This window comes from Quercus suber, unplaced genomic scaffold (assembly GCF_002906115.3).
Source record: "Quercus suber isolate HL8 unplaced genomic scaffold, Cork oak 2.0 scaffold_173, whole genome shotgun sequence".
Classification (NCBI taxonomy): Eukaryota; Viridiplantae; Streptophyta; class Magnoliopsida; order Fagales; family Fagaceae; genus Quercus; species Quercus suber.
In genome coordinates, this window is record NW_027069633.1 from 1,030,349 (window position 1) to 1,101,738 (window position 71,390).

General features: G+C 32.9%; 8 protein-coding genes and 1 non-coding gene across 9 annotated transcripts; 6 read left to right on the top strand and 3 right to left on the bottom strand.

The window, feature by feature from the left end:
- The first annotated feature begins 5,263 nt into the window (after window positions 1-5,263).
- LOC112033795 (F-box protein SKIP22) lies at window positions 5,264-6,118 on the top strand. Its single transcript, XM_065778120.1, is given in 3 exon segments — window positions 5,264-5,522; window positions 5,769-5,857; window positions 5,860-6,118. Coding segments are annotated over 3 exon segments (498 nt in total). The 5' UTR covers window positions 5,264-5,271; the 3' UTR covers window positions 6,018-6,118.
- A 5,691-nt stretch (window positions 6,119-11,809) lies between these two features.
- Window positions 11,810-19,174, top strand: LOC112033739 (probable transcriptional regulator SLK2). Its single transcript, XM_065778110.1, has 7 exons — window positions 11,810-11,950; window positions 12,626-13,929; window positions 15,702-15,833; window positions 16,147-16,195; window positions 17,502-17,716; window positions 17,810-17,878; window positions 18,849-19,174. The coding sequence occupies exons 2-7, from the start codon at window positions 12,973-12,975 to the stop codon at window positions 18,951-18,953; spliced, it is 1,527 nt and encodes a 508-aa protein (XP_065634182.1). The 5' UTR covers window positions 11,810-11,950; window positions 12,626-12,972; the 3' UTR covers window positions 18,954-19,174.
- On the top strand, window positions 14,312-14,430 carry LOC112033973 (5S ribosomal RNA). The gene has a single exon (XR_002885315.1). It is a non-coding gene; the product is annotated as a 5S ribosomal RNA (ribosomal RNA).
- A 1,497-nt stretch (window positions 19,175-20,671) lies between the features above and the next one.
- LOC136061544 (probable transcriptional regulator SLK2) lies at window positions 20,672-22,607 on the bottom strand. Its single transcript, XM_065778111.1, has 3 exons — window positions 22,509-22,607; window positions 22,363-22,432; window positions 20,672-21,868 (listed from the first exon to the last, which is right to left on the bottom strand). Exons 2-3 carry the CDS (start codon window positions 22,409-22,411, stop codon window positions 20,952-20,954), a joined length of 966 nt encoding a protein of 321 aa, XP_065634183.1. The 5' UTR covers window positions 22,412-22,432; window positions 22,509-22,607; the 3' UTR covers window positions 20,672-20,951.
- Window positions 22,608-26,318: 3,711 nt separating this feature from the next.
- On the top strand, window positions 26,319-30,394 carry LOC112033964 (F-box protein At4g00755). The gene is given in 7 exon segments (XM_024066749.2): window positions 26,319-26,452; window positions 26,961-27,133; window positions 28,477-28,518; window positions 28,521-28,889; window positions 29,016-29,194; window positions 29,616-29,734; window positions 29,849-30,394. Coding segments are annotated over 6 exon segments (1,095 nt in total). The 5' UTR covers window positions 26,319-26,452; window positions 26,961-26,997; the 3' UTR covers window positions 30,099-30,394.
- Window positions 30,395-35,630: 5,236 nt separating this feature from the next.
- On the bottom strand, window positions 35,631-39,643 carry LOC112033932 (F-box protein PP2-A13). The gene is made up of 3 exons (XM_024066710.2): window positions 38,951-39,643; window positions 38,319-38,437; window positions 35,631-36,329 (listed from the first exon to the last, which is right to left on the bottom strand). The coding sequence occupies exons 1-3, from the start codon at window positions 39,269-39,271 to the stop codon at window positions 35,909-35,911; spliced, it is 861 nt and encodes a 286-aa protein (XP_023922478.1). The 5' UTR covers window positions 39,272-39,643; the 3' UTR covers window positions 35,631-35,908.
- An 11,209-nt stretch (window positions 39,644-50,852) lies between these two features.
- On the bottom strand, window positions 50,853-55,451 carry LOC112033914 (DNA-directed RNA polymerases II, IV and V subunit 6A). The gene is made up of 6 exons (XM_024066687.2): window positions 55,287-55,451; window positions 52,437-52,470; window positions 52,160-52,332; window positions 51,999-52,050; window positions 51,319-51,386; window positions 50,853-51,068 (listed from the first exon to the last, which is right to left on the bottom strand). Exons 1-6 carry the CDS (start codon window positions 55,319-55,321, stop codon window positions 50,999-51,001), a joined length of 432 nt encoding a protein of 143 aa, XP_023922455.1. The 5' UTR covers window positions 55,322-55,451; the 3' UTR covers window positions 50,853-50,998.
- A 3,115-nt stretch (window positions 55,452-58,566) lies between these two features.
- LOC112033921 (probable (S)-N-methylcoclaurine 3'-hydroxylase isozyme 2) lies at window positions 58,567-60,369 on the top strand. The gene is made up of 2 exons (XM_024066698.2): window positions 58,567-59,544; window positions 59,635-60,369. The coding sequence occupies exons 1-2, from the start codon at window positions 58,657-58,659 to the stop codon at window positions 60,238-60,240; spliced, it is 1,494 nt and encodes a 497-aa protein (XP_023922466.1). The 5' UTR covers window positions 58,567-58,656; the 3' UTR covers window positions 60,241-60,369.
- Window positions 60,370-62,117: 1,748 nt separating this feature from the next.
- On the top strand, window positions 62,118-65,615 carry LOC112033956 (probable (S)-N-methylcoclaurine 3'-hydroxylase isozyme 2). Its single transcript, XM_024066741.2, has 2 exons — window positions 62,118-63,107; window positions 64,833-65,615. The coding sequence occupies exons 1-2, from the start codon at window positions 62,211-62,213 to the stop codon at window positions 65,436-65,438; spliced, it is 1,503 nt and encodes a 500-aa protein (XP_023922509.1). The 5' UTR covers window positions 62,118-62,210; the 3' UTR covers window positions 65,439-65,615.
- Window positions 65,616-71,390: the final 5,775 nt, after the last annotated feature.

Genomic DNA, 71,390 nt, shown 5'->3' on the forward strand with positions numbered 1-71,390 from the left:
CGGTGATGGGCCCGGATATTCTGAGTAGGAGAGTTGAGACTGACCCAACTGCAACTCACTTTGGGTCAACTTGTGCATAAACTTGGCCTCGTCTGCCAGGAGAGTGCTTATAGCAAGCAGAGCTATTTTAAATAAGTTACGGCAGACAAATATAATAACAAAAGAAAACAGGATATAATGATCTTTCCTTGATGGGAAATAACCAAGTAATGTCTCTTTTTTATGACAATCACAGTAATGATAATGGTTTTACAAAAAGAAGTGAAAGATTAAATGACAATATGAATTAATCAAAGAAATAATATCAAGTTAACTTTGAGTCCATAGTGGCAAAGACCAAAGAGGAAGAACGCTTCCTCTCAATGAAACTAATCTCCCAGGAAAATATCCTGCCATGGAGATTAATGACTTTGAAGGAATCGAACCTAAATGATTAGTGCCCAAAGGAATCACTATTGTTCAATCGTCTTCAAGAGAGTGGGATTTTGAGGGGGAGAGAAAGGAACCGATCTACTGGTGCATGCCCATTACACTTTTTCTCTTTGTTTTCTGTTTTCTCTCTTATCTTTTCTTCTTTCTTTTCTTTTTCTTTTGTTTTCCTTTTACTTCGTGATATCTCTGTTTTTTGATCCATTTTACAGGGCACGACAAGGGTCCTTTTATAGGGCCTGCCGTGACCAGATTTTACCACTTTACCCCCTTAACTGCCTTTGTCTGGTCTGGGTGTACTTGCCGACCACCTAGAGGCTCGTCTGCATACCACTTACCCTCGCCAGACAAAGGCAGGTTTGTGTTGTTTGTTAGTCTGCCGTGGCATCCTCTCCTACCATGGCGTAAATGCTTTTTCTCTCTCTCCATGACATGCACCCAACGGTTCCCTCCTCAACGTTGTCTCTTTTAGGCGGTCTGTCATCCCAACAAGACGTACCTCCCAAAAGGGCTTGGGCAGGAACCGCAAAATAGATCTTTTCCCCTCTCCCCACCACCAAACCACACCCTCCTTACCTCTTATCTTTGACCCATGGTCCTACCACATTCCATATTGGCTGGGTACAGGCTGGTGGTGCCTGGGCCTTACGCGTGCCTTCCTGTTATGTATATTCAAAATCTGCCTACTGCTCATGCGTTTGCCGCAATCTGGAGCTTTGTTTGCACAGTCTATCGTGCTTCTTTGTTATTTTACGTGAGCCGTTTGCATAATTCACTGTTCCCCCTAGGGGCTGGGCTTTACTTGGTACTAGGCTTCTTATTTCTTTCAGCTCACGTCTTAATTATCCTGGCTTCCTACCACATTACTTGGCATTTCCTGCCGCAGTGATTTGCTCCTGCTAGACCTCTTTTTAGACCTGTCGTTCTATTCTTTCCCCCAGTGGCTTAATATGGCCACTAGTGTTCTTACTTATGGGCTCCAATGTCCCTTTCGTTTTCCGTTGGGCCTGCGGCCCATTTACTTCCTTTGGACTTCCTCGACTCACCCACTAACTCTACATTCCCATGGGTTTTACTAACTTGATTGGGCTTCCCCGGCCTAATTTTCTTATTCTCATCCTTGGGGTTCATGGGCTTGCCATCAACCCCTACTTTCTTTGTTTACATTGCCTTAGGCCTGTCGCAGCCCATTCTCACTTTTCCATACCATATACTGGCCACGGGTGCTATTTCTCTCTTTCTGGGCCCTTTGGGCCCATTTGCTTCCTCAAGACCCATTTGTTTATGTTATGGGCCTGTGATCCATTATTCCTGCCGCTTGCGCTTAATGGTTTTATTCTATACTTGCCACTTCTATTTGCTGCTTGCGTGGCTGAGTTGGGCCTATTTTACAAAAATGACCCTCAACAGTGGTCATGCATGGCAGCTTTGGAGGGTTGTTAGCTAGAGTATTGTAACTTAGGTACCGAGTTTAATTAATTCAAAATTTCAAAATCAAAATTAGGGTATAGCCTTTATTCCATGCAAACTAAAGACTGCATTGACCAATAAATATTATAATTTCTATTAATAATTAAGTTCAAAATAACGAAGTATTTAATAGTAAGTATAAAACATAACAAACAGAATAAATTATCATCAACAAGATTAAAGTAGTAAAGTTATGTATAGTTTCTTAGATGCATTATGTTAAATTCTTTAATTAAATTCAAAAAAATATTCAGGGTCAGAGCTAGGACTTGATGTTATGGGGAACGGCTTTGCTACTAGCTATGTATGGCGGCTCTGGCTTTTGGCTCTGCTACTACCTAATCGCTAAGTTTGTGTGTGTTTGTGCGTGTCTTTGATGTGTGCATTTGTTGCTGGGTAAGGAAAAATTGGTATATTGAGCTTAATTTGGGTAAAATTGGTTGATTGGGTTTCTTTTTTATTTTATTTTACTTTAATTTTGCTATTGGGCTAATTTTTTGGGGCTTGTGTATTTTGTTTTAAATTTTAGATCTATAGATTTTTTTTATGGTCTTCAAAATGAGAAAAATGCTATAATTAAAAACTTTTTTACAAATTGCTTATGTAGTGACTGGTTATTATTAAGTAAAAAACTAGTATAAGTGGTGGATCCAAATGCAAACTAATAAGAATTTGCTACTTTAATAGTTTGTAAAAATGTTGTAAAAAAATTTGTGACTATAGCATTACTCTTAAATAATCAATAATATTGTTAAGGGGAGTGGCGAAGTGTAATTTTATAGAGAAAAATTGTTAAAATTAGTACCTATGTATATAATAATTTAAAATAAAAATTAGGGGGGCATAGCCCCCCCCCCCCCAACTCAGGATTGGTTTTGTTCTTGCATATAGTTATATTGAATTTAATTGTTCTTAACAAAAATAATACTTTTGTGTTTTATTGGTCAATACAACCATTTGTTTGAATTTAAATAGAATGCACGTAAAAAATTGTATCTAAATCTTACCTTAAATTATACTAATTATTTGTGATAATCTCTCTCTCTCTCTCTCTCTCTCTCTCTCTCTCTCTCTCTCTCTCTATATATATATATATATATATTTAAAGGATTGGGGCGGGGGAAGGGGGTGGAGGAAGAAGTATGGACTGTAGTTTTTTCTCACCCCCGAGGGACATGTTTTACTTGTCTTATTCATGTCTCATCCCTTCCTGAGTGTGTGTTATATAAATTAAATTAATTATGTTATATAATTTAATTATTTATATTGATCTTCTTTATCATTTATTTTATACATATTTTATATATATTATAAACATAGTCTGTTTGAAATTTAATTACTTAAATCCTATCAATTAGCGTGTAATATTTGATACTCCTTAGACTTTGAACTTAAGGGGTCGTTTGGTAACATAGTTCTAATAACGTTGTTTGTATTTTTGGAAAATACATGTGGGCGAAAAAGTGTGGAGAAATACATGTGATATTGTTTAAAAACTGAAAAGTGTTGCTTAAAATCACATACCAAACAACCCCTAAAACACTAAAGTGGAAAAGGCAAGAGTTTTTAAATTATAATTTTTTGTGTTTGGTTACTTTAGCCCAATAAAATTCATCATGATATCTTTCTCAAAAAAAAAAAAAAAATCATCATGATATATGAATTCTAATTGACTTAAACCAACAAGTAATAATTTAGTACTCTTAGCATTTCTAAAATTTAAAGAGAGAAGGGAGGTAGATAAGTCAAATATTTCATTAACTATTGTAAGAAGGATAGACCCAGAAATGTATATTGGGTCTCAGGCCTTGTTCGAGAACATTTAATAGTCCGAGGACATGGGAACATTGATATAAAGGTACGGGCCAGTGAGTGGAGGAAAGTGGTAAGTCATAGGGGTTCAAGAAGGTGGTCTGAGGACAAATGCATCCACGACTTAACAGAGCAGAGATCAGAAAGGTTGACGTGCTGTCAACGACAACATTTGGGGTAGTCCAAATGGAAAGGACAAGCATCAAAAGAGAATAAGATGAAGGGGAAGGTAAGAAATATCTAAAGGAAAGTTGATACCACCGCATTAAATGCTTTGTAGATAACTTTCTAACTACATTAATGCAGAAGTGATACCTAAACAGTGATGTTCAACCTTATAGTTGCCACTAAAAGTTTCAGGAAGGTGCTGATGGGACAAGGATAAGAGCCGACCATTTGATCTACACATGGAGGGTTGAGATAAAGTAAAAGAAAGTAATATAAAGGAGAGAAATCCCATTATAAAGGGGATAGGAGAATATGTGGAAAAAAATTGTAGCATTGAGAACTATAATTGTAACCTAGTTTAAGAGAAATAGATTTGGAAGAACTTCTCTCCTCGGACATTGTCGAGGAAGAACTTCTTTGCCCAACACTTGTTTTTCCATTGTTTTTCTTTGCTTTCTTACTGTCTTTAGTCCAAAGTGAGCGCTGCTCACTTCATTAAAGCCTAGTTTCTAGCACACTCTTTACAAATTCATTATATTAGACTCTTTGGGCTTGAATCCAAAACCATTTGGGCTTGGGACTCAAATCCGCCCTTACAACTATCATGCTATTAGTTAATTATGATTTGAGGAACTAATATCGTATAATGTAGTCAATGACTCTGATCTCTAATATATCATAATTAATAGTTTTTTTTTTGTTTTTTTTTATATAAATATCTTTAAGACTATAAATTATACTTGTTTTTCAATGGAAAACTTGTTATACAAAAAGATTCATTTTTTTTTTTTAAAAGTCATTTTCTTGTTGCAATTCTCTGCCTCTGGTGATAGTTTTTTGTTATTTAACTCACATGGGAAATCAAATGATAATTTTTATAATTCTAAATACTATTATATAAAAAAGTTTAATTCATGAAATCATACTCAAATGGAAAATTATTTTATATTTTGAGTATTTGGGTCAAAGGAAAATAGGTCCTAAGTTCGGATGATGCATACAAATTGAGTAGGGGAATACAATATTACACATAACCCACCGTGGTTTGGGCGAAAATCACTTTGCTTACCCATAGTTTGAAAAGTATCACTTAACCCACCTATGGTATGTTTCGTTTGTTTTTCGTAACTCACCTCTATTAAAATCAGGGGTAAATATGTATTTTTGCTCAAATTTTATGTCTCTCTCCTCTCAAAACAAAAAATAGCACCAAAATGCAAGAGAAACAAGATCAAAATGGAGGGTCTTGTGAAAATTAATGTGGTTTACCTCTACAATAAGGGCATGATCCAGGTGCTTGCTGCCTCCCCAACTCCCTCTCTTTCTCATCACAAACAAACAAAAACCAACAAACACGCTCAATCTTGAATCTCTTTTTCCAAAATCCCAATCATGAAACTCAGACTTAGGTCCCTCGAATCCAAACAAAGCATAAAAATCAAACTCCCAAATCCCTCTTCTATGCTTCAACAACTCAAACAAACCCTCTCCCAGTCACTCTCCTCTTCCTCTTCCTCTTTTCTTCATTTCTCCCTAAACCGCAAAGACGTGCTCCACACGTCATCTCCTGAAGCCACTCTCCAATCCCTCAGCATTACCTCCAATGACCTTATCTTCTTCACCCATAACCCCACTGCCTTCTCTTCCTAATCCCAAATCCTAATCCCCAATTCCTCCTCCTCCTCGTTCGTACAGCAACTACCTCCAAACCCTAATTCCCCAAATTGAAACATGTCTGAAAAGGCTGAAATTACTCCCTCAGATTAAGATACCCTAAAGCATGAAATCTTAGATTCTGAGACTAATGTTGATATGGGTGATTTAACAACAGTGAATCTTCTTCAGCAAGACGACGAAGAAACCTTAGGAGGATAAATTTTTGGGTCTAGGTCTGGGTTTGGACCTTCTGGTGTTGAAACCATGGAACTGGATAATGGGTCTTCGGTTTTGTCTCGCAAGAAGTATTTTAAGCATTGTTTCTGAGGAGGGTATTGAAGGAAGAGTTGGGTGGTGGCGATGGTAGTGATCACAAGCTCATGGTGATTGTGATTCATGCGGTTCTTTTAGAGTCTGGTTTTGTCGGGTTCGATTATGTTTTAGGTATGCGGGTTGATGTGTTTCATCTCCCGGATGTCTAGCCTTTAAAAGCTTTCTGTTTGTTTGTGATGAGGAAGAGAGGGAGTTGGGAAGGCAACAATCACCTGGATTATGCCCTTATTGTAGAGGTAAAGTGCAAGCTATGGATGTTGAGAGGCAGTGGAACTTCTGTTTTCTGCCCATTTGGTTCAAGATCAAGAGGAAGTATTTTTGTACTTTGTGTTCCAGGTGCTTGGAATTGTATTACTAGTTCTTCTTCTTCTTCAACTACCTGTTCCACAAAACCCTCCCTCTTGATCTTGTTTCTCTTGCATTTTGATGCTATTTTTTGTTTTGGGAGGAGAGACATAAAATTTGAGCAAAAATACCTATTTACCCTTGATTTTAACATATGTGGATTACGGAAAACAAATGAAACATATCACAGGTGGGTTAAATGATACTTTTAAAACTACGGGTAGACAAAGTGATTTTCGCCCAAACCATAGGTGGGTTATATGTAATTACCCCTACAATTTACATGGTATCAAATTATAATAATAAAAAATTGAAATTTTTTTTTTTGTTTTTTTGGTGGGAAAAAATTGAAAAGTTAGGTAGTCATGTCAAGTAATTATATTCGAACTCTTATTAATTATTTAGTCATTTTAAGTAACCAATAATAGCAGAGATCCATCCTAACAATTAGACTATTATCATGTCTTCGTAAAAATAAATCTTTATAAGACTCATCCGTATTTTTAAATTGATAAACTTGACTTCTTCTTCTGATAAAAAAATTGACTCCTTCTTTATTTTAGATTTACATTACTCAAAGGAAAAAAATCGCGTGCCCTATTCCATTTTGTACCTAGAGCTGGTATTTATTTAGGTTGGGTAGATATAATGATAAACAAACTAGGCAACATATGATTCACATATATTCAATTCCATTTCCCAAAAAAAAAAAAAAAAAATCATCAACAAGATTAAAGTAGCAAAGTTATGTATAGTTCTTAGATTTCATAAAAAAAAGAAAGAAAAAAGTATAGTTCTTAGATGCATTAGCTTAGGGGGATTTGGTAGGAGAAATTATATAGTCCTCTGGTGGATCACATTAATTATCCACTATTCTACTAAAAGATTTCTACTTGTTTAAAATTGTTGAGTTAGTAATCAGTTTCTATTTATAAAAAAAAAAAAAAATTATAACTCATCAATTTTAAATAGGGGCGAGTCTTTTAGTGGAATGGTGGACTACGTCACTTATCCACCATGTGGACCTTATAATTTCTCGTTTGGTAGAGGTGTTTAAATGATGGTTTTCAATGTTTAAACACTCTTATACGTATTTTCACAACACTTTTTAACCCACATGTATTTCCACAACACTTAAACAACATTATTAGAAATCTCTAACTAAATAGACCCTAAGGTTCTTTAATTAAATTCAAATTCATAGTCCATTCTCAATAAAAAAAAAAAAAAATCAAATTCATAGCTGTATTGAATTTAATTGTTCTAAAAAAACATTTTTTGTATTTTATTAGTCAATATAACCATATGTTAAAATTTAAATGGGAAACTTTGTCAACTACACGTAAGAAATTGTATCTAAATCTTAAATTAAATTATAAAGAAACGTGATGTCTATAACATTTTCATAACAAATAGTTGTTATAGGTAGGCAAACAAGTAATTTAAATGGTGAATCCAAATTAGAACAAATAACAATTTACTACTTATGATTTGTTGTAAAAATATTGTGAAAATGTTATAGTCGTAACATTTCTCTAATTCATAATTATTTGTGATAATCAATAAGATATATATATATATATATATATTTTAGGGTTGTGGTAGGAAAAGAGGAGGAAGTATGGACCACAGTTTTTTTTTAACGTTGAGAGACGTGTTTGACTTGTCCTTTCAAGACTCAAGGGCGGCTCTACAGCCAGCCCAGGGGGTTCAAATGAACCCCCTGGTTTGGCCCCAAAAAAAAAAAAAAAATATATATATATATATATTTTGACCTTAAAATATAATTTTGAACACCCTGAACCTAAATTTTGTTTAAACCCAATTGATATAAACTTGAAATATGATCATATTAGTGCTATTTTCACAATGTTTTTACAATAAAGGTTAAGTGATAATTTGTAATTTACTTTTTATCTAAACCCATAATTGACATCATTTTTTTTACACACCTTTAACAACTTGTCATCTAGATTTTATTGGATAAATGTTTTGTCAGTAGCACTACTCTTAAAATTGCTCATTTGTTAAAAAATAAATAAACCTTCTCTCTGAACTCTGGCTTACTTTATTGTTGATGGTAGAATGAAACTGTTTTTTTCTGCACTTTACTTCTTCATCAACAAAAAATTACACCACTTGTACAACTAACTAATTTGTATTTACATCTATGATTCTTTTTTCATTCTCTCTTTCTCCCTTCTATATTTTCTTTCTATCTAATCAAGTAGTTTGATAAGTGTTCTATAGTTTTTCGAGTCCAAAAAATTTTTTAATGCTTACTCCAATTCCAAGAGAATGACCACATGTGTGGTTAAAAATCCATACACTTCAAAAGCAAAATCTTATATAAGTTACTATTTATTTTTCTTAGTTTAACGTTTACTCTCAGGCCTACTCTTAAGTGTGTTACTATTCTTTTTTATCATATATTTTTATTTAATTGATATTACATATGATTATAATAAATTATTATTAATTTGACAAATATTATGATTAGTTATTTATTTATATGCATTCTATTATTGTTTTCTTACCGATATTTAAACTATTAATAATTTTTTTAGACTATTTTACAATATAGTTGTATCGTATACTATTTAGAATACTGTGTTAGATTATTGTACGTAATATGACAATTGTATATACAAAATACAAATAAATAAATAAATAATCATTTTATTTTTTACTCCCCACAACAAAATCCTAGCTCAAAACACTATTGACCCCCCTAAAAGCAAATCCTGGAGCCGCGACAAGACTCATCCCCTTCTTGCGTGTGTGTATATATTTATATATATATATATATATGTACACTCAAATTATTTATAATATATAATTTAATTTATTTATATTGGTCTTATTTATAATTTATTTTTGTACGTATTTTATATTTACTAATATGTGATTCATGCAAATGCATAGATGCATATAAAATTAAGCAAAATTTTTATTATAAAATAAATAATTAGTCAATTTTTTTTTAAAAGTAAACATAATTAGTTACATATTAAAATTCTTACCTAAATTTAATACTACTTATGATCATTTTTTTAAATAATTTTTAATAAGATAGAACATGTGGTGATTTTATTAATTATATGTGATTGTGTTTTTTTTTTAATTAAATTTTATAGTTCCTTAATATTAGATTTTTATTATTTTGCACTCATTAACTTACTTGGCTCAAAGATTAAAAAATTTAAGTGGATAATTATGGTGTGGTTTCCATATAAATTTAGACACATAACACAAAATTGGATTCTAATTTTAAATTTTAATTGAACTTTCTCTGAGTTTTATTTATTAATATATATATATATATATAGTAATATTTTAATACTCCTCTTTGAGCTTGAAGTGGAAAAGGCGAGAGTTTTTAAATTAGAATTTGTTTAGTGTTTGGTTACTTTAGCCTAATAAACTTCATTGATGAATTTTAATTGAATTAAATCAAGAAGTAATAATTTAGTACTCTTTGCATCTCTAAAATCCAAAATGGGAGGTAGATAAATCAAATCATAAACTACCATGCTATTAGTTAATTATGTTTCGAGGAACCAACATCGTTTACATAGTCAATGACCTTTTTTTTTTAGCGAGTTTCAATCTATAGTGTATGCTCATAATGAACGTTCTTTATCATCAAACCAAGACACCAATTGGCTTTTAGTGTAGGCGGGGATTTAATCCCAAATTTCTTATTCAACTATCGGAGATTTTACCAGTTGAGCTAACTAAAACTCACGTTAATTACTCTAATATATCATAATTAATTGTTTTTTTAAAATATATCTTTAAGACTCTAAATTATACTTGTTTTTCAATGTAAAATTTATTTTACAAAAAGATTAAATTTCTTAAAAAAAAAAAAAACTAAGCAATTTTCTCCTGTTTGGTTGCAATTCTCTGGAGACGGTTTTTTGTTATTTAACTCATATGGGAAATCAATAATAGTTTTTATAATTCCAAATAATATTAATGAAAAGCTTTAATTCATGAAATCATTCCCAAATGGAAAATTATTTTATATTTTGAGTATTTGCAATATTAAACAGAAAATAAGTCCCAAATTCGGAACATGCATAAAAACTGGAGTTGAGGAATAAAATATTATTTTAGAAAAGAGTAAAATAATTGATGATAAATTTATTTAAGATGATTTGTTGAGTATATGTGGCATTAAAAAAAAAAAAATCTTCATTTTATTTGGATTATTTTTAGTTGATCACATAAAACATTTTTAACTTACTTGCATTTTACATGGCATCAAATAATAATAAAAATTTGAAAGAGTCCGAATTTGGTAAGGATGAGGTGTAAAACTCATATTTTACACATTTTAATAAGAGATTGCCTTATCAGCATTCTACTTTAAATTTAATACTTCCTACTACACCTAATAACATTTGAATAAACTCTTAAACTGGTTGAATTTATATATAGGTATTATAATTGATTAGATGTGGTTGTACTTATTCTTAAATATGTGATAAGATAATATGACATATTAGAATTTGAGAGGTAAAACATAGGTTTTACATTATATTCTTATAGAATTTAATTTCAAATTGAAATGTTAGGTACTCATGTTTGCCCCAAGTAATTAACTAATTATATTCTCACCAAATGGGTAAACTCTTATTAATTATTTAGTAATTTTAAGTAACCAATAATAGCATAGACCCATCCTAACAATTAAACTATTACCATATCTTCATAAAAAAAAAAAAAAAAAAACCTTAACATCCTTATTTTTAAATTGATAAATTTGACTTCTTCCTCTTCTTTATTTATAAAAAATTTGACTTCTTCTTTATTTTAGATTTACATAACTCAAAGGAAAGAACATGTGCCCCCATCCAATTTTGTACAGTACTGGTCATTATTTAGGTTAGGTAGATAAAGTGATAAAAAAAATCAAGGCAACATATGATTCCTATATATTTAATTCCATTGCCAAAAAACAAATATATATAAATAAATACAAAATCCAAATTGAAGAATAGATTGGGTGTAAATGTAAAAGTGTTTGACTGTTATACATTGACAGAAACCCACACGAGGACTTGTTTCTATTGTACGTTGATTTCACACGTGGCAATCAGACGGTCTGTCTCTATCCATTAAAACCTAGAGCTCCGAAACCCTACACACAAATATTTTTAACAAACAGTACACTTTCCAATCCCGCCAATAAAATTTTGCCACGTCAGAAGATTTGTACTTTATTTCTTACGCTACCCCTAAAATTAAACGTAAAATACCAAAATTACCCTTGTATGGTGACGTGGCGGATTTGTTTTAGCGGTGTAGCTTATAATATCTCAAAAGGACTACAGGCTCAGGCTCAATGTAGAGCTATTTTGATCTAACGATAGTAAAACAAAAGGCGACCAATGATATCGCGCCACGTAACATGCGAACTCGCTTGCGACCGCGAGATCAAAGCGCCGACTACGTTTACCTATCGAACCAACGACACGTGTCCCAGGTAAACCGGGAGTAGCCGGTGACATAGGGCTAGGTACCAGTGCAGCCGGTAACCTCTAGCTCCTGCGATTCCCGCTAGGTATATAAACAGCCTCATGGTACTCTTTTTTTTTCTCTCTCTTTCTTCTCTTTGTCTTAGCGATTTCACCGTTTCTAAATCTTAAGCTTTGAAAAAACCCCAAAAAGAAAAAAAAAGAAAAGCGAAACGTTTCGCCTTTTCAGCTCTCAGCTCGCGTTTCTGAAGGTCAGTACCAGCTCTTCTTCATTTTAATTATCTGAATTCGTAGTAATAATTTGATTTAATTTTAATTTTTTTTTCATGTTCATTTTGTTCTGATCGATCTCTGAAGCTATAAAAAGCATATTTATTTATTTTCAGAACTTTTTTTTTCCCTTTTTGTAAATGCTTTTATCATTTTTGGTCTTGATCTTCTAGTTTAACTTGCTAATGGGTGTTTGATTAAGTTCAGTATTTGTGTTTTTTTTTTTTTAGTGAGCTTTTAGTGTTAAAATTTTGTGCAATTTCTTATTCGATTTGAGAGGTTTAGGTGTGTTGGATCGCAGTTTATGAGAGTTCAAAATGAGAAAATTTGGGCTAAATTTGATCAATAGTTTAGTTTTGAGTTTAATTTTAAGGTTGTCCAATTTGATTGTGTTAAATGTGTAAAAGATTTTTGGATGGTATAGGTTAAAGACACTGTTTTTGGTAGCTAAGTTAAAGATTAGGGTTTTTTTTAGTTAGCAAGGGCTAGTTTGAGAGTGATTTGATGTTTTTTAGGACTGTAACTAAACTGGGTAAAGCAGTTTGTAAGCTTTTGTGTTGGGTTTCTATTTAAAGCTAGGGTTTTTCTTCGTCTTCTTCTTCTTTTTCTTGTTCTTCTTCTATAGCTAATGTTGCTGTTTGGTTTGTTTATTTTAGATCCCCATGACAAATTGTTGAAAGCTCAAACAGAGTAAAACTTTGCGTGCAGTTTGGGACGCACTAGAGCTTGTAGGTTTTGTCAAAAAAGAAAAAAAAAACATAGTGATTTGAGACACAAGTGATCAAAATTGTGTTTATCTTTGGTTGGTGAAGTGGGAATATACTGTTATTTAACTTCCCATGCTGTATTTGTGGAGATATTTTGGGGATTTTTTTGATATGGGTTTTGTTTCTGGATCATATTAAGTGGGTTGAGTATATTTGTTTTTGTACATATAAAACCCTAGTTAGGTCTGGCTCTGGAGAGCTACTTAGACTCCAGCCACCAAGGGGCGGTGCCCCCCATGGCACCTTCTCGGGTGGCTGGAGGGTTAACCCAATCTTCCTCAAGTTCCGGAATATTCTTCCAGGGAGACGGGCAGTCCCAGGCTGTAGTTAACTCTCACCTGAGCTCATCTTTTGGGAACTCTTCTAATTCAATTCCGGGAACTGGGCGTTCAAATTTGGGTCCGGTTTCGGGTGATATGAACAATGCTGCATTGAACAGTGTGGGAAACTCGGGACCAAGTGTTGGGGCAAGTTCCTTGGTCACAGATGCAAACTCTGCACTTTCAGGAGGTCCCCATTTGCAAAGAAGTGCAAGCATCAATACGGAGTCTTACTTACGTTTGCCAGCGTCACCTATGTCATTCTCTTCCAATAATATCAGTATTTCAGGCTCATCAGTTATGGATGGGTCTTCTGTAGTGCAGCAAAATTCTCATCAAGACCAGAATGCGCATGTGCAGCAGCCACAGGGGGCTTCAAGTGCTACATCATTACCTACATCACAAACTGGCCCAGCCTCACTTCCCATGGGTGCACGAGTTGGAACTTTCATTCAGGATCCAAATAACTTAGCCCATGTGCAGAAGAAACCCCGGTTGGATATCAAGCAGGAAGATATCTTGCATCAGCATATGTTACAACATTATCTGTCGCAGAGACAAGACCCCACGCAATTCCAAGGTCGTAGCCCGCAGATACAAGTGTTGCTTCAGCAGCAGCAGCAGCAGAGACTACGTCAACAGCAACAGCAACAGATTTTGCAGTCTATGCCACAGTTGCAGAGAGCCCACATGCAGCAGCAGCAACAACAGCAACAGCAACAGCAACAACAACAGCAACAGCAGCAGATGCAGCTGAGGCAGCAACTGCAACAGCAGGCAATGATGCCAGTCTCAACCATGAAGCGTCCCGAGAGTGGTGTATGTGCTCGACGGTTGATGCAATACCTATATCATCAGAGGCAACGGCCACATGTGAGTAGTTGCTTTTATGTACTTTATCTGGTAAACCTAGGAAGCAAGGATACTTCAACTTAGTTGCTGGAATTGTATTTAGAATGTTTCTGATATGATGGCATGTGTTTCATATATGCATCTATAAGGCAGTTGATTGTTTGCATACGTATGGTAGGACTTTGTTGACAAGGCATGAGCTTAAATGTAAAACGCAAGATCTTGTGTAATAGAAAGTTAGAAACTTTAAAGATTCCAAAATTCTATGATTATCAAATATAGATCATGTGTTCTTCTTGTTATTTATAACTTCTAAATTTATTTCATTATTTATACATATTTTATATCTTTCACTTATCAAAAACATTCTATGCCTCTTGATATTTGTTATTTAATATATATTGGGTGTGATCATACCAACACTAATGTGCTGGATCCCATAAGAACTCCGCAATTAAGCGTGTTTGGGTGAGAGTAGTACTAGGATGGGTGACCTCCTAGGAAGTCCTCGTGTTGCACCCCTTTCCTTTTCTTCGCATTTTTTTTTACCTATCAAAAAAAATTATATATTTATAAAATTTTTGGTTTGTTATTTATTGGTTAAACTAACAACTAGCATAATATATGTTTAAAAGTTTTTGTTGTATATTAATTATTTTATATCTCTGCCATACAAACAATAATAACCAAGTCTTCATCCCATAACTTTGAGGCGGGCAATGGATCCTCAATAGACTAATCAAGTTTGGCCACATGTATTCTTTTCATTCATTTTATCCTATCCAAAATCATATGCTCTATCACCTCCTTAATTGACATGTCATTTCTTACTAATACTACTACTACTACTAATAATAATGTGACTTTAGGTCTTCCTCTACTTATTTTGTTCACTTAACTCAATTCACTTTTCGTCATTGGTGCATTAATCACTCTCCTCTCATCTTTTTCATCAATAGGGGGCCATCCCTATCTTTAAGTGAATTTCTTTATTTTGAATCGAATCTTTTCTTACATTTCCACTTTTCCATCTTAGCATTCTAATTTTAACTACACGTTTAATTTACATGTTGCTTCTTAATAGCCCAACTTTTAGCACCATAGAGCATGGTTAGTATTATAGCAGTCATAAAAGTTTCCCCCTTTTAGCTTTATATGCATTTTAGGATCACACAATACTCTTAATGCATTCTCCACTTAATCCACCTGGCTTTTATTGTACAATTCACATCATCTTCAATCTCGGCCCATCCTTATGAATTATTGATTCAAGATGTTGAAAGCTTTCACTCTTTTTTTATCTCTTGATCATTTAGTCTTACAACTCATTCATGTTTGTTTCTACTTTTACTGAACTTGCATTCTATGTACTCAATTTTAGTCCAAATTTGAAAGCCTTTAGATTCTAAGTCAGCTCTCCAATTTCTAATTTTACATTCATGCTTTCATTCGTTCAAATTATATAATCTGCAAAAAAGCATACCCAAAGAGACTTCATCTAGAATCAATCTAGTGAGCCCATCCATAATACTAACTTTTCAAGAGTTGATGTATTGCCGGGTCCGTATCATGTCATATTCAAAAAGTATCCATATCTGTGATTCATGGTGTAAAACATTTTTCCTGCTGTGTATCTTCTGCAATATTCATCTCTTTTATAAGGAATTTCTATTTATTCATGACTGAGTTTTTTAAAAACATGTTGACTTCTTTTGTTAGTGTATGTACTAATGAAGTTCAAATGAGTTTTTGTTGTCACCTTTTTTCATTTAATATTTTTGCTCTTTTCACAGGACAATACTATTGTGTACTGGAGGAAGTTTGTGGCAGAGTATTACTCTCCTCGTGCAAAGAAAAGATGGTGCTTATCATTGTATGATAATGTTGGGCATCATGCACTTGGTGTTTTCCCCCAGGCAGCTATGGTAATTTTTTTTTTATCCTGGTGATCTTTTCTTTCTATTTTAAAAAATTAATGAAAAAGCTTATACCATAGAATTTAAACTGGCCTAATGTAAAGTTTATCCTATAGTGGATGCTAACTATTTTCCTTCCATTCATTGCATGACTTAATTCTTATATGATCATCAATGACCTCGTATCATGTATAGAAATTACAGATTCATTATCTTCAGTAATTTCATGTACTATCTAACTTATTTAGTGGTTGTATTCTCTTCACTTCATGAATTACATGATCATGATTGTCACTTCTAATTTTTTTTTTTGCCTTTCCAGGATGCATGGCAGTGTGATATTTGTGGTTCTAAATCTGGAAGGGGATTTGGTAAGAACATTAGGATTACGTCGTAAAATACCTTTATTGGAAGACTTTCTGTTATATTGTGATTATGCTATTTTGATTTTTTCTGAATTGTTTTTATTTTTTATATAATTGGGTAATCCTTTTCTGGAGTTAATTTTGGTTGGTATTATAATGAGGGCTTGAAATGTTCTTAATGAAAATTGGAGTTGGAATTTGTTTATCTTGATAAAAGTTCAAATAAGCCTCAGTATCATATTGCAAAAGTTTGTGGAAGTACAAGGAAATTACACATGTATAATGGAAGTTTAGAAAAAATTCAAGATACATTATTACAGTTTTAGGATTATCTTGCAAGGAGTATGCATGGTAGAGGACAATTGAATACTCTTAAATTGATTTAGATTTGCAATATGAAAGATCAAAGAAGCCTTGGTTGGAAGTATAAAGAAAGTTCAAATATAAAGGGGAAGTTATTGATACGTTTTACAATTTTAGGAATTATTTCCTAGGAGAAATCATGATGAATAACACTTGTTGAAGAGCAAGGATTATCCATATATTAACTAACAAATTGTCCATAAAAAATGATGAGTAGCATGGTCATATTATCACCAACAGGACAATGAAGCATTAGATATCACAAAGAAAATTTGCATAGTGAGCCCACACTGCTAATCTGTTTAGCTTGTGATACGTTAGAATTATGTTTGTCATAAAGAAGGCCTTGAACAATATTTTCCCTTCCACATGTGGTTATATACTTAGTGTCTGGTTTATCCTCTTTCTCATTTTCTTTTTCAATTGGCCCCTCATTGTTCTTCTAAAATTCATGTTCATATGCTGCTTAGTGGTTGGGCCTTGGTGTGATGGTGAAGTGGCTTCCACCAAAAGCAATAGATCGTAGGTTTGAGTTTGGGAATCAACCTCTCCAAAAGAAATTTTTTTTTTTTTTTTTTGGGGGGGGAGAAGGCTGCTTATCATGACCTCTCTTATACTCTGCAAAAGTGGGGGGTTTGTGCACTAGGAACTTCCTTTATACTGCTTAGGTGTAGCCTAATTTTGCATATTAGAGCTTAAAGTTAACAGTGTTCTAATGTAAAAATAACTTAAAGTTAACCTTCAGTAACTAAGACGGGACATAAGTGGATTCCACGTTTAAAATTCTATCCAGTAATTAATTCAACTGATCTTATTAGTCTCACACAGATGCCTAGGGCTTCAATATAACTTCACCTTTAAGGGTAAAGTTGCTTGAAATGTTTGCACAATAGTGTATTATCCTTTGAGGATTTCTGATCAGATCTAAGCAATAATTCTCTTTTTGCAGAGGCAACTTTTGAAGTACTTCCTCGACTTAATGAGATCAAATTTGGCAGTGGAGTCATTGATGAACTTCTGTTTTTGGACTTGCCACGGGAATGTAGATTTCCTTCTGGAGTAATGATGTTAGAATATGGCAAAGCAGTCCAAGAGAGTGTCTATGAGCAACTTCGTGTTGTTCGTGAGGGTCAGCTTCGTATCATATTCAGCCAAGACCTGAAGGTTAGTTAAGATGTTAATCTCATGTTTAGTTGTTTGGCAGTCTCTATAGTCTGTATTTGCAAATTACCTGCTCACATTGTTTTGCTTTTGCAGATATTGTCTTGGGAATTTTGTGCAAGGCGACATGAAGAACTTCTTCCTCGTAGGTTGGTTGCACCACAGGTATTATATTGCCTACCCTATTAACTCTTGCTTTATTTTGGTTTGATGTAATGATTTTGTCAGCTAGTGCATGTACGAGTTGGGAATATAATCTTGATAGTGCTACTACTATGCGTTCATTGTGATATAATTGGGAGCTGTTTTAAAAAAAATAAAGATTTTTTAAGAACATATGCAAGAGATGATTTGGGATATTTGTTTCAAGAAACCACTGCAAATGTGCTACAGGAAAAATTTGAAAGAACATCAGGGAAAATTTTCAAAGCTCAATTATATGACTTTAGGACTAAATACTAAGTTTATCAACTGCTAAGGAATTGCCTAACAAAAACATTCATATAAGAAATTAATGTTTCCAAACAAGTATCATTAGCTGAAAGAATATGTGAGAAATAGATATGGGATTCCTTTTTGTTCATTGTTGTTAAGAAAAGGTTTTAGTTTTTCCCAAAGATGGGGTTTGCTGGAAAGCTGGCTCTGAAAAGAGATGTACCAATGTCTAATGTAGTTGGTGAAAATATTAGCTCTAGTCATGTTGTACATCTCTGTTCGTTATAATCCCAAACTTCATTCCTACAAAATGTTGGTTGGTATGTGAAACTGAAATCTGGAAAATCATATACCCTTGCCTCCTTAAAGCCCTTTGTTAAAATTTAGTTTTATTAAAGGAGGCTCAGACCTGAAATATATATATATATATATATATATATATATATTTTAAGTGCTCAGTCCTGAAATATACTTATTTTGATTAATAATTTCGTAATATATAGGTGTATAATTCTAGTTTTGATTCTTTTTCTAATGCACTGATTTTTAGATTGTCATTCAGTTCCCAGCATTAAGTATTCCTAGCGTGTATAATTATATATACTCTTGGTTCATGAATTAAATTTATTTAGATTACTTGGATTCAATGAGGATGCTAAATATGAACATTTTAAACATACTTATCACACTTATATTGCAGGTGAACCAGTTTGTTCAGGTTGCACAGAAATGCCAGAGCACTATTGCTGAAAGTGGATCTGATGGGGTTTCTCAGCAGGATCTTCAAACAAACAGCAATATGTGAGTAAATGAAGCTATAAGATCACCTCAGGGGTTTGATATTGTTTCTTCAATCCATTTTAGCTGAAGCTTTTTTCTTCAAATGTATAGTTTGCTTCAATTTTTGGCATTAGTAAGCCCGTGCTGGGGTTACTCATTTGGTTTGCCTCATGGGAACACCCTCCATGAAGTCTCGAATTTGAGTCCTGGGATTACCTGATACACGGTCCTTGTGGGTGGGGTCATGTATTTGGGGTTTGCTCAACCGCCGCCGGGGGGGGGGGGGGGGGGATAATACACCTAGGACCTATGGCTTGTACGGACCACCTAGATCCCACGAATAAAGAAATTTCAATTAATATGAATTTCATATTTTTGTTTGTTTTTACTCTTACAAGACAAAGAATGTGATCATGTTCTAGCTCATCTTGTTCTTTCCCATTTGATTGATAATTGCAGGGTTCTTCTCGACAGGATTCCTCAAACGAGTTTGAAGCATTGCTTACGAGAGGCTAACAAATGTGCTGATGCTTTGACAAGAAGATGAGTGAAATTACTACCAAAATTAATGATTTGTTTAGATAGAGAGGGGAAATAGGGAATAGAGTAAAAGTTGGCTGAAACTAGGTTAATTTCTAACCAACTCTACTATATCATCCTCTACTCCCCCTTTCTCCCACTCGTTCCAAACAAACCATAAGTTCTTTTCTATTTTGCTCCTTTTGATGCATAAATGCTACTAAACCTGGACGTTAAAAATTTCGTTTCTAAACATGGACGCTATTGCTTTAGCAATGCTACTGTTCTTTCCTTGCAATAATATTTCCTTCACTACGAAAAAGATAAAGTGATATCTAGACCAACATAAATTTATATGTGAAAATATTTATTAGCATTTATTTTGACATAATAAGATATTATTTGCTTCTTTATATTTTTTTAATACTACCTACGAACTACGAAGTGCTACGACTATAACAATTTCATAACAAATCATAAATAATTAATTGTTATTGGTACTAATTTGATCCTACTATTGAAATTACTTTTTTACCCACTAATAACATCCTATAACAACTTACTACATAAAATTTATCATGAATTTATATGAATATTACAGATATGAGGTGGTATCGGCTGTATATGAGGAGACACTCAAAAAGTATGTGAGTCCAATCAGTGTGGGGCCACTTGCTGTAGGAGGCTACCTGTAGAGAGCTGAAACACAAGATATTTTTTACGCTGCCACTAAATATGTTGTGTATGCATGTTCCCTTCCCTTGGCAATCAGTTGAGATAAAAGACAAAGCCAAGCAGCATTTCAACAACAAATCAACTCTAATCAGACGATGGTGGCTCACTATAAACTACTCTAGCCTTTACTTTGCATAGAACTGCAGCAAAAGCACACTCATAAAGCCAGCGCAGTAATAGGCAGCCTTGTAACCTTTGCTAAGCTACCTGAACAATTAACATGGTAGTCAAAGCATCCAGAGGCACCAGGACATGAGAGTTAAGCCATTACCAACAAACATCATATCGTTTCATGCCGACTCCAATTCGACCCTGGCCAATATTTTTAAGCATCCACAGGGCAATTTGACAAGCAAACCAATGTTTTTCAGAATCATTTGGCTAACATGCAGTCAAATTCAAAATAATTCAGCTCGATAATTTGACAAGACAATCAATAATTTGCTTTCAGGAAGGGGCAGACCTAATTAATCGATGAGTAAACTCAGGTAAGAAACAAGTAAACATCATATTAATACGAAACTGTCCTTAGTTTTTGTCTATTAGATTACACTTGCAAGACTTGGAGACAGAAATCCATCGAAAGAGATGTCTAAATACCTACTGAGTACAAGTGCGTGATGTCACAACAAATTCCATAATTAATAGGGGAAAAAAAAAAAAAAAAAAAGTAACAAGAAACCGAGCTATTGCGAATATCCTGTACAAAGATATATGGAGGACACATACCCAACAGAACTGAACAATTGATTGGACCAAATTATGTTAGTCATGCCTTCCAGCCATAACCCATATTATCATCGAAGTCGCTATTTAAAAATCCGTTTTCCGTGAAGTCGTGGGCTATATCCGGAACTACTATATCATCCTGCAATTGAAGATTCTGTGGCAGATCTGGAGATCTCTGGTTGAATCCGTTATTGCCACCAGCTGCAGAGTCACTATTTGAAGCAGCTTTGAAACTGTTACTCCGGCTTGGAGTAGGCCCGGGCCCATTACTTCCCGATGCATTAGCTGGAGATGCAGCTGCTGCTGCTGTATTGTTGCTTCCAAACCCCGCTCCATTCCTTGCCACACTCCCATTTGCATTTTGACCAGAAAGAGATTGCTGTTGCATCCCTCCCCCACTGTTATTAGACATCTGCAGCAGTTGTTGGAACATTTGTTGTTGTTGTAAGGCCTGATTGCCTTGGGAGCTCTGTGGATGGTTTTGTTGGAGCAAGTTATTGGCACTCAGTGAGCGCTGCTGCAGTTGCTGTGGCTGTTGGGGAGGTAAATGAGGACTTGAATAGCCACTAGTTGGTAAATTCTGCATGGATCCTGGTATTAAAGCAGCTGCCCCTTGGAAATTTGAAGATGGACTCTGATTAGAATTATTGAAGGAAGACGAAGCCTCCTGTTGGAGTGAGTTAGGATTTGAATTCATAGAGTTCTGCCTCATAAGCATATTTTGGTAACTGGTCAGTGCCAGAGCAGCTTGTGCTGGACCATTTAAAGCTCCTCGACCAGCCATGTTATGATTGTTGCTTATTTGGTTATTGAGTCCAGGATGCATTGCCATTAGCTTATTGATAGAGTTCCGATCAGTTGGAAGACCTGGAACATTAGCTAGTTGCTCCATCTCCTGCATCTTTTGCATCTGGAGCTTGGCCGTAGAGGAATGTCGAGGATAGTTTTTCAAGCCCTCTGTAAATAAGTATTATAAGACAGAAAGGAGATATAGTAAAAAATAAATAAATAAATAAAAACTTTTTTTTGGGGGAGGGGGGGGGTTGTTCAGGGAGCAAGAACTGAGGTATAGTACAAGACTATATAAGTAGAAGAGGATACAGACTCGACACATTTTGTTCAAATATACAAATCAAATTCAAGAATTGCACTGGCTTAGGTCTTATAAAGTTCAAGATCATCAAAGTAGCAAAAATAAGAGTTCAAGATCATAATTTTATCCAGTGTATGAAAATGAATAGGACTCAGATCAAGCTTGCAGCTCAGCAGTCAGCACACAGAAAAGTTTGTATATAAATATCAACATTTGTTTAAGGAGCTCTCTAAGACAGTGCAAGTCAACAAAGTCTGAGCAAGTCAAAGATAAAACTCTCACAAATAGACGACTAGCAATGCAAGAAAATCAAATTACAAAAGTGAGAAGTAATAGCAAAGCCACAAAATGGAATTACCAATTGGCCCAATGGCTTGATCCCGGCAGAAAGTAATTAGATCTTTCATACTATTAACGACTTCAGAAATCTGTAAAAGAGTTAGAAAAGCAATTGACATATCAACTTTCACACTAGATTTCATCTCAGAAATAATAAATATATACCTGCAAACACCTCACATATCTTTTGGAAAACCCAAGTCATTCAATGACTGTAACTCCAAACTCTTTGCAAGCTGGCGCCCAGCTGTCAGTACCCTGAGGAAAAGCAATTGACGTATCAGTGCAACCTCACTGCATTCGGGGTAGAATTAATCCCTTTCAAACCAATAGAGAAGTAGCAGAAACTTTTTTATTCATTTTTATTTTTTTCGTTTCATAAGTCCTGACTAAACTCAACTCACAGCTGTAACATGCAGGATTAAATAGATGATGGTAATAAAATGGCACTTCATAGCAAGCAATCAAGTCAGCATGCCCTTAACACCCATAGCTCAATGAAATGTTGAAGACCAAAAAGCTTTTCAAAAGGCCCTCTGAGAGTTCACTTTCCAGGGTGGTGCCCCATCCTTAACAAGCATTATCAAAGCCTGTGAGCCATACACAAATCTTATGTCCCCAGAGCATTAGAGATATGAGATAATGTCACTCATCATTACAAGTTAGAAGAAAGCTAAATCATAACATGCACTTTCTTAACATCCATCTTAGTCAGAGGATGAGGGCAAGGACAAACATTTCCAAGTGTTCCACATGCACTTGCTTTCTTTAAATAACCACTAGCAAGCCTAAGATCAGCTAGGACTCCTACATACATTAATAATGCCACAATTTTTATTTTTATTTTTGATGATGAGGAACCTCTTCAAGGTAGGGCTGGTTCATGTACCCAACCACCACCCCCCCCCCCCCCCGGCGGCGGTNGGGCTCTAAAAACTAAAAAGTAAAAGCATGGTCCGTAGTGCATGACTAGGTAAATTGTTTATGGTCAAGAAAAAAAGGAATCTTTTTTTTCTTTGGACTTTTTTTTTTAATTATACCACAACACTATTTTTTTTTATTCTTTTAAAATAGCACAATTCTATTTCTAATATTTCAAATAACTGTAGAAAGAGATAAGATTGCGCATTTTATAATTTACCAAAAAAAAAATTCCCAAAAAAAATAAATTATCAAAAAGAATTTGAAGAATATATATAGAAATAGAATGTTTAGTGTTGCCTCTTAATCTCATCCCTTGAACTACAATCCTAGTGCGGTCACACTATATGTGTATAGGTATTGTGGGGGACAAGCCTCCTGCAATCCAATTGTCCTCTTTGGGAAGCCAAGCCCGTAAGATTTTGTTCTAAAGAGGTGGGAGCTGAACAGTTTTTGAGACTTGCTCTCAGTCCCACATTGCCTAAAGATGCGCCCCACTCATGCTTTATAAGCCCTTAGAGCGAGCATGAGTGTACCACTACTAGTGTAGTAGAGGCGTGCCCTTCAGGGTAACAAAACCATGCGGGTATCATGTGGTCGAAGCAAGTCTAAAAAACTGCCACCCTTGCCCCAAAGCTGAGCAGTTTTTGAGACTTGTGCTTTATAAGCCCTTGGAGCGAGCATGAGTGTACCACTACTACACCAAAAAAAAAAAGAGTCAAATGATGATTAATGATTCAAGCAATTTATTAGTTCATCCACAATAGTCCGGCTAAATAATCAAATCAAATTTTCATTTCAACCCTCCCTCCTCTCTCCTCCCCCACACAAAAAATAAAAATAAATAAAATAAATCACATGACCAAATCCATTAAGGCAATAGCTTAAGATTTCAGTCTTTGTTGTTAAAACACACTCAAAAACAACATACTTTGTATAAGGTTTTTTTTTTTAATAAAAAAAATACAATTCTATAAGAATGATATGGCTTTTAGTATGAAGCTATAAGTTACTTAAAAATTTCATGCAAATGTCAAAGAGTTTTTTTTTTTTTTTTTTTTTTTTTTCTAATGGGCAATGATTTATAAGTTTTAAAGTTTAAATTATCCTCAAATAGAATTTGTTGGAGTTTTCAATAAAAATGTCTAAAGTTCGAATCTCCCAACACAATTAAAATGTATCAAAACAAGTAAAAGAAAAAATGGACATCTACTTTTCAAATAAAGTAAAAAATGAGTTTAAATTTGTATTAACATTATGTCTATAATCATTTCACTTTATTTTAAATATTAAATTTTACTTATTCAGGATGATCAAGAGTTTTGTAACTTAATTAACACATCATGGTATTTCCAATTGATATATGTAGGTTATAAATTCTTCCTCCTCTATTGTAACTATCAAATTTATTAAACAAATAAAAAGTGTGTGTGTGTGTGTGTGTGTGTGTGTGTGTGTGAGTACAGCTAAAGCTTAGAGAAGATCAAATTATAATATAAATTGAATTTCAATTAGAGTCCAATTATGTGCTTTATGTCCCATTTAATTTTTAATTTTTGTGTCAAGTGAATTATTAAGTGTAAAAATCAAAAATTCTAAGTCCAATTAGATTCTAAATTGGATTTCAATTGAAATCCAATTTTGAACCACATGTCCAATTATGTGTCTTTTTTTTTTTTTCTTTTTTGGTTATAGGTGATTTAAAGTTGCGCAAAATATGAAGAGTCTAATTAATACAAATAAACCATTAAAAACCCAATAAAAAAAAAAAAGTAAAATCATTTGTATATCCACCAAAAAAAAAAAAAGTAAAACTTATGTATATATCTCTAACTTAAAAAATATGTAACTTTTACACTAGTTATAATTTGAACCCGTCTATGTATGCACAAGTTATAAACTAGTATATTTAATGTATTACATGACTTTAAGAATATATATATATATATATATATATACATGTAAATAGTTTTATAAATTGCCGTGTAATTATAGGTTTGATGGAAATGGATGACATAGTCAATATAAAGATGGAATCTAACTCTCTTTTTTTTTTTCTTTTTTTCTTTTGGAAACAAAAATGGAATTGAATTTGAATGACTAAAACGGAAATTTGAAATGTAAAGGGATAAAACATAAAAGTAAAGCGGCCCAAAACTTTTAAAGACTAAATATGTACTCTAGTAAATAAATAAAATTTATAAAAATTAAAAATTAAAAAAAATTATTAAAAAAAAAAAAAAAAAACCCTTCCAACCAAGGAAAGATAGAGTATTCCTTAAACATCATTCAATGAATCACATGACTTTAAAAAATATAGATACATGTAAATGGTTTTATGAGTCACCACATAATAGGTTTGACAGAAATAGATGACATAGTCAATATAAAAATGGAATTAAATGTTTTTTTAAAAGAAAAATAGAATTAAATTTGAATGACTAAAATGTAAATTTAAAACATAAAAGGATAAAAGGAAAACAACCCCAAACTTTAAAGGCTAAAGATGTACTTTAGTAAAAAAAATAAAATTTAAAAAAACACACACACACACAAGGAAAAGATAGAATATTCCCTAAACATCATTTTACTCCATTCATTTCTATTTCTTTCCCTCCACAAATTATTAATGAAATGAATGTGAAATACTAATTTTATCCTTACTTTAAGAAAAACAAATAAAAGATGAATGATATCATAATAAAATTATATATTTATTTCATTTCCCTTTCCATTCATCTATAAACTTCCAAACACACCATAGAAAATATATCATTTATTCATTTCCTTTCATTCATTTATAAATTGGAAATGCCTATAAAAAAACGTAAACATCATCAAATTTTAAGAATGAAAATTTTAAAATATTATTCTAATAAAAGAATTACTACTAATTAAAAGTTTCTAACCTTTTATAAATAAATAAATAAAATTATTATTCTTAATAAAATTACACTTGTATATAAATATAACTATATATTAGCAACCAAACAAAAAAAAGAACATTCCACTAGCGGTAAGTGTAACTCGAACATATTACATATATATATACTTTCCATACCTTTCACAGAACTGAGTCCAGTCGGTGTGGCTTCGAACATCTCTCTCTCTCTCTATAGCTCTAAAGGGATTTTTTTTTTTTAAGCCTAGCTTTAGAGTTTAGATCCGTCTCTTCTCTGCTCAAAAAGGTAAATTCTTTTCTTTCTCCTCTATTGTACGTATGCAAATTCTTTTGTTTTAATTTCGTTATTATTAATGATTTGTCTTCTTGATAAATTTTACGTTGTTGATTATTTTTCTCTGTCAATATTTTAAGGAATTGTTGCATTCAATAATCCATCCTATGATATAAATATTAGAGTTTTTTTTTTTTTTTTAAATCTGTCAACTTTTACGGTTTTACCATTCGATTATCAATAATTTTGCTTCATGCCCACTTTATACTCTTTGGTTAATCACAGGAAAAAACATGTCTTTGTTGAAAATAGTGAAAAAAGATTGCAACTTTTATTGCTTTCTGCTATAAAAAGATGCAGAATTTTGTTTTTCGCTGGTAATCTGGTTGAATTTTAATGAAAACGATATGTACTTCAATTCTCTGTAATACGCTAATTATTTCATGACAAGATGATAGAATTTGTGACTAATGTTACTATGATTGTAATTGTTTTTTTTTTTTTTTCCAATGTTATTCAGGTTTCAATTTGTTAGGTGGGTTTCAATAAATTTTAATATGCGTAGAATGGATAATAGAGGTGACTTCATACAAAGGCTTGGGCTTGACATTTCCATAAACATTCTCAACCAGTTGGATGAACCATCTGACCTTGTCCACGCTTGTGCTGTTTCGCGTTCTTGGAGTCGATTTGGTAAGCTTATTGTGTTAAAAGAATCAAGTTGGGTTGGGTTTAGTTGTCTGTTGCTAGGGTGTTTATGTTTAATTAAGGAGGAAACTTAGACTGTAACTTCGGATAGAATAGGATGGCGGAAAGGAATGCATGTAGCTGACCTTGATTAGTCTTTTGAGGATCTATAATCAACCCCAGAATTTTGGGCCTAAGGCTTGGTTGTTGTAGGATGTTTTTCTTCTTGATTTAGTAGATTTTTAGGTTTCTTATCTGCTTCTTATGTCTTTGGTTTCATTCTTTTTGATTGGGGGGTAAGTTACACACATCCACACCTGGTTGTCCACAACCTCACTCTACACCTCTCTCTTACAAGAAGAGAGGTTTTACTTGAGCTAATATTAGTTCATTGGCTTGCTTTCATTGGAATTATTGACCATAAATTTCAGTTCCAATGCTTTTTGACCGACATGGTTGGATGCCTGCTTCTAGGTACATGGTTTGTATATGATTGCTTTTTTTTTTTTGGGGGGGGGGGGGGGGTGAACATCATTGAAATATTAAGTTTACCAATTTGAGAGTACTGAACTATATATATATATATATTTGATTATGTATCCCCAATGTGAAGTTTCTTTTCCAACACATCTATCAAATTTAGTTACCTAAATAGGGAATTTCATAATTTAGATTATACAGGGAAAGTTTTGACTTTAGTATGTGACCAATGCAAATTGTTATAATTTAAGGTTTGCTGTATTTATAAAATTTAAAAATAAATAAAATAAAATAAAATAATCAAGGTTTGCTGTAAATTTTTTTTGATAAGTAAAGAGGGAAGCAAAAGTTGCTGTAAATGACTAACTGACGCATTTCAGAGAATTATTACTAAGATTCTCTCCTCTGTGGCTCAAAGGCCATATTGCAGAACTGGCTCATCACTTTCCATCTAATTAACTTAAAAGTCTCTTATTAAAAGCAGCTAGGGGCATGGTACCTACATGGGTATTTATCTCATGGCAGTTTGCCTAGTTACTTTACTTTGAAAAAATAAAATAAAAATAAATAGGTAAAGGAAATTAATTAGAATATAAACCTTTGTTTTTTTCTTCTTCTTCTTGCTAGAATTAATAAAGTGGAAAAAAAAAATCAAATGCAAGTTAATTACCTCTTCACAACCTTGATTTCATTACAGAGCATATCAATCAATAGAAATAACATTTTGCATGTTAACTCAGAATGTCATTCCTATCAATCAAATAGGAATGGCATTTAATTACAACAATTGATTAAAATCAATATGCCATTGAACTATGTAATGTGCTGTTTCTTGTGTGATACTGATGTGGTTCTTAATCTTTGTGCAGTGATTGAAAACAGTCTTTGTAAGCAGCTTTGCTTGAAATTGTTTCTGAACTATCTAGTGTTACACATGTTATTGAAGTGGAGAACTTGATAGAACCTGTGAAAGTCAGTGCTGGTGGTTCTCCAGAGTGGGAACGCCTTAGGAGGGATAATAGAGTGTATGCCTTCATTGCCCAAGGTCTTACACCTTGGATAAAAGAAGATTGCATAATAGAGCCCATTAGTGCATCAAGCACTGATAATTATCCTGATGAAAGCATACAGAATACCTTGGAACCGAAGGATAGAATTGAGCTCAGAGCTTCATACTGGTCGAGTAAAGGAGAAAGTGATCCCAACGTTCCTGAGATATTAACGTATAAGTTGGTTGCCCAATTGTGTGTTGTTACTGAAATCCAAGTTCAACCATTCCAAGGTTAATTCCAATGGCCTGTGGATTTGTTGTTCTCTGTGATCTGGACTCTGAACATTTTTCTAACTGACAGATTTTTTATTTATTTTTATAAAAATAACTGACAGAGATAATATGTTTATGTATCAGCATATTTTCAGTATGGCTTCCCTATATATTCATCTAGGGCAGTTCGATTTAGACTGGGCTATTCCAGACATCCATTGGAATTTGACGATGACATCAGAGAGGATATGTTAATTCATCACCGATGGAGTGACGACGATTTTATCTGGACGTATACTTCACCAGAGTTTCCAGTGGCTCAGGTGAGTTGCACTGTTGCTTACATTGTTTGCACTGTTGCTTACATTGTTCAGTCTGAAAGATGGAGGTGATCGATTCAGAGGCATTTTCTTTTGGTTTACTTAACTCATCTAAACAAGAATTACTAAGCCTAGATAGAATTCACTTTTTGTAAGCACTGTTTCTTGCTTGCATTTATTATTATTTCTTTTCAATTCCAGAAATCTCAGACCTGTCTGTTTTAATGCAAATATTGCTATTGAACCTTTGACCTGCGCCTACATTCATGGCTTTTCTCTGGTATTTTGTATTCTAGTGAACTGGCTATATGCAATATGAAATGAATATTTATACTGGTAAGTTTCATAAGCAAGCATACATATTTTGAGTTCCATAGGGCTCCAAGTTGGCTTAACAGGCCTGCTTGACTTCGTGATGAAACAGGAGAACGAATTGCAAAAGTTCAAGTTACCAGAAGCTGTTCTTTGCATTGGAGGGATTTTGCAGGTCGAGCTATTGGGTCGGGTTCAGAAACAAGAAATAGATGGATTGTATTATATATGGTCAGTTTCTCACTGTTTCGAGGCTCCTTCAAAACTTGGTCCACGGGACATGTTTTGCCTTTCTTTTGCATAATCAGGTTGTTTTGCTTGTTTTCTTATCATGTTGTGATGCAGTGTCTCCCATGTTCAAGTTGTTGGACGGCCACTCTCATCCCCATTTGATATTGATATGCTTGATTCCTCGGGAAAGTGCACCTTAAAATACAACCCCAAAACACTGTGTTGCCATTCGTCAACACAATTGCCGGAGGGAGAAGCAGATACACCTTCTCGCCTGCGTACATTCACCACAAGATTGTTGCAGCTACTCGGGAATGGACCAGTTGGTAACAATGAATTAGACGAGGAGCCACCTGTCTTGTAGCAGCTGCTTGGGAATGCCATGCATTGGAGGAGGAGCCATCCACCTAATACTACAACAACCAAGCCATGGACCCTAAATTTTGGGGTTGGCTATGGATCCTTAACAAGCTATCCACAGTTGGCCACAATGTATAATAAAAACTTATTTTTCTATTTTCCATTTATTTGTATCACTTATGTTAATCCAGGTGAACTGGATCTATCATGGATTCATTGCACTGCAACAGTGTTGATCAGTGATAACAATTGTATTTATGCAAATTAGTGTCTACAAAATCAAACAAGGGATTGGCTCAAGTATACTGGGTGGTCTTTGACCCGTTTGATCATGGTTGAATGTGCCCCAATTCGTAAACAGGATCTCTTGAGAAATTGTTTGCCTCTGGCATTTTTACCTTTTTTTTCCTCAATTGATTTTAAGAAAATGTGACAAAAGCCATGTTGATCAATATTAGTTCTTGTTTAACCCATGTAGGAGCAAAAAGTTTAATATTTCTGAATGCTTTATATATATACACACACAGTTACACACATTTTTGTCTATTTTGGTATGAGTAAAATTTTAATACCTGGGTCGATCTTAGATTTTAGGATTGTAATGCAAGACCTATTATCTTTTAGTTGGTTTCCAAAGCAGAAGTTAATTTTAATAATTTTGCATTTTAAAGTTCTGAAATCGGTTTTTGCAAGATTTTAGTGTATACAATTTTCCTGAGAAAAAGAACACATGATATACTTAACATTCCAGCTCCTTGGAGGACCTATCGCTTTGAATGACAGCTTGTTTGGGACCCGGGGCAAGTACTGCTATTCCAAGTCTCTAATAATACACCTAGGACCTATGGCTTGTACGGACCACCTAGATCCCACGAATAAAGAAATTTCAATTAATATGAATTTCATATTTTTGTTTGTTTTTACTCTTACAAGACAAAGAATGTGATCATGTTCTAGCTCATCTTGTTCTTTCCCATTTGATTGATAATTGCAGGGTTCTTCTCGACAGGATTCCTCAAACGAGTTTGAAGCATTGCTTACGAGAGGCTAACAAATGTGCTGATGCTTTGACAAGAAGATGAGTGAAATTACTACCAAAATTAATGATTTGTTTAGATAGAGAGGGGAAATAGGGAATAGAGTAAAAGTTGGCTGAAACTAGGTTAATTTCTAACCAACTCTACTATATCATCCTCTACTCCCCCTTTCTCCCACTCGTTCCAAACAAACCATAAGTTCTTTTCTATTTTGCTCCTTTTGATGCATAAATGCTACTAAACCTGGACGTTAAAAATTTCGTTTCTAAACATGGACGCTATTGCTTTAGCAATGCTACTGTTCTTTCCTTGCAATAATATTTCCTTCACTACGAAAAAGATAAAGTGATATCTAGACCAACATAAATTTATATGTGAAAATATTTATTAGCATTTATTTTGACATAATAAGATATTATTTGCTTCTTTATATTTTTTTAATACTACCTACGAACTACGAAGTGCTACGACTATAACAATTTCATAACAAATCATAAATAATTAATTGTTATTGGTACTAATTTGATCCTACTATTGAAATTACTTTTTTACCCACTAATAACATCCTATAACAACTTACTACATAAAATTTATCATGAATTTATATGAATATTACAGATATGAGGTGGTATCGGCTGTATATGAGGAGACACTCAAAAAGTATGTGAGTCCAATCAGTGTGGGGCCACTTGCTGTAGGAGGCTACCTGTAGAGAGCTGAAACACAAGATATTTTTTACGCTGCCACTAAATATGTTGTGTATGCATGTTCCCTTCCCTTGGCAATCAGTTGAGATAAAAGACAAAGCCAAGCAGCATTTCAACAACAAATCAACTCTAATCAGACGATGGTGGCTCACTATAAACTACTCTAGCCTTTACTTTGCATAGAACTGCAGCAAAAGCACACTCATAAAGCCAGCGCAGTAATAGGCAGCCTTGTAACCTTTGCTAAGCTACCTGAACAATTAACATGGTAGTCAAAGCATCCAGAGGCACCAGGACATGAGAGTTAAGCCATTACCAACAAACATCATATCGTTTCATGCCGACTCCAATTCGACCCTGGCCAATATTTTTAAGCATCCACAGGGCAATTTGACAAGCAAACCAATGTTTTTTCAGAATCATTTGGCTAACATGCAGTCAAATTCAAAATAATTCAGCTCGATAATTTGACAAGACAATCAATAATTTGCTTTCAGGAAGGGGCAGACCTAATTAATCGATGAGTAAACTCAGGTAAGAAACAAGTAAACATCATATTAATACGAAACTGTCCTTAGTTTTTGTCTATTAGATTACACTTGCAAGACTTGGAGACAGAAATCCATCGAAAGAGATGTCTAAATACCTACTGAGTACAAGTGCGTGATGTCACAACAAATTCCATAATTAATAGGGGAAAAAAAAAAAAAAAAAAGTAACAAGAAACCGAGCTATTGCGAATATCCTGTACAAAGATATATGGAGGACACATACCCAACAGAACTGAACAATTGATTGGACCAAATTATGTTAGTCATGCCTTCCAGCCATAACCCATATTATCATCGAAGTCGCTATTTAAAAATCCGTTTTCCGTGAAGTCGTGGGCTATATCCGGAACTACTATATCATCCTGCAATTGAAGATTCTGTGGCAGATCTGGAGATCTCTGGTTGAATCCGTTATTGCCACCAGCTGCAGAGTCACTATTTGAAGCAGCTTTGAAACTGTTACTCCGGCTTGGAGTAGGCCCGGGCCCATTACTTCCCGATGCATTAGCTGGAGATGCAGCTGCTGCTGCTGTATTGTTGCTTCCAAACCCCGCTCCATTCCTTGCCACACTCCCATTTGCATTTTGACCAGAAAGAGATTGCTGTTGCATCCCTCCCCCACTGTTATTAGACATCTGCAGCAGTTGTTGGAACATTTGTTGTTGTTGTAAGGCCTGATTGCCTTGGGAGCTCTGTGGATGGTTTTGTTGGAGCAAGTTATTGGCACTCAGTGAGCGCTGCTGCAGTTGCTGTGGCTGTTGGGGAGGTAAATGAGGACTTGAATAGCCACTAGTTGGTAAATTCTGCATGGATCCTGGTATTAAAGCAGCTGCCCTTGGAAATTTGAAAAAAAAAGAAAAAAAGAAAAAGAAAAATAAAGAAAGATTGAAAAAAAGAAAACCCACATCAAAGTTTTTTTTTTTTTGGGAGTGGGGCTGGGGGGTATGTAGTCTAAATCTCAAAATATATATACAAATAGAACAAAACTATTTGTTGGGGAAAAGGAATACTTGAGAGGAATTTTTTTTTTTTTTGCATAAACTTGGGGGATTATATACTTATATATATATATATATATATATGAATGAGAGGGGCGACATAAGGAAAAAAGAAAAAAAAATCAAATGATTTTTAAAGCTCATTTTGTCATGATCATATTTTGTTTAACTGCTCTATTATTGTTGGTAACCTCGTGGTCGTTGACAAACTGTTTTCTTTTTTTTGGCCGAATAAGGTTTTATCAAAACAAGAGGGAAAAGGAGGAGGAGGAGCTTTCTCATTTTTTTTTCATCCTTCAAAAACACACAGAGAGAGAAGGGGACAGTTCTTTCAAATTACAAGAAGCAGCACAAGCTGCTAAGTTATGAAGAGTAGAGTTATAAGATTTGGGATACAAAAAAAGTAGAGCAAAAAGGAAAAAAAAAGAAGAAGAAGAGAATTTTGCTCAAATATCTGAAATGGTTGAAGAAAAACAATCCTATCGGAGCAAAGGCAAATACTATTAATTGGATCAGTGACATTTAAAACCTCACCACCATAAACAAATATGCTTTTTCGGTTATTCCATTATTCAATTTGTTGGATTTTAGAAAAATGGCAACTTTGAGCTTTGAGCTTTGTTTTTCATTGGATAATATGATTAGGCAAGGTGGCTTGCAACATAAGCAATAGTCACCTTCACATTAATTAAGTGTTCTCACCTAACACAAATCGCATTTAATATTAAAATGAACAGTACTATACACACTCAAAAGTCCATTTTCATCATCAAAATGAGGGAGGAGATGCCTAATGAGACAAACATCTTCTAACATCCAACATCACTACCTACCGTCAGGGGTACGAACTAAGTGTATAAATAGGACTTTCTCTCACACTTAGAGGAGATTGGAAAAATTTAGGAATGAGAGTGTAAGAACTTTTAGAGAATGATTGTATTTGCCCAAGGGTGCTTGTAACCTCGGCAAGAAAGTATTTTGTATCAATTAATCAGGAAAGTATTCATTCAAACTTGGATTTTACTTGTTTAGTTCTCTCACTATAAATTACCCTTTTGTTTTAAATTAGTTGTGATGACTAGAACCTTAAGAGCGTCCACATCAGTTCTTCTAAATTTTCTGTTTATTTTATACGAAAAAACTTCATCTTTCTATTTTACACTATCACTTTTACAGAACGCCCAGATCAGTTTATTTATTTTACAAGATATTTCAATAAAATATTCATTCTTCACAATTTTTTTATTATTTCTCACAACTACCCTTCCCTATATACGCGCGCGTTCTCACTCTCTCTATTCATTTTTTCTAAACAGATCACCTCTCTCTCTCTCTCTCTCTCTCTCTCTCTCACTCTCAAAAACTCCCAGATCAGTTCTTCACCGGCTGAGCCAGAACCTTTCTTCATCGGCCGATCCACGATCAAGCTCCGGTGACCTAGAACCAAGCTCCGGCAACCCAGATCGTGTCTTCATCGGCCATCTAGATCATGTCTTCACCGGCGACCTAGATCGTCTCTTCACCCAGATCGTGTCTGTGTTGGTTTGTTTGTGTGTGGGTGTGTTTGTGTGTGGGTGTGTTTGTGTGCATCTGAGGAAAAGAAGATGAGTTTCTAAGGTAGTTGTGCAACGGAGAAGAGAGAGAAAAATTGGTGCGAAGAGAAATCATTAAAATAATAAATACACAAGTTACAGTACCTGTGTATATTTACACGGGTACTGTAGTTCATGAAAATATATACATAATTTTACACATTTTTACACCCACTGATGTGGGTGTTCTTTTGCTCAAAATATGTAAAATTTGCACTGTAAATCTATTTTAGAAGAGTTTAACTGAGCTGATATGAATGGTCTTAGAACATGTATTTGGGTTTTATTTAAAGAGTTTTCGAACCCACAAATAGTAACAGTAACAACGAAAAGAAAATAAATAATTAACCTGGACATATTAATTATTTTTTTATTTTCCATTAACTTGGATGGAACAAACGAAATATTTTGTGGGTCCAAGGATCTCTAATTCTCTATTCTTTTTTCTTTTTTCTTTTCTTTTTCATTTTTTTTTTAAAATTTCTGAATATAAAACTCTATTCATTTAAATCAGTAAGGAGAGATTATTTGACCTCAACAACCAGAAAGTTTTTCAAACCGGCAATTGTCAATTTCTCCAACCCACAGAATTAGAAAGGAAAGAAAGATAGAAGGTACAAGTTTTCCAACCAAACCAGACAACTACCAAACTAAAGTTCAATCTAGAGCTTTTTGTACAATCAAATATATCAATTAATTCTGTGTCCCAATTTTCCTTTACAACGCCAGTACTCTTTAACATTAACAACGCTGTTAAAAGATCGTACCACCCAAATCAACATTTGAAACAAAATAAGAACAAATGCATACGCTACTTTGCTTCAAATGCAAAAAATTCTAAACTAAAAAAAATTAAAAAAGAAAAAAAATGAAGTTCACGAACTAACCTACCATACGAACTGACCTACTATACTTCCTGTTAGTGCTTCCTAAACTTTTTTGTACCTTTCTCTAAATTCACTTGGGCATATTAACACAGAGTCCACACATAGACCTCCTTTGATGTGTGTGCAATCAATTTGGATCATTGAAAACTTGATCTTCGTGAGAATGCTTTGATTTTCAATCACAAAATCACCCACATAGTAATGAACCCAATTGCCTGGATCACATAAATAACATTCAGAAATTGCAGGCTGACCATTTGATACTGATAACTGGAACCGAACAGGTTTAATGTCCCAACCATGAACTTGGTCAAGGTTACAGACCCTTCGACCAAATCTTTTAGAGGCTTTGCCTAGCTGAAGCCGAAAGAATAGGCTATAGGTCCCAGGTGGAAATTCCAGCTCTAATTCTCCAAGTATCTCAACCCACCAAATTTGATGAAGATATGCAACTGTTTGAAACCTACACACACAACAAAGAAAATAATGGAGTGGTCCAATCAATAATTGGAAGTATTTTAATTTTTGTAGTGTTCAATATAATAAATTATCACTTGTGTTATATTCTTCTTTAAATTATGATGTTGATAGGTTTATCACGAGAAAATTTAGTGGAAACTTTGTTTTTATTAATTAAAGTCATTAGCAAGCTATGAGAAATTATTAAGTTCATCTGGAAGATCGTTTAAGTTGTTATTTTAACTAATAAAACATTGTTATTTATGCAAATATGACATCGCCTAGTGGTTTTTTTTTTTTAATCTGTTTAAAATTTTTAATTTTTATGTTGATTAAGAATCTGACTCACACATTTGCATAAATAATATTATTTTATTATTTGGGAGGACCACTTTAACCATTTTACCGGTGAATCTTATAATTTCTCGCAATCTAGATTAATAAGTAAGAAAAGTAAATGATATTTAGTTTACATTTTGGGCAACATGATATACAAGATTGCAAGAGAAAGTGACAACAAACAAGATCCAATATTATACCATGTTTCCTATTTAGCAGTAAAATGCAGTTTGAGACGGCATTGAAATTGAAACAATCCTAACTTATTTACTGTTAAAAAATAAATTTATAAAATAGGGGAAAATATGGTTCATAAATTAAGCTTGGAATGCTTCAAGCTGTTGGAAGATATGCTCTATAAAATGTTTGTTAAAATCAAACATTTCACTGAAGGAAGAAACTTCTTAAGGAAAGCAAAACTAGCAAGTAATTAATTAACATGTTATGTTCAGTCAACTTCATTGGCATTCATCTCTATCAATATGTTGTCATACTCAAGACTAGAAGATTAATACGGGAAAAGAATACTTTGGTCACAAGGCAAGCTATCCTTGAACCAAATAAAATAAAATCTATTTATATATATAATTAATTTGTTAGTAAAATGTTGTAATAAGAAACCCACATTGATCAAGTCTTTGTGAGCCATTATTCTAGATTGAAAATTAAAAGCTAGCTTGCACTCTTTTTCTTATAGAATGCTTTTATTTATGTTTATCTCATGACGATGGTAAAGGCTAGGGAAATTATATTAAAAAATGTTACTAGACTTTGAAAAAGTAGTGCTTTCTATTTTCCCACTCTGGTCTAACGAGAGGATAGTGTGATATATATAATAAGGGGAGAAATTTCATTATTATACTATCTATGGGAAAACAATCCAATTGATTACAATGGAATTTGAAAAAGTAATATATCATCATGAGAAAATATCAAATAAAGCAAGAACGTTTTTTTTGGCTTTTTAATGTTTTAACTTACTTTTCTTCTGGATACAGTATCTCTTGGTTTTTTTTGCACAAGCATCAATTATATCATAGGGGTGTTTGATTATGTTGTTTAAACAAGAGTTTTTGTTATTTTAATAACACAATATGTATTTTCATAACATTTTTTCACCCACATTTATTTTCACAACACTTAAATAATCTTAGTAAAACAATATTATCAAATGGACCCTTAAATTTCAATGACTTATATATATATATATATTAATGATATTCTCTTTTCTTTTTGTGTGTGAGTCTTTATTTTTTATTTCATTTTTTAATAAAAAATTATATCCATCTTGAAACCAACGCTAAAAAAAAAAACCGGTCTATCTCGGCGCTTCAAGCTTCAGAATTGCAATTCTGACCTTTGGTTTATGATCGCCCCTTGGGCTCTTTTGAGATAAATTTGCGAAAGCTTTTAATTGTAATAATTTTAAATCGAAGTTCTGAACAGATCATCTTGTAAGCAACAATCGTATTTGGAAACAGAACAAAAAGTTAAAAAAAAAAACATATATAACGTTATTAAAAAACTTGAATTTCTATGAAATTAATATTCCAGTATATATATATATATATATATAAGCAAGAAGGGATCATTAATTTCGACAGAACCCAAGTCGTATCCAACAAAAACAATCTCATATAATTGAATATTTCACCTGGATTCTTCAGTTGAAATATAATTCCAGTATCTTCGATCATCTATCCCCGTTATCCTCAAGGCCTTTGAAGAAATTGAGATAGAAACCTTACCACTCCTCTTGTCCAGCCAAACTTCCTAAAGTCAAAAAAAGAAAAAAAAAATTTATTTTGAACTCATTGTTAATATATATATAAAATAAGACTATTTATTTATTTATTTATTTATTTTCAAAAAAGAAGAAGGAGAAGCTATTACTAATCTTTCCCACATAAGGAAAGTTGTTACAATCTTTTGGGCAAAATAAATTTGTTGGTCCTAGAATGGATCACTCAGCTGGTACAAAATTTGCTCTTAAACTAAAGTTGAGGGACCAACAATATATTTTTGACCTAATTTTTTCATCTTATAGAGAGAATAAGTTGCTAGAATTTGTGACACATTATAATGAAGAAACTAGGGAGCTCTCAAGGTTTAGGGAATGAATGTTTGTAAGTAGATGACTGAAAATGAAAACACACTATGACTATCTACTGAAATTGATCTACGCCATTGACTCATTGTTAAGCACTTTGTTACTCATCTACTATACCATCAATCATCAACAAAGGGGAGAGAGAGAAAGAGAGAGAGAGAGAGAGATAGATGTACCTTAGTGTCATTATCAAATCGATTGGGTCGACACAGTCTTGCATAAATCTCTTTCTTGGCCAAGTTCTCAGGGCTTTCATGAAGAATTTTTCTAACAAGAAACTTATAATTTGAAGGCAACTTTGATTCCCACACAAAATCAGCCCAAGAAGCGCCACGAAAAGCACGGTTCAATCTTGCCAATTTACAGATCTCTGGTGGATCCAAGTACATAAGAATGGATGAGATACAATTCTCCGACAGGTCACCAAGACTAGGTTTCGATGGAAGAGAGCCTCCATCATTACTCTCTGCTCCAATACCAGAGAAAACAGCCCCCATAAACAACAACAAAGACTTTCAAGAAAAGAAAAAGAAAAAAACCCAAAGCTTATTGAAAAAAGAGGTTCTGAGGTAGAGAAGGAGGAGATAGATTAGTAGATGAGAAAAAGGGTTAGAGAGAGGTGATGGTGCTGCCATTTTCATGTGTATAGAGGCAGAGTTCTTGGACATGTGGCATAACTCATAAGAAAAGAAAGAGAGAGAGAGAGACAGAGAGACAAAGTCCAAAGGGTTAAAGAATAGAAAAAAAAAAGGACAAATAAAAGTAAAGCTTTCTAAAAGGAACGTGTATATGAGTGTGCATGGAACATGTTTATGTGGGAATAATGATATGTTATTCTCACACGTTTAAGGGGAATGTGGAAAAATAGTGGCCAAGCAATAATTCATGGAAGAATGGAACAAGTTCGTAGCTTTATAGAGCCTTAAATAGTAGTGTGGAACTGTGGATTTGGTATGGCTTGTCGGTTTATTTTATTTAAAAAATATGCGGATAAAAAATTGAGGGGTAAAAGAGTGAGGTTGTATTATTATTATTATTATTATTATTAATAATTTAGTAGCTAAGAGAGGAGAAATTTGAACTATGGCCATTTTTACTAAAAATTCTAAGAAGTGAAAATTGAGATATAAGAACAAATAAGTTAATTAATAGTATAAAAACAGGCCAACAAAAACGAACACAATTTTAGTGAGCAATGAGCTTGCATTGAATTTCAACTCTTTATGTGTAACTTAAAAGACGATTTGTGTATACTTTTAATAAGATGACATATCTCATTATTATGTGACTTGTTTAAATGATTTAATGAATCGTGTTATTTAATTCATGTGTATGATTTTATGAACCGCCACTTAATGAATTTAAGGAGATATTTTCCAAATTGATTTAAAGGAAAACTTTATCTTTTGTGTTTTGTTATTAAGAAATCTTCTATCAATATAACGAAAAAAAAAATATAATATTATACAAATCACATGTATTGCGAGGAATAAACTTTATCATGTTAACTATAGATGAACTCGCCAGTAGCTCTATGAACATTTAACAAATGTAATTAGGACAATAAACCAATTGAGTCTAGCTAAGTATTAAAAGTTCAAAATTGGTTCATACTTAATTTTATTTTAAACACATGTTGAGCTATTAAGCAAGCTCAAGCTTGTTTACAATTACTTTATTATCTTATATATACTTTCCCCATATATGGTAAAACATCACAATTATAATCTTTTACTTATTCACAAACCTATGCTACTAATTAATAATTAAATTGTAGTTGAAATTTTATTATTTAAGCTAATTAGATATAATAGTTTTTGTTATGAATGGATTAATTCACCAACCTTATATTGTTAAAAATTATATAGCATTTTTCCTAGGATATAGACTATCTATATATATTATCCATAAATTACAATAATGATGTGATATCTTAAGAACTTATTTATAAACACACACAATTCAATCTCAAATTCATATAAATATTTTTGATATATGTATAAATATAAATATTATATATATTTAAGTCAAGTCTCATGCTCACTAGTTTGTTTGAGCACACGGTTATATTTGAGCTTAAATCTAGATTTGAGCTTGACTCTTGTTTGCGTAATAAACTAATATAAACAATTTGCTTTTTTATTACATACTTCATTAATTCCCACTTCTTTTCATATTATATATTTTTCTCTTCTTTTGTTTTTGTTTTTTTGGTTAAAGTATAGATCCGCTTTTATGCTTATTGCTCCCTCTCATAGTTTTGTTTTTAGACAATATACAATGTGCTATGGAAAGATATGCTTGTCGGCAAGAAGATTAAATCGCACTTAGAGGTAAAAAATGAACAAACCGTTAATTGCGATGCATGAAATTTGATGATGTTCTCTAATGGGGGGATCGACGGCATTGAGATAATGATGACCTACACTTTCTATGTTCAGTTTCCCACGTGATGCACTAATGGAAAATTTTCTCAAATCCGTTGGGGAAAAAAAATCTCAAATCTATTTTTCTAATCTTTAGTGATTTACTTCTCAAAAATCATTTTAGAAATTTTATAACGGTGATATCCTAGATTCAATTCCTACTTTCGACTTAAAAGTAACAAAAAAATAAAGTTGAGACATTTTGTAACTTTTTTTTTGTTTGAATTCGAATTTGGTAAGGATGAGGTGTAAAATTCATGTTTTACACTATCCAAGTTGGAGCTTGTACGGGAAATCTCCCTATGTGTAGTAGTGGTACACTCATGCTTGTGCCAAGCACTTATAAAGCATGAGTGGGGCGCATTTTTTGCCGATGTGGGACTAAGTCCAAGTGCAATACTTGCTTGCTCACGTCGCTTGAGAACAAAACTGTGCGGGCTTGGCTCCCCAAAGCGGACAAACAGCTTGTATGGGAAATCTCCCTACAGTTTATATATATTCTTTTAAATTAACTAACTTTTTAAAATTGTATTTTTGTCCATTTGTAATGAGTAATGACATAAAAATGTGTTTAAAGTTTGTTTTAGTAGTGGGTTAGAATTGAATATTATCAAACAACTTGGGCTCCTTTGACGATAGCTAATCTTGACTGCACATGTTTCCTTGTGACTACATTATATTAACTAGCTTGTAACTACATGCATATGTATGAATACACTTAAAGACATACAACAAGATGCATAATATAATTTATATATATATATATATAATTTAAATACTATTGATAGTCATTTTTATATTTTGTTAACTCTTTAAATTTTTTTTGTAAGGATATTATTACGTATAAAATGTAAATTGTCGATGTTTTTTTTTTAAATTATTGTGAAATTTATTTTAGACTCTTTCATTTTTGTATTTAATAACTCACTTAGATGAATATTTATGATGTGGTCCCACATTTGATTCTAAAATTAAGAAATAAAATTTTTTAAAAATAAATAATTTAGGACACAGCTCAAAATTGAAATTCTAATTTGAAATTTTAATTTGAATTTCTCTCAACTTTACTTATTATTATATAAATAGATATATAAATTACACACGTGAGAGAGTATCTAACTAATAAATCGTAGATGAATAGCTAACGAAATAGAAAAGGAAAGCAAAGCATTTAGAGAAATATTGATACTTTTAAACGGTAGTAAGTATAGTTTGCGTTAAAAGTCGCAGCAATTCTTATCATCAACCCAAATCTTGGAAATAGTTTTATTTATTTATTTTTTACCCAAAGAAGAATTATCCGCAGGGGGAGTTTGGTTGCACAAAAACGTACTAATATTTTTTGCCCACCTGATTTATTATTGTACGACAATAAATAATTTGGTCACCTAAAGTTAGGGACAAGTTGGTCCCTACTCCCTCGTGTTTTATGCTACACACTTTCAAGATTTAGATTTGTCTCCTAGCTATGAACAAGCATAAAGCAACATTCTAATGAAGCAACATGTGCTCGGATCATAGAAAAAAAAAAAAAACCATGGACTAATGTAAATATGTGTGTTTTATTTATTTATTTTGAAGAGAATGTAAATGTGTGTGACTTACCAAAAAAAAAATTATATATATATAAGAAGCATACAACTGGAGCAACCAGTACAAGCTAGATAGAAAACACCTCCAACTGAAACCAACAATAGAGACAGCATACAAATGAGTTATAGAATCTGTTTGAGAACAACTTTATATAACTGAAATTGAAAACTTTTTATTGAAAGTATGGTAGATAAAGTTAAAAAATAGTTGAAATAGTACAATGAGAGTTATGTATATTATCAAAAAGTACAATGAGACCCATGAATAGTATTAAAAAATAAGTTAAATAGTAAAAAAAGATGATCTTTTAAGCCAATGTCAAATGCAATCTTAATTAAACATGTCCCGTATTTTTTTTTTTTAGAAGAATAATAAAATATAAGCCATACCAAACATTAATATATTAAAATGAAATAAGATTTTTCTTCAAAATATTCAAATAAATGAGAGTCTCTGAATCCACTAGTTCACATGAATCGTGTCTAGTTTAGAACAATCTAGTTAATGTGCAGTTGAGTCAGCAGCACGCCTACGTACGGACCACAAGTTTGTGAAACAGTCAGAGACAGAAATTGATCAAATTCATTATTGAACATGGTTGATTAGATTTAGACCCAAAATCCCTTTCTTTAAAAAAACCCCCAAAATCCCACTTGTTTAATTTAGTATTATTATTGTTATTGATTAGACCAAAAATGCTCAGCATCAGCATTACCTCATAGTGACTTTCCAAGAGTAAAAGGTTCTGCATGCAATTGTTCATGTGACAAGTAGCAATTATACCATTAAAAAAACATATTGCTCTTTTTCTTTCTTTTTTTTTTTTTTTTTTTTGCATTACTTAGCTTTTCCTTAAAAAAAGTTAGTTATTTTTTTCCACATTTCTAGACGATCCCCCTGAAGATTTCCAAAAACACATTGTCTTCAAGGTAGAAATGCCCACAAACAATTGTTACTTCTATTAACTCTAGTTCCTATTTCCCCACTTTTCTTTTAGTTTTTCTTATGTTATAAATATTTTTCACTTTTTTTTTGAGAAAATTATTATTTTTCTTTATTGTGTGTACATTGTTTAATTCGGCTGTGTGCCTTCTTGCCAGCCAACCCCCCCAAAGTCCAATCATTATTCATTTGTTCTAAATTTGAATATATCAAGCTTTTTTTTAGTGAGCGAAAAATATAAACAATAACTTTTTGCAAATTAAGTTGCAACAACTCCTGCAAAATGCATACTAGTCAAGTGGTCATTTGGTAAAAAATTTAATCTTGACAAGAATATTTTTATTTAAATATAAGTCTAGATAGATGTCTATTTAAGGCATTGACATGCGTGCATTTTTGCAGGAGTTGTTGCAACTTAGTTTGTAGCAAATCCTTTTCCGAAAGGGTATATCGGATTTAATTACAATACAATCAGCTATAGGTAATTAATTTTGAAACCAACTTTCCAATTTTTCTTTCTTAAAGTTTCATTTGCGGCCTAGGAATCCTTTAGTTTCTGAAACATAAGTTGTGAAACTTAATTTGTTGGATTTGATTCTTTCTAGAATTCTATGTGAAGCCTAGCATATGATTCTCATACGCTTGTCCCTACCTTTTGTGGAATATTTTCGAAATGGATGGATCACATTACTTAATTTTGATTGATAGATCAGATATGGGGAAAAAAAATCTGTAATAAAAAAAGCCATTTGAGTGGATAATGAAATTCAACAAATAAAATTGTGTATACTTGGTTAAGCCCTGCAAATCACATGGATATTAAATAAATGGTAAAGGTCACAACCTTCCCCAGCATTTGGAGTATGTACTATTTAGTAATCTATGAGGCAAGTTTTATCCCAAATACTAGAAAACAAATTCTTATCAGTTGCTCTTAGTTAATTTTATTAATATATTACGAGAAATGCTATATTTACAATATTTTCACAATAAATTTTAAGTTGCAAGTTGCTATTGGTTATTACTGATAGATAAAAAAAATATTTTAGTAGTAAATTTAAATTTAAATTAATAATAATTTACCACGTGAAAATATTCAATATTTTCACATAATACTTTTTATTTATTAAAGGATGTGACAGTTTGGGAATAAGCATCAAATGGTTTATACCAAGTCAATGAGCACTAGGAAAATGGAGGAGGAAGAAAAACAAAGTATCAATAGGGCCTACATTCAGCCAAAGCCAATAGAATTCTCATAGGATAGAGGAACTATAAATGTCAAACAACCCAATAAAACAAGCATTAAAAATTTAGAATAGTGTATTACGTACTTGTCAAGTGGGTTGGAGTAGAATTGCTGTGAAGTAAGTACTTGGGTTCATCCACCTTAATATGTTACTCGCTCTAGAGAAATCTTACAAATGTATGTTATTTCCATTTTGGCTGCGGCAAAGCTTAAATTCATTTTCATGGAAAGGTAGTTGGAAAGAAAGAAAAGCTGTTGAATATGCATGGCCGGTTACTTTTGGTACTCAATAAAGTTATCCCCTCGAATGAACTATTTCTTCAAAAATATTTATGGGTTTTTTTACAAGAAGTTGAAGCCCATCTTAGAATAGAGTTCAAGTTTTAATATACATAAATGTTAGTAAAAAGAAAAAAAAAAAATATATATATATATATATATTTTTTTTTTTTACTTCTCCAAGGATGGATACATTTTTTTTTTATGCTTCTACATTTTGAATGTAATGCAATAGCCATAAAATTATGGATCCGCACAAATTTCACTATCCATACTATGCCAATTGCCAAGTACAATAAATTTAGTCATCCTCATAAATCTAATTATTATAACTTTTCATTTTTTTTTTTGAATAGTTAACCTCACCCTCTATTCTTGTAATAGAAAGAAGTTGAACACATTGCCCATGATTTTCCATTCTGTAAGTTTAGATGTTGAGTAGGATAGTTAACTTGTACCACATAGTCTATATTTTTGCTTATTGTCTTGCCCTAATTGCAATCTACAGCCACTATATATATAATGGAGCCAATAATATAGGTTCAAATCTTATTGCTTACGCAAACACATAATTTATAATAGCTGCTCGAATCATAATAAGGAGCCAAAAAGTCTTCTCCCCTCCCCTCTACCCAAGAAAAGAACCAAAAAAAAGGGAATGGATTGTGATTTGAAGGATGGCCCTTCAGCTAGAATGAGCTTCTGCATTGTCCTATGGCCAACTCATTTATTTCTATCAACAAAATGAACAAACTTTTACAATAAATAATTCTTTATGGATAATATTTTTTGGAAAAGACTTTGTGCTCTCATTGAAGAAATCACTAACCTGTATATAACTTCTTTGTTCGACTTAAATTTGATTAGCTAAAATAAAAAGACCCTGTCTACACAAACTTATTGGGACCAGTAATTGTAACTCCTCCCATGCCAACCTTCCCAGGTCAAGACAAATCCAACTCCTGCTTGCAGAGACAGCAATTCTGTGAGAGAGAGGTAGAGGAAGTACACTATATGAAAGTAACATAGATACTTCTAAGATAGCGAATGATATTCGATAAGAATTATTACTAAAAATTATATGAGGGTCATTGTAAACTCAGTGATAGTAATGTAAGCAAGGACTGGTCTAAGTATAAATAGACATCAAAACAAAATGAAAAATGACTTACCTTATTATTTCTTAACCATTTTTTAATGCAAAGGTCATGTTATTGGTGTCTGCAGGGCAAAGTGATCAGCATATCCCCATTATTGTACTCCATTTTACATATTGGGAACCTAAACATGGACACGTCAGAAGCTTTATTACAAAATATCATCAATTTTGAAGGAAAAAAGGAAGAAGAAAAAAAAACAGGAAGAGTGTGGAATAATTTGAAGCTATTAGCACCTAGCAGTTAACTCAGTTTTCAGGAAAACTATTACTAATCTGCTAGCCATCGTAAGAATGACTTGCACATCACCATAAAAGTATTAATTTTGTTCCTATTAACTGTAGTGACTCACGCTGAATAATGTGAATACTTGAATAATTAAATTCAAAATTCACATAACTCTATGAATTTTGAATTTTTTTTTTTTTTTGGTTCTCCAAAAAAAAAAAAAATTCAAAATTCATAGAGTTATGTGAATTTCCAAATTAAAACCTGAAGTCATTAAGTGATAGCTGTTGTAGTATTTTTTCTAGCAAGCCAAGTTTGTAATCATGCCAAAGAATTCTGCTCTTCATAGTATGACTAATGGTAACAGGTTCAAGGTTATGCACACAAGTGAGCATGCAATAAGCAAGCATTTTTACTTGAAACAAGCTTGCAACTTAAGGTGTATACTGGTGGAGTGTGCACATTTTCTAGTTATATGCACAACACTATGTGACAGAAAACTAAAGCTTATATAACTCTGACTCTTCATCCTTGTCTATAGATTTTCGTTTTCCCTTTAATGACATTGGTTTGTATTTGTGAGATGGCAACCTCGAAAGGAGCTTTTCAGACAGCTCTTTGCTTACACTCCCATTAGTCTCTTGCTATCTTATCAATTGCTGAAACAACTCAAACAAGAAACAAGCACAAAGTTACATCAATAACATGAGAAAAATTGGTATAGCATTCATTTGAATTGGAATGAAGTCCCTTGGAATCCTTCATAGTATTTCAACACATGCATCTTACATGCATATCCAGATAGTTTAGTACTTCCAAGGGCCCAAAAATGTTTTATCAGGCTGAGCAGGAAATTTGAGGCATATTTCTTCAACAGTTTCACTGATGAAATTAAGTGCATCATACAACAAAATTTGCATTGAGGAGGCCAAAATTTCGTGGTTTGTCATGAACAGGTTCTACAGAAGAAATATTAATAAACTCAGACCACACCATACAAAAGGATGTAGTCTCCATTGGTGAACATACCTCATAACTCATTCGATCTGGATTGATACTACCTTGATATTCAGCCTGCATTAGTGCACAGAAACTAGATAAAACCAAGTTTCTTATGAATCAGAAAATCATGAGTTCATGACACAATAATTTTTTTGGTAAGGTGTAAAAGGTAGCGTACATAATTTGATCCAAAAGGATTGTTTCTGTAACTAACATTCTTGTTTCCTGCAGATTATGCAGAAATAGGATACTTTAGTATAAGCAATCTAGACACAAGCTATATGAAATGTATAAGTGTAAGGACTTCACAATCCCGAAAAATTTACATAAATCTCATGTTACAAACTTCAACATAGAAAGGCATACTAAGCTTTAGAAATACAGTAAAAAAGACTGAAGAAGGGCTAGCGAAAACTTGAATCAGATTGTCATTATAAAGAAAACCAACGCAATTGCCATGGAAAAAAAGCTTCAAAAATTAAATTCTACATCCAACTAAAATTCACCACATAGGAAATTTGTGCTAGGGTAGATGTTGAAAAGTTTTAAGAAACTCAAACTGATCAAAGGTCATAAGCTTATAATCACTGCCGATCAAGAATTCACTATAAAACCAAATAAATGAGTCTATACATAGCATTCTCAATATTGTCAAAATTCTGACTCGGAAGTGTCAGCAAGTAAGTCTCTCAAGTCTGGGAACTATGTTGCCTTAATATGAATGAAATCCTATGATGATACCTTTTTTTTTTTGAAAAAAAGGAAAAGAAAAAGAAACTGTTCAGTCTCCGTTAGGTAGATAGGATTTCATTTACAGAGCTACACATTAAATTTAATTGATGAAAGTAATTCAAGGAAGGTTGTAATTGACAATGTTCTGAATAAAACATTCAGGGCAAATGCATATTTAGAAGCCAATATTTGATAAGATCATTGGTCATCAGTTAAGATGACATGTGATACCTGATGGCATGAAAGGCATCAACCTCCAACAACATAAAAGATGTCAAAAAACTACATAAAAACTGATGTTCCACAAGTAAAGATAAATTCATTTAATTTAGACCTGATGTATATTCGAAACGATATCAATGCCCAATGCAGCATGGCTTACAAACTAGTGAATGACACGAAGTTGTTTAGACATGGAACCAGTAGCAAAATGGACATAGCAATACATGGTTCAGTAACTGATACACAAAATGATAGGATAGGATGAGGTTTAGGAGATAACATAACAGATATTTATCCAAAAAGAAAAGACAATGATCAGAGGTGAAGAGAACACAACAGATATGGTCTTGTTCTCAAATCAAGCATGGTAAACAATACCAGTGTGATATAGGTGCCAAGGAATAGTAGAATGATATGAATGCCGACACATAAATTGATGCAACCTCCCTTTGTGCATGAAAATTACAAAATTCATCTGAAAGTTCTAAAGAAAAATTCCAAGAGAATTACATGAATTCTTACCAGCTGCAGTTCCAAAGTTCATATTCTCCAAAGATTTGGATAGAGCTTCATCCTCAGCTAATTGTGAGGGGTGACTTTGATAACTGTGATTATAAGTTGAATCTGATTGACCAACATTTCCCTTAAACATAATCAAACAAGTATTAGCAGAATTTATTTTAAAAGTAAACTTTATGAACAAGATTGTCTATTGTTTATTTTATTTAGTAAAGAAACTAAATTAAATTCTTAGTTACCCACTTTTCATCAAGCTCTCCACCAAAAATTCCATAATACAATTCCCAGACAATGGGTGGGTATTCATCCATCCGACTGGAATTTGGTTGACTGTTTGCCATCTTATCTAAGTGTTTCATACAGGGCAGAAGAAGTCAGTTTCTTTTCCAAATTGAAGAGCCCTTTACTTGCTTTCCTTTCATCCATCCGACTGGAATTTGGTTGACTGTTTGCCATCTTATCTAAGTGTTACATACAGGGCAGTAGAAATCATTTTGGTTTTTACATTTTTGTAACAGTCAATTTGATTTATGTTATTTTCAACTTATAGTCAATTTGGACCCTACCGTTAACTCGCTAACAGAAAATGCTTACGTGAAAATTGACTATAAGTTGAAAATAATAAGGATCAAATTGATTGTTACCAAAATATATGAACCATCGCAGCAATCTATTTGCTGATGTTTTTCCCCCCAAATGGGTTGTCTAGCTCATTCTTTACTTGTACAAGTATTACTATATTCAATTATTAATACAATTTCTATCTTTTTACCTTAAAAAAGCGTATGGACTAAATTAATTATGAACCCAAAATGTAACAATCATAAATAAGAGAAGTGCATGTGAGTATGCTCTTTTTAGTTTCCAAGTAAGAGCCATACTGGAGTGAAGATTTTGGTTGGACATGTAGCTTTCTTGACCTTTTGATAATTGCGTTCGAGTTTCAGTTGATTGTAATTAGTAAAGGACAAAAAGCATTCTTCCATCCCAATCATCGGCCCGTTTGGTACGTGTGTTTAAAAAATAGTTTTCAATTTTTTAAAAATACGTATGGGTGAAAAAATGTGTGAAAATACGTGTAATATTGTTTAAAAACTAAAAAGATGTGTTTTAACACATGTACCAAACAGGGCCATGTCTTTGGGTGTTTTCTTATGTCTTTTTTTTTTTGGGGGCCCAGAGCAGTTTATTCTTTAGCAATGAATCAATTATGAAATTATGCATAATTGAAACGGAACTCAGCTTGAAATTGTATGAAAATACGATGATGGCGTCTGATTCAACTCATACCTATTTGTGGAAGAGTATCAACATCTCGTTACTTCATCACATGATTAGCCAATGAAGTTTAAGAACTGAGTACTGTTTTTTTTTTTTTTGGTGAAATACTTGAGTAATGTTCAGAGGTCATAGTTTGAAACCTGAGCTACGTTTAGGTTATAGGAGTAGTTTGAATACTACATGCTACTCCCTTTTCTTATATATAAATATATAATAATAGTAAATCCAATGAATTAATTGATAATCCATTTGCTTTTGGAAAATAGCAAGAGAGGACTGCGTGTGTGTTTCGGGGGGTAAGTGAATGGATTGTGGAACACTTTATTCCCCTCATTAACCGGGAGGAATTTACACTTTTACTCTACATGTACATTTTTCTTTTTTGGGAGAAAGGTTCCATTCCGTCATGTATCATGTTCATTGTGCGCGCGGCCACATACACGCAAAAGAGTTTTAACAGTCACTACATATTAAATGTCAGTCACATTCATGATTACACACGCATAGAAATCAGTAGCAAGAAAGGAGCTTCAAACTTTCAATTCACATCATACAGAACTCCCATAGTCCATCAATGACTGATCCAAAAGCAGATCAATCGCCCCCCACTTGCCTCTTCCATGAGTCTTCCACAATCAATTCATCAACTCCCCAGTCTTCATAACTGTTAAAATCATACAACCAAATAAAACAAAGAAGAACATATCAGACACACAACAACAAAAAACCATATTCCCAAATTTTGAAGGACATGTACACATGTAAAAAAGGAAAAAAAGAAGAAGGCAACTCTCACATAGAAGCACTAATGCCAAACATTTTTTCTTAGGTTATAATGTGAAGATGAAGTGTTAGAAAACAATTTTCTATGAAAACAGGGGAAAATATCAGAAACTTTGAATTAGGAACCTTACCTTCCATCTGGCAGGTAGCGGCGGATGGTGAAGGGTACTTTCCGCTGACGAAGCTCCTTCATTGCAATCTGAAACATATAAATAAGGTATCACTATTGCTTCTAATACAAACACACTGACATACCCCAAATAAGATAAAAAAAAAAATTACCTATAAAAGATTTTACCATTCTTATCTTGAAACATATTAGATTTCGACACTCAAGGGGACCCCAAATAAGATAAAAAAAAATTACCTATAAAAGATTTTACCATTCTTATCTTGAAACATATTAGATTACGACACTCAAGGGGAACTCCGCTTTATCATCCTATAAAAGTGAACCTATCACCTATTCTAGACAGACCTTTGAAGAATAAGAATGGTCGAATATTAATAAATAATTTGAGTAACTGCAAACTCTAATGCTCTAATGTAGATGCCCTGTTTTATTTGGAGATAGAAAAGAGAACTTCTTGTACACATTCTCTGACCAAAATATATTGATTTATAAAAGAACCCAAAAGTCGGCCCATAAATACAACAATGTCAACTTTATGCATGTCAAGAAAGTGAGGAGGTTGGAGATTTGATGGCATCATTCCTTGGGTTTGGCAAAGGGTATGCTGACTAATCAATAAGAAGAATAAATGGATCTGCCTTTAAAATGTCATCCAACATGGCTGTTAGAGAATCTAACCTCAAGTGGATCAGTTTCACCCTCCAACTCGACCATCACAGGTGCATTCATACTGCTCAAAAAGAAGGAGATACATTATGGAATCCACCCAACTTGATTAGTGTAAAATTTAGACAGTCAGGCCAAAAAAGAAAAAAGAAAAAAAGAAAAGAAAAGAAAACCTGATCTGCAGAGCACGGGTACCCAATATTCTAGCACGCTCATATTTTGTCATATATTTAGAGGTCTTACGAGGACGTTCAACTGGTTCCGGCTCTTCTTTATCCTCACCTTCAACGAGGTCTCCAGGAACGTCTTCATTGGCATTATTCTCTAGATCCTCCTCTGCACCTTCCTGTCCATCATTCAGCCAATATATTAATCAAATTGATTTAAAAAGGTAAATATTTTCTTCAATCATATTCTTTCAGGAAGGAAATCAAATAAATGATCCTTTACCTCGATCTCGGGCTCTGGTGGCTCATCCTCATATCTGCAGCAAAAACATTTGCAAGGCACTTTTTAACAGGATTATTAAAAAAAATACAGTTCTAGAAAGATTTGAGCCACCAATGCCAAGCATAGACATATGCATAAAAGTTATTCAAGTTAGAATTATTGCAATGATTCAATAAGGTTTCAAGGGACAGACATTTGAGTGATCATCTGTATCAAACCTGCTGTCATTTAAAAAAATCACAATTAATCATAAGAATCATGTTTCAACATTTCATGACCTATGTGAGAGCTAAAAGTGAAACAGGGACAACTTAGGCAACTAATTAGTGAACATAAGCTCATGCCATGCAGCATGTATAATTGTCATTGCTTGCAATTACAGACTTAGTCAAAAAATGGCTGAGTCTAGTGTCATTTTAAAGTTTTAGTATTAAAAAGAGAGATTGTGACAAAGAGAGCTATGTGAAAAGTTATTGCATTTTCCTTTTGAAAGCAGTCAGAATGAGACTACAATTACTAAGCCGTTGCCTAGATCAACACCATATCCAAATATCTACCACTGACTACTTTCAAAGCTCATGTTGGCTTTATAAAGGGATGATAATTGCACCCTATGAGAGAAATGGAAGCCGAAAATTTGTGTCTTGCAATGTAGAGCCAGGATTTCACCTTCCAAAGGCCAAAGTGGGGAGGTAATGCATATATACATATAATTTTTTTTTTTTTTTTGGGGGGGGGTGGTTTGTTGGGGGCATCTTCAACAAGCATAAGATTTATCAAGAATTGGAACTCGTGGACATGATAGTAATAATAAAATGTAAGACAGTATCCGGAATAAAAAAGAAGTAAGATAGTAACAGACTAAGAAGATGTGATTATAAACCCAACAGGTAGCACAAACGGCTATGGACCATGTCTCATGAGGGTAGTTCAAATATCCCCTCTACGGACCATGTCTCATGAGGCAGACGTCAGTAGTTCAAATATCCCTCTACTCCCCCCTTGGGGCCAAAACTCACTTATAAAAAACAATTATGTTTAGATTGAAAAGATTGCCTCTTAAAAACTGCCAATGCTAGCACTGCACTCATTAGGACGTGTCCATTCAACAGAAATATGAAGTAGCTAAAAAAGCATTGTTTTAACATAGTGAAGTCCCATGCAGGCTACACAAAATATGTTACTGCAAGGTTTTTCCTAATTTTAGTTAGATTTCAGACAAGCATTAATTTGAGAAAAAATGATAATCACAGTCACAGACTCCAGGCTAGCAGTTTAATTGGACCTATAGAATAGACACCTCCAAAAGAAGAAATCAGGCAAGTAACTTTCTAGGACAGTATATAGGCCTCAAAAGCCCATTTAGAGCATTTGAATTGGACCTTTTATGGGCTGGTGGCAACTGAATAACTTTCATCCAACCCCTTTCTTTCAAAACTCATCGTGCCTATCCATTTTTTGACTAGCAATGGATCCTCTTGGTGAAACATTCTTAACATAATATCACATGGAAATAAACATCATTCCAAGAATACCCACACTATCTTAAACTCACCAAAAGGAGCCCAAATTCCCATAACGATCAAGTTGAGGTTCTTTTGCACAAACCATACCACAATTTTTGGGTATCACAAATACCCTCAATAGTTTTATCTCTAGCTCTGCAAACTTTAAGCTCCCCACAAAATTCAATAAATCAATATTGTGTCTACTCTATCCGTACCAGTGACAGTGTTTATCATAAATAATGCACATCAAACAACAACAATCAAGCCTTTTTTCCAAATATTTAGGGTTAGCCGTAAATTCTCAACAGACTTAACAAATTTGGGATCAGAAACATGTATTCTTTTCTGCCATTCTATATCTAGGACATCACAAGCTCAAAAACAAAGAGAGTTATTTTGGTGCTAACTTATCACATTCATCCAATCTCATGTCATATAGATGACATAATCTATTCTATAATTTCAAGGTTTAAAACTTTTAATCCAATCCTTCGACCTACAAATCATGGAAAAATTGATTCAAAATACAGTTACTAATAATTTTTTTTATATTTTGTTTTTCATTTTTTTATGAATTTATCTTTTGCTAAACCATTTATTACACACACACACAAAATCTTCTATAATACAAGACTAACCAGTGAAAATGAACAAAATCAGTCTAATTTTAACATCCAAATAAGCCCTAAGTTTGGCCGCCATTACATATGTAACTTGTAGCTTTCACAGAGCAACAGAAATTTACAGAGCTGCAACTGCAACACCTTCTTACCTTAATTATTAAAAACCACTAAAAGAATGTAACTAAATAATACCAATCTGTCTAGAACCCCAAAAATAAGTAGGGAAAAAAAAAGTCTACTACTGAAAATTCAACCACTAATAAATATAACGAGCACCAACCACATTCCCAGTATCCAATCAATAACTCTGAAATCAGATATATCCCATACCCATCTCTCACAACACAAAGTACCAAATAAAAAAAAAAAAAAAAAAAAACCAATCCAGAAACTTCAATTTCCCCAAAAAACTATATACCATCAAAACTAAATCTGACCCAAAAAACAAAACAAAAAACCCAGAACCTTACTCAATCCGAACATGTTCTATACATCATAAACGTAGTAAAAGATTGTCTTAGATTCAGTTTTCATGAGACAAGACCATGGAAAATTTTTAAGAAAGAAAAAGATAAAAAAAAGTAAGTATTTTGGTTTCTTTTTTCTAATTCATTGACCAAACGTAGCTCATGTAAATAGGAATCAAATGCAAAAGATGAAACGCTAAATATATATATGTGTGTGTGTGTGTGGTTGTGGGAAAGAGATAGAGAGAGAACCCCATGTCCAAATCATTGTAATCTTCATCGGCCATTGTTGACTGCTGAAGAAGAAGAAGAAGAAGAAGAAGAAGAAGATTTTACTTTTCTCTCTCCCCTCTGCTTCCTCACCAAAACCCTCAGTCAGTCGAAGAACTGGCTAGAAAGTAGAAACCCTTCTCGACCATATATATATATATATATATAAATAGTGAGGGCAATATTTTTTTATTATTTATTATTTATTTTTTTAAGAAAAATGTTAATGAATGCCAGTTGGCATTGGTTTATAAACTATTTTTAAATTTTTTTTATTTATAAAGTAATGATAAAATAATTAATTTTTTGACTTTTTTTTATTTATAAAAATGGCGTTAAAAACTTTTCTAATACAATTGTCCTTAATATGACTCTTTTTTTAATTGAGAATGTTAAAAAATAGTATTTGTTAGTGAATTATTTTAAGGAAGTTTTTATGAGAAAAGAAAATAAAAAATAATTACTATTTTGATAACTTTTTATATTTCTCATAAAAGTAGAGTTCAAAATTTCCTATAATAATTTATTAACAATTGCCCGAAGGGCATCTGTTACTATGACATTTTTTTAATTTAAATTTTTATCAAGAAAAATATAATATTTAATAAATGTTCCCAACTTTTTAATTCATTGTCAATTTTAGTATATTAAGTTTAAAGGTTTTTAATTTGTTCATTAAAACTTTGATAACATAAACATTTTAGAGGAGTTGGCCCGACTCTTTACTTAGCTCACATAATAGACTTGGCATAGTAGGCTATTAATTAGTTAACGGGCTAGGTTGGGTTGGGTCGAAAGAGAAAACCTTAGCCCATGACTTGCCCATGGGCAAAGACCATTTTGCCTTTAGTGGGTTGGGCTATCGAGTTGAGTCTAATGGTTTATACACGAGTTTGTGTTAGCATTTTATTTAATTATTTTTTTATGGAAATAATCATTTTTTTATAAGGGAATAATCAATCTTTTTTTTTTTTTTTTTAAATGGAAGAATGAAAGAATTTAATACTTAATTAAATTTTTATTACGGTCAAATCTATTTAATTTTTTGTTTTGTTGATGGAAACCTATTTAAATTTTTTTATTAATGCTTTAAATAGTTTTTTATTTTTATCTTTAATAAAAAAAATGTCAAATGGTTAATTCAAAATTGCTAGATTACTAGAAAAATATATATTTAGTAAACTAAGTTTAGTATAATCACTTTAATTATCTTAGTGTTTGGGGGAGTTCAATAAGAAAAATCTCTATAATGTTCCAAGATCAATCCTTTATATTACTCTTATATTGAGCTAGCCTAGCAGGCGCCTATGGACATAAAAACTAGCCCACAACTTGACTCATTGGGTTAGTGGCTATCCATGGGCCTCAATAACAGCGAGTCAGGTTGATCATTGGCTAGTGGGCTGTCGAGCTGTGGATAATAGGCTATTTGGTGACCCTTTTAGTCTTTTTGTCGATTGTTGACTTAGGGCACGTCTGGTAGATTGTAATAAACACTGTAATGTAAGGCATAATTATTCGGTTGTTTGGTTATGTTTTTATTACAAAAAATATTTATTCCTTATGAATAGTTATTCTTCAAAATGAGGAATAACTATTCCTTATCAAAAGTACTGAATATTTATTCGTTCACCTTATGTAATAACTTTTTAAAAAAATTTCCTAAAAAGCCATTAGTTGCCACATCTTCAAAAGGAAAGAAAATAAATTTTCCTTCTTGTTAATTATTAGCTCTATTTTGAACACCCTAAAATAAGTGTATTTTAGAAAATTTGACTTAAAAATGATTTAATTACGCATTCTTTTTATACTCTACTAAATTGTTGATGAATATTCAGGATTCTATTCCTAAATGGTTACCAAACTAATGAATCGTAATATTAATGTATTCCTTGTAATACTTATTCCTATTCTCATGTAATAATCATTACAATATACCAAATGTGCCCTTGTTGTTAAAATTTTTTGTTAACTCCTTAATCTTGTTCTATATTTCAAAATTTAATAAACTAAAATGACAATTTTTAAATTTAGTGGACTAAAATAATAATTACTCAAAGTTAATAAATTAAAATAACAAATCTTAAATTTAACAGACTAAAATAATAATTAATGAGATGTAAAGTATATTTTTTATTAAAATTTTAATAATTTTGGAAAGTTTTTAAATAATTTGTGACAAGTGCTGGAAATAGAACAAAACTAAATCAAATGGAAAAAAAAAAAAGAAAAAGAAAAAGAAAAAGAAAAGAAAATTGAATCCGTAACGTCTATTGCTTTTGATTTGGTTTTTGGCTTGCATGTTTGATGGATATTGCTGATTGAACGGAAAAGTTTTAAAACACATGTATTAAAACCCTTTTGGATATTCTTTTATTGTTCTAGAATCTCAGTTTTGTTAAGTGTAAGAGTGTATTCGAATAAATTGTTGCAAAACAATGTTTTGAATTTAAAATGAGTGTTTGTAAAAGTACTATGAAGACTTTTAAGTTTTAAAAACTTGCTTTTAAACTCTCAAAATGTTTAACCAAATGGATCCTAAGTCACTTGTGGAGGAACTGCTATTAAATTTGGAGGAAAGCTTGTTGGAGTATGTGTGCTTCAAACCCTTAACCTTTGCTTTGTGTCCAACATTGGTTAGGAAAAAATATTGCTATAAGTTTATAAGCCTTTGCATATCTTAAGTGGTAAGTTGGGATACAGTGGGCTATAGGTGTTGGCTTGGGCTTAAACTTTGGTTTGTTATATCTCTCTTGGGCCTCCTTCATTTTTCCATTTGTTTCCGTTTAGCCCAATTCGGGGCAGCCCATGTCCTTTGCTACCACTCACACTATTTACATTAGTCCTTCTTCATCTTCTCTAGTCGTCTCCCTTCCATGTTTGTTATGGTTTTTCTGCATAGAAATTTCAGCTTCAATGTGGCACGAATCAACCATTATTTTATAGTTTGTGAGATCTTTTTAACTTTATCTATTTATTTTTGCCATTGCTAATTTTTTAGGGTTTATATTGTTGAGTCAAAATTTGTTTATTTAGCCATATTTTTCAACAAAGCTCACCTACAAAATCATTTCTTTAATAGTTTCATAGTATGCACCTAAACCTAAGGGCTAAGAATGACATGATCACTGTCCAACAACCATCGAGAATTAAAAAAAAGCACAAGTGGTTTCTTCCATTGACTATTATAGTTTTAACTTACAAATTAAATCAACTAGTTGTTAAAGATGCTTTCAAATTCCGAATAAGTTAAGAACAGATTATAATAAACAAAATGATCAACTGCTCCTACCATCTTTTAAGTTGAGCTGTATGTCAGTTCATCCTAAATCACAATCTGCTTCACAAATTCATGGATCAAGCAAGAGAATTCAATTTCTTATCCCCTTTCTTTCTCCTTCTTCTTCCACTTCTTTTTTTCATCTTCAAGCACATCAGTTCTTTATCTTCAAAAAGGCTACCTCTTCCACCAGGGCCAAAACCATGGCCTATCATAGGCAACATTCTCCAAATGGGAAAAATGCCTCACCTTTCAATGACCCACTTTGCACAGGTTCATGGTCCTCTCATTTCTCTAAGGCTTGGCACTCAACTCCTTGTTGTTGGATCTTCTCCCACAGCTGCAACTGAAATTCTCAAGACCCATGATCGTTTACTCTCAGCTCGATATGTTCCACAAGTCACTCCCTATGATGACTCTTTCCGTGATGGTAATTCGCTTGTTTGGGCCAGTGGATGCAAGGACAAATGGAAGTTTTTAAGGGCCTTATGCCGGACTGAGTTATTCTCAGCCAAAGCAATAGAGTCACAGGCCATTTTGAGAGAGCAGAAAGTAGGTGAAATGGTGGATTACTTGGGGAGCAAGGAAGGAAAGATAGTCCATATTGGAGAAATCGTCTTTACCACTATTGTCAACACATTGACCAACCTTTTTTTCTCAAAGGACTTAGTTGATTGGGAAAATCAAGAGGAGGCTAGTGGACTGAAGGGGATGATTAGGAGGATTATGGAGTCGGCAACCACTCCAAATATTGCTGACTTTTATCCCATATTTGCAGGGTTGGATCTTCAAGGTTTAAGAAAAAATGCCTTCAAGTCTCTTAAGGAAATGTATGGTGTGTGGGAAATTCTAATCAAGGAAAGAAGAGAAAGCCAGGGTTATGGTGTTGAAAAACTTGATTTCTTGAATGTTTTCCTTGCAAATGGGTTCACTGATGATCAAATCAATACATTAGTTGCTGTAAGCAAACTAGTCTATTTTCTTTTCATACAGTTTTCAAATTTTTTATATGAATATGCACCAATTTAAAGCTTTAAACTTTATTTGCAGGAGTTGTTCACTGCAGGGACAGACACTACTACCTCAACAGTTGAATGGGCAATGGCTGAGTTGCTCAAGAATAAAGAAGCCATGAAGAAACTTCAGGAAGAGCTAAATAAAGAAATCAATACAGGATCAATAAAAGAATCTCATACTTCCCAACTCCCATATTTGCAGGCTTGTGTTAAGGAAACACTAAGACTACACCCACCTGCCCCATTCCTTCTTCCTCACAAAGCTCTTGAAACTTGTGAGGTTATGAATTACACAATCCCAAAGAATTCTCAGGTGTTTGTGAATGTTTGGGCAATTGGACGTGATCCCACAATCTGGGAAGATCATTTATCCTTTAAACCAGATAGGTTCCTAAGCTCAAATTTGGACTTCAAAGGCCACGATTATGAGTTTTTACCCTTTGGTGCAGGAAGGAGAATTTGCCCTGGCCTACCCATGGCCACTAAGCAAGTTCAATTGGTTTTAGCCTCTTTGGTCCATTGCTTTGATTGGTCTCTTCCAAATGGTGAAAATCCTACAAATTTGGATATGGCTGAGAAGTTTGGCATAACATTGCAGAAGGAACAACCTTTACTACTTATCCCAAAACAGAAACTGTAAAATTTAGACAGGCTGCTTTTTATTTTAATGTTGGTTTTGTTATCCATCACTTGTGTAATTGTTTTTTCACCACCTTTATTTTTCAATTTTATGTAATCAGACAATAAATTTATAGTGATTGCACCCTCAGCAAGCGGTTGGTGATGTCTTTAGGAACAAGAAAGAATCTCCTATACCTAAGTACCTTCGATTATTTTAGAGAAAAATTATTTCAATTTTTACTATTATTATTTTAAAGTTAAAGGCACAGGAAGGTAGGGTTCAAACTAATGAGCCAATGACATTAAATTAAATAATATTTCTGTTCCAGTAAACAAAGAAAAAAAAAGAAAAAAAGAAAAAACCATGGCCCAATTTAATTTGTTCATGAGTCAGTTTATTAGTAGAAAATAAACTAATAGAGACACCATTTAATCCAAACGTATAAGTTTATTAATTTGAGCCCAGCAATGTCATAGACTCATATTAATCACTAACTCTTATCATTATTTTTTTATGTGAGATTTTGCTCACATATATATGCCCAACACTATATTAAAAAAAAAAAAAAAAACTGAAATCTTCTATTTGCACTATGGTAGCTTTCTCATGAAATCAAAGGACACTTTAATAAGGAAGTAGTAATTCAGACATTTCTCCTAAATTTATTTACATTTTGCATTTTCATGAAAGACGTTAGTTTGTTTGTTTGTTTTTTCTATAAGTTGTCTCAAATTTTTATTAAGTTACTTATAGAGTTTCTACTTTGATTTGGTGTGGGGAAAAAAATCATTCCTTGTAAAATAATTACAGCAATGTGTTATGATGATGGAAGAGGCCCTCCCAAACTTAGGTGATCTTATTTTTCATTCTTATGATGGTATCTCAGGTTACAGAGACTGAAAGTGAAGAGTAAATACATTACACATAAGGAAGTTTCTTTATAAATGTTTGATATAACATCTTGGGTCATCAATAAAGTACTTTATATTTGGCCGGGGCAATGTTGGTTCTACACAGCCAACATCATGAATCATGATCATATTTTAAAAATGGATAAATGGGCTGGCTCAGGGTCAGGCTCAATTAAGTGATATTAGACTATTAGTCGTGATTGAAACTTTTCACTATCCAATCGATGTTCTCCACTTACAAATTTACAATAAGTGTGGATGTGAGTGGCGGCTCTAAGAATTATTTTTAGGGTGTTTACTAAAAAATTTAAATTATACAAAATTTAATAAAAATATAATTTGAATATATTAATGTCGCAAAAAAATACACAAATACATGAAATATTACAATTTTTTGTATTAACAAAGAGAATAAGAAAAAAAATAGACTAATAAAAGCTAAAGTGCAAATTGAAAATGCTAATATGAGAATAATAAAGTGATAACAATAATTTCATAACAAATCTTATGCAACAAGTTATTAGCATGTTATGGGTGGGTAAAACATGTCAATATTGAACCCAAATTAGAATTAGTAATAGCTTACCATATAAAATTTATTGTGAAAATGTTGTAGATGTAACATTATTCTTATATTTATTGAACTCAAATTCTTATGAGTCTCAAGTAAAAGTATTCAACATTTTTATTAGGGTGGTTAAAATAGATTAATCTAGTGTATAATATATTTTTTTGAAGTATATATATATACAATATTTTTAAGTTAAGGTAGTCCCAGAACATATTAATTTAAAAATAAATTTTTATATAATTTTTTTTTTTTTTGCATATATAATTTTTTTTTTTTGACAAGTGAGGGTAAAACCTCACATACAAAGTAGTCCCAGAACATATTAATTTAAAAATAAATTTTTATATAATTTTTTTTTTTTTTGCATATATAATTTTTTTTTTTTGACAAGTGAGGGTAAAACCTCACATACAAGTAGAGCCGCCAGTGGGGATGTGATGCAGCAAAGAGCACGGTTAAAACAGATTTTCTCAATCACAATACAGCTTTAGTGTCTCACAGAAATTATGGATCAAAAGGATATACCAGTGTGGAAGACTGACATGATCTTCTTCCTTCTCCTCCTCCTTCCAATACCTCTCTTCTTTCGTTACATCAAGCATGTATTCTCTAAAAATCCACCACTCCCACCAGGTCCATTTTCATGGCCTATTATAGGGAACATTCACCAAATGGGAAGGGAGCTCCATTCCATATTAGCCAACTTAGCTAGAGTTCATGGTTCCCTTATGTCGCTGCGGCTCGGCACCCAAACTATTATAGTTGCATCATCTCCAGCAGCTGCAAGAGAAATTCTTAAGACTCGTGACAAAACTTTGTCAGGCAGGCCGCTTTCACATGCCACTCCAGTCATAAACCCAACACTCAACAACTTCTCAATTGGATTTGCTAACGAGTGCAATGATCATTGGAGGCGCCTGAGGGCTATTTGTAAAGCTGGACTTTTTTCAGCCAAAGCATTGGAATCTAAAAAGATGTCAAGAGAGAAGAAGGTGATGGAGTTGGTAGGCTTCTTGGGTTCTAAGGAAGGTGAGGTTGTGAATCTTGGAGAGGTAGTTTATATTACTGTTACTAATATCTTGAGTAATGCATTATTTTCAGTAGACTTCTTAGATTTTGAAGGTCAAGGTATTGGAAAAGAATTAAGGAAACTTTTAACGGAAGATGCAGAATTGGGTATTACTGTAAATTTATCAGATTTGTATCCAATATTGAGTGGATTAGATTTTCAAGGTATAAGAAAGAAAAGTAAGGAAATACTTGGAAAACTTGTTACTATTTGGGAGGATATTATCAAAGAAAGGCGGAAACAAGGAAGAGTGATCATTTCAGATCAAAGCGATTTCTTAGATGCTTTGATTAAAGATGGTTATACTAATGATCAAATTAATCAATTGATTGTGGTAAGTCTTCTTTCTCTCTCTCTCTCTCTTACAGATGCATATATGATAAGTTGCATTTAGCTATAATCAATGTAACTCTAAGTTTAGATGTTTGAATAATCAAAAATTTACACAATCCTTAGTTTACTTTCTAGAAGTTTGATATGCTTTATCATCAACTTTAGTAACAGAACTGTGATTTGTTCTTGAAGCATTTTGCATTTGTTATTTAGTAAATTTTCCTTTTGGTGTGTTATTTGTTTGGGGTCTGGCTCCCCTCCCGTTTAGAATCCTCATGTTTTCTCCAGTTTTTGTCTAGATGACTGACACGTGGCAAATGACACATCCAAACGTTAAAAAAACACCACGTCAACTACGAATTTTCTCTCAATTTTTGTGTCTTTCATTCTCTCTTTCTTTTCTTCTCTCTCTTTGCCCCTCTCTTCAACATCGCCTGAGAATCAAAGGCCCCAAGATCATAACTCTCTGGAAAAAAGGGGTAAAAGCAAGACAATAGATGAGGAAATCAAAGAAGAATAAATGATCTTTCTGCCAAAAGCCAAGGAAGCTCTATTGTGCAAGGTGGGTGTGCAGGACCTGCAGGTTATTGTCCTCCTTTTTTAGAGCCATTTTCATTTTACTTGTGAAACCATCATCTATCTCGATCTTATTTTTAATTTCTTTTTTTTTTGTTTTATCTTCTTCTTATTTTTTCTTCTTTTTTCCATTGTTTTGAGCAGTTGTTTGGCCGCATAATTTACTGTATATTTCTTGTTGATTTGGGCTTATTGAAGACCCAACACGTTATCACCGAATGGCCAAATCTATTCGACATCAAAAACTTCAATTGATTTTTACCCCTCCACGGTTTTCTTTTCTCAGGTTCAGTTGTATATTTAAGATGGAAAGGAAAGCAAACTTGGCTTTTGTCAACCAAAAAATAAAAAATTAGACTTGGGTTTTCTCTTAGCTTTCAGAATTCACTTTTTCCCAAGTTCTGATCTTGATGCCTCTGATGTTCAGGTGGCGGTGATGATTTTGGAGAGATAGCTAGGAAAAGCCAGCAAAAAGGAACGAAAGAGACAGTGAAAGACCCAAAAATTGAGAGAAAATTCATAGTTGACGTGGTGTTTTTTTAACCTTTGGATGTGTCATTTGCCACGTGTCAGTCATCTAGGAAAAAATTGGAGAAAACAGGAGGATTCTAAACGGGAGGGGAGCCGGACCCGTTTGTTTGCATGTCTTTAGGGTGGTTAAAAACAAGATACGGAAATAGTATATTTTAGTTGGTAGGTTATTGTTTTTCATATTTCAAATTATGAGTAAAAAAGAAATAATATGGGCATAGAGTTCAAGACAAAGAGAAATTGCTATTATTGGTTTTTCTTTATCATGTATTTAACTTTTGCTACTTTTAGGTGATTTCTTTTCTCTCTCTCCAAGTTATCTCCTTTATATGCTACATCAGGCTTTCATAGATTGTAAGAAATATCCAACAAGTGCAAGTGAAATAAGAGGCAAGAGTGGTGTGTAACAAAGTAATACTTCTCTTTTACTAAGAACCATTTCATGTATCATGTCATGAATGTGATGATACTTATTACAAAGTATTTGATTAGATACCTTCTTCCCAAGTGTTAAATTTATTATTCTAACAAAATTTCTACAGCGAGGAAATCTCAAGACCTCATATGCATTTTTATAACTTTAATGTGTTGAATAACCTTTATTTCTCTCTTTGTATAGGAGCTACTTATAGCTGGTACCGACACTAGTATCATTGCAATTGAGTGGGGAGTGGCGAATTTAATGAAAAATCAAGATGCCATGCATAAACTTCGTGATGAACTTGATCGTGAAATTGGCACTGATATTGTGAAAGAATCGCATTTAGCCCATCTTCCCTACCTACAAGCTTGTGTCAATGAGACACTGAGATTGCACCCACCAGGACCACTACTTCTTCCTCATCGTGCCTTACAAACATGCCAAGTGATGGGCTACACAGTTCCTAAAGACTCTCAAGTTTTGGTTAACATCTGGGCAATTGGTCGAGACTCCATGATTTGGAATGATTCATTGAGCTTCAAACCTGAGCGGTTTCTTGACTCAAGTTTGGATTCTAAGGGAAATAATTTTGAATATATACCTTTTAGTGCGGGAAGGAGAATTTGCCCTGGACAATCTTTGGCAACTATGCAAGTTCCATTTATTTTGGCATCATTGATTCACTCATTTGACTGGTTTCTTCCAGGTAATATGAATTCAACTGAGCTAGACATGAATGAGAAGTTCACCATAACATTGCGGAAGAAGCAACCCCTACAACTTATTCCTAAAGGAAGAAAATAGTTGTGTATCATTTCTTGTTTCTTGTTATTAGTTATTAAGACAATAGTTTGTGCAAGTAGCGTTTCTTGTGAAATTGTGTTTTCAAAGCACAATTTCAACTAGAGTGTGTACAATAATGTATAACTTAGTGTGTGTAATAATAATTAGCGTTAAAAATTTGTGCATACAAAATAATAAGGTGTGATCTAATTAAAGGCCCTATAGGGAGCTTAAGTGTAAACTAAAGATCGAGTTGGTCAAGTAAATATCTATCAAACCCACCACCTGCCCGAACACCTAGAATTTTCAAACATTTAATCTTGATTTTTCCTAACCCTTTCTTTTGAAACTGATTGCCACCCTTTTATTTGAAGACTAATTAGGTGTCTGATCGGTTCTAATTAGGAGAGAATGCATTCCATTCTCATTTAAACATACTTTCCATTAGGAGGAAAACTCATTTCTTTAATTAAGTACCCGTTTGGATTCCATGTCCAGCGTCCATGTTTAGTGTTTTGTCTTTTTTTATTTTATTTTTTTTGACCAGTGTCTCTTGCACTGTTCATGAGATATGAATAGTGCATTAAGACAAATGAATAGTATTTGGAGGAGTGAACAGTAACCCAAAAATTATTATTTTTATTGTTTTCAATAATAAGTTTTCAGTTTTCAGCAAAATATACGGTATCCAAACACACCCTAAATGTATGTGAAAAATCAAATTATAATTTTATAATTATATAGTTCTTTACATCCATACTTTTATAAACTTCTAAAACTACTAGAGAATATAAATCACATTCCTCTACGTTCTTTTATGATTTACTTTTCCAAGCCTATTTTGTTTTGAGAGATTATAAACAAAAGGGAATTTGTTTAAAGAAGACCAAAACTTTCTGAATTTATAATTGCAATTGTTTAGAGTTTGATTGGTTTAATCCAATAGAACTTGTTTGATTGCTTTAATCAAATAGAAGTAAAAGTGTAAAACCCTGAGCAATTTATTGGGTATACAAGTGTGAGTGAAGTTCTATATTGAATAAAAATGAGAATAATGAGTAGTTAATATAATATAATTGAGCACATACCCATTAGGGCTTAGGCCTTTTGGGTTAAAGTGTGTCTCTATATGTTATATTAATTATTCAAAGAAGTTCCCAAAGGTGTATATTTCCCCAACAAAGTAGTATCAGAGCTAAGGTTAGAGTAGAAACAATGGCTGGAGAAGAAGGCAAGGCTTTAGAAATTGAAAATTTTGATGGAACAGACTTTGGATATTGGAGGGTGATCCCTCTTTTGGGGGAAAAAACTTGATACCATGAAGGATGAAAAATGGAACTTTCTTGATAGACAGGTATTGGGAGTTATTCGATTAACTTTATCAAGATCAGTTGCGCATAATGTTGTGAAAGAAAAGACCAACAGTGGTATCAGAGCTTGGTTGATTTAGTGGATGACTTTTTTGTGTGAATTAAGATGGAAAAGGAGATTTCTTTGATTAAAGTGGAGCTATTCCAAAAGGAAAAGAAGACTACTTGATTACAGCGGAACTATCTCAAGAGGAAAGAAGATAGTTGAAGACAATTGATGGAATTTGAGTCAAGGTGGAGATTGTTGGGAAATTGTCTCAAATTCCAATTTGACTTGAAAAGTCAATTAGGTTTCCTAGTTGAAGAAGGAAAAAATTAATTTAGGTTTTTTTTTTTTGGTTGTTGTTGTTGTGGAAGGAAAAACTATTTTTTGGTGTGGAAGGAAAGTATAATCCTTGTTAAAGATGTAATGTATTTCTAGTTCAAGAGGGAATAGGAAAAGAGTCTTATAAATAGACAATGCTACAAAGAATTTGATGGCTTTAGCTTTGGCTTTGGCTTTGGCCCAAGGGTCCTTCCGATGGGGAGAGGGAAAATAAAGCATGAAACCAAGAGAGAAAAAAAAAAGGATTTTTGCTTGGGAGGAACGCAAGAAGGAGGAGAGAGTAAAGGGTTGCCGTCATCAAGAAGATAGCCAAGAAAGAGAGAGCAAAGGGTTGCCGCTTTCAAGAAGATAGCCAAGAAGGAAAAAGTAAGGTATTGCCGCCTTCGAGAAGACACAAAGAGAGTATGTGTGAGAGTAAAGAAAAATAAGAGAGTTTTTTTATTTAACCGTGAGACATACACATGAATTATTTTAATTAATCTGATAATAGTAAAATTGATTCGGAGTTTGTCCTGTGATTTTTCCCTTCAAAGAGAAAGGGTTTTCCACGTAAATTTTATGTTCATTGTTATTTTGGATTGCTAATATTGTTGATAATATTATTTGAAACCCAACAAGTGGTATCAGAACCCATGGTGGTGTAGGGCAAAGTTGGTAAAGGTTATCGAGATTCATTTTACAGGGGGAGCAAGAATAGGGTATGTGTACTTGAAACCCTTTTGCAAATGGAGCAAGGTCCATTTCACAGTTGTGGGGATAGTATATTGCACCAAGAAAGCCCATAAAACCCACACAAATGATCTTGAAAAAGGCCCAACAAAGGATGAGGTGTGAATAGTGCTAGACAATAATGAGGTGCAAGGTTCCTATGGAGAATAAAATGACATGCGAGATTGACATGTGGAGGCCTATGAATGATGCACTAGTGAAGGAAAAAGTCAATTAGGCAAGGGAGAGCAAGTAAGACTTATTCATGGCCCACAGAGAGGTTTTAAAACCCATAAAGAGGTAGAGACTCACACGTGAGGGGGAGATTGGGTATACATGTGTGAGTGAAGTCCCACATTGAATAAAGATAAGAATAATGAGTAGTTAATATAACGTAATTAAGCACATACCCATTGGGGGTTAGGTTTTTTGGGTTAAAGTGTGTCTCTATATGTTATATTAATTACTCAAAGAAGCTTCCCAAGATGTTTATCCCCCCAACAGAATTGTCTTAACATCATCAACTATAAATCTCCCCTTCGTGTAACACTGTTCCCAGTGTTGATCAAAGAAATAAGAACTGGGTTCCAATATTCTACAACCATTGAATTAAAACCAACTACTCTACAGAACTGAAGTGAACACAAGAAACACATTTTACAGGCAATCAACATCAATTTGTATTAATTTTTGGTCCTTTTTAGATAGTATTAGGGGTATTATAAATTATATTATACAATAAGTCATTAGTCTTATAAGTTATAACACGATAAGTTTTCGTCTAAAGTGCAAAATCCACCCATTAGGGCTTAGGTCTTTTGGGTTAAAGTGTGTCTCTATATGTTATATTAATTACTCAAAGAAGCTTCCCAAGATGTTTATCTCCCCAACACAATTGTCTTAACATCATCAACTATAAATCTCCCCTTCGTGTGACACTGTTCCCAGTGTTGATCAAAGAAATAAGAACTGGTTCCAATATTCTACAGCCATTGAATTAAAACCAACTACTCTACAGAACTGAAGTGAACACAAGAAACACATTTTACAGGCAATCAACATCAATTTGTATTAATTTTTGGTCCTTTTTAGATAGTATTAGGGATATTATAAATTTTATTATACAATAAATCATTAGTCTTATAAGTTATAACACGATAAGTTTCGGCTAAAGTGCAAAATCCACCCTTTAAGTTTTTTCATAATTCATTTCAATTCTCTAACTTTGCTTTTATTTATTTCCATCATCTAAGTTTCAGATTTATTCAGGCATTTCCATCAATTTTTTTTAAAAAAAATCTGAAAAATATTTTTCAATCATCAATTGAATTTTTTTAATTTAAAAAATTTGAAGAAAAATTTGGAAAATTAACCACAACATATAAACAAGAAAAGTTAGAGAACTAAAATGAACGAAAGTATAGTTAGAGGACTGAAATGAATTTTGATGAAACATAAAGGGTAAGTTTTGCAATTTAACCAAAGTTTTTTTTATTTGATAATTTATAAAATGATAAGTTTTAAATATTAGATAAAAAGAGAAATATCAAATCTACTAATATACCACGCATGCGCGCACACATACACACACACGTGTGTGTAGGAAAGTTGCTAATAATTTTATTATAATAAAAAATTTACAGATTAATGTGACAGTGAATATAATTGAAATTACATTAATAAATAACAACATAATTAATAAATTTATTAATTGCTTTCTTAAGTTTATTTGTAAGGTCATATTAACTAGTACTCTTAAGGCAATTGTTAATAAACTATATATTTTAGAAATCTTTTGATACCACTTTTATGGGAAATAGAAAAAGCTGTCAAACTGTTAATTGTTTTTTTTTTCTTTTCCCATAAAATCTTTTCTAAAATGATTTCCTAAGAAATGTCCTTAGGGTATCTGTTAACTTTTCGCTTATTTGTATTAGTTAGAACCATTATGTGTAGTTTCTTTTTCAAGAGTGAATGTTTTTCCGATTAGTCTTATCTGATATATTTTTTTTTTTTTTAAAGATTAAACTTCAACCCTTATCCTCCATACTTCACAAGTAATTAAATGCTTGTGAAGTGACCATCGTATCAATGGTGTGCGGTGGTCTATCTTGATATACTTAATTCAACACCTCTCATACCTTATCAAATTTAAAATTTTGAATCCAAATCCACTCGTATCTATTTAGAAATTTTAAAATTTGTTCGGTGGGATCAATAAATTAACCTACACTTATTGCCATCCTTACGTCTCAAATTCATCCATTTTTGACAAATTAAGCTAGACGACAAGGTTTGTTTAAAAAATTGTATCATGCTGCTTGTTGTTTTCTGTTTACAAATCCAGTGCTTGGATTTTATGTTTTTTTTTTTGGAAAAAGAAATCTCAAGGAAGGTCATCAACAGCACTAAAAATAAACAAATAATAAAAAAGAACATGATAAAGACATTCAAAAAATATTCTCAGCTCTGTGATTAAAAAAACAGGGAGTGGAAAGCAAGATGCAAGTTGAGCCATGTAATGATAATTGCTCGAGCAATGATTTCACATTCTCGATGTGCACATTCCATGTATACTCAGACAACCATTTACAAAGTGTGGGCATTAGGTATTACATATTTCAAATTGAAGTGTATATGAGGCATACACATTAGGAGTATGAGACAATAATTTGCTTAATTTCTCAGCGCCAATCCTTTGTCCATTTCACATAATAAGGGCACTATTCCATAGTCCTACAGAATTGGTGACACTTGCTTCACTGTTTCTTCATTGAGCAACACCGAACACACAAATTTTTTTTATAATAGTTGACTTGACAACTTTTTATTAGTTTTCATATGGATCCATGTGACATTATTATTATTATTATTATTTTTCACTAACAATACATAATACTTCTGATTTCCTTCTTGTAAATACTATAAGGGGAGAGAAGATCATAGTTTTGATTCTTTGGAACTATGGTTTTGTCGGCTGAGTAGACAGTCTCAACAAAAAGAGTAGATGAGGGCACCGCTTTTGTCATCACAGCTCTGCTACATGCATAGAAAATGTCACACTGAGCAGTGTAATGGGTTTTTGTTTTTGTTTTTGTTTTTTTTTTTTTCAAAAAGAAATCTCAAATATGGTTATCGACAACACTAAAAATAAATATAAAATAAAGCACATAATAAAGGTACTAAAAACAATATTCTTAGCTTTTAAATAAATAAAAAAAAGGAGTTGATCAGTGGAATAAAAGGACGCTTTTTCTATAATAAAAAAAGAAAAAGAAAAAAGACAAGTTGAGCCATGAATTGATAAATGATAATTAAGGAGATACGTTTTCTTCAAGGAGATACGTTTTTATTTTTATTTTGATTTTTTATATTTTTGGATAAATAAGATAAGCTTTATGAAATCTAACTCATTAAATTAATTAATAAGCAGATATAATACCCAAAGAGACAGTATATTATTTGGATTGAAGAAAGCTTTTATTGTATAGAATATGCTCTTATAGAATATTGATGTAATTTTTTTTTTTTCGTTCAATTTTATGAAATTTCAGTTTCTTATCAAGAAGA

Bases quoted from the DNA above. Each gene is read 5' to 3' on its own strand.
- LOC112033739 (XM_065778110.1), top strand. From the start codon at position 12,973: ATGGCACCTTCTCGGGTGGCTGGAGGGTTAACCCAATCTTCCTCAAGT. The intron at 13,930-15,701 runs GTGAGTAGTTGC...CTCTTTTCACAG, and splicing joins ATCAGAGGCAACGGCCACAT to GACAATACTATTGTGTACTG. The intron at 16,196-17,501 runs GTAAGAACATTA...CTCTTTTTGCAG, and splicing joins TAAATCTGGAAGGGGATTTG to AGGCAACTTTTGAAGTACTT.
- LOC136061544 (XM_065778111.1), bottom strand. From the start codon at position 22,411: ATGAAAGATCTAATTACTTTCTGCCGGGATCAAGCCATTGGGCCAATT. The intron at 21,869-22,362 runs GTAATTCCATTT...ACTTATTTACAG, and splicing joins TCAAGCCATTGGGCCAATTG to AGGGCTTGAAAAACTATCCT.
- LOC112033932 (XM_024066710.2), bottom strand. From the start codon at position 39,271: ATGGGGGCTGTTTTCTCTGGTATTGGAGCAGAGAGTAATGATGGAGGC. The intron at 38,438-38,950 runs GTACATCTATCT...TTTTGACTTTAG, and splicing joins GATTTGATAATGACACTAAG to GAAGTTTGGCTGGACAAGAG. The intron at 36,330-38,318 runs GTGAAATATTCA...TTGTGTGTGTAG, and splicing joins ATTTCAACTGAAGAATCCAG to GTTTCAAACAGTTGCATATC.
- LOC112033914 (XM_024066687.2), bottom strand. From the start codon at position 55,321: ATGGCCGATGAAGATTACAATGATTTGGACATGGG. The intron at 52,471-55,286 runs GTTCTCTCTCTA...TTTTTGCTGCAG, and splicing joins TACAATGATTTGGACATGGG to ATATGAGGATGAGCCACCAG. The intron at 51,069-51,318 runs GTAAGGTTCCTA...TGATTTTAACAG, and splicing joins CGCTACCTGCCAGATGGAAG to TTATGAAGACTGGGGAGTTG.
- LOC112033921 (XM_024066698.2), top strand. From the start codon at position 58,657: ATGGATCAAGCAAGAGAATTCAATTTCTTATCCCCTTTCTTTCTCCTT. The intron at 59,545-59,634 runs GTAAGCAAACTA...CTTTATTTGCAG, and splicing joins AAATCAATACATTAGTTGCT to GAGTTGTTCACTGCAGGGAC.
- LOC112033956 (XM_024066741.2), top strand. From the start codon at position 62,211: ATGGATCAAAAGGATATACCAGTGTGGAAGACTGACATGATCTTCTTC. The intron at 63,108-64,832 runs GTAAGTCTTCTT...CTCTTTGTATAG, and splicing joins AAATTAATCAATTGATTGTG to GAGCTACTTATAGCTGGTAC.